General features: G+C 32.2%; 1 protein-coding gene across 1 annotated transcript; it reads right to left on the bottom strand.

Annotated features, from left to right (window-relative positions):
* Window positions 1-34236: 34236 nt before the first annotated feature.
* LOC110609387 (organic cation/carnitine transporter 7) lies at window positions 34237-42715 on the bottom strand. The gene is made up of 6 exons (XM_021748930.2): window positions 42321-42715; window positions 41923-42191; window positions 41540-41777; window positions 35853-36363; window positions 35530-35732; window positions 34237-34663 (listed from the first exon to the last, which is right to left on the bottom strand). Exons 2-6 carry the CDS (start codon window positions 42189-42191, stop codon window positions 34349-34351), a joined length of 1536 nt encoding a protein of 511 aa, XP_021604622.1. The 5' UTR covers window positions 42321-42715; the 3' UTR covers window positions 34237-34348.
* Window positions 42716-72089: the final 29374 nt, after the last annotated feature.

The raw sequence follows: 72089 nt of genomic DNA, 5'->3' as shown, positions 1-72089 counted from the left end.
TAACCTTAAGCAATGTAGATCAAAATTTCTCAAACCATATGCGAAGAGCCTGCTTTAAACCATACAAGGAGTGATTCAACTTATAAACTTCTATAGTAGAAGAGGAAAACAAACTAGAAGGAGGTGTCAATAAATTTTCTCTTTGAGATCACTATGGAGAAAGACATTTTTAATATCCATTTGTTTAAGTGACCAATCTTGCAAGGTAGCAATTACTAGAATTGTTCTTATAGTAGTCATTTTAGCCACTAGAGCATATGTTTCCTCATATAGTAGTCATTTTAACCATCAAAGCATGTGTTTCCTCATAGTTCACTCTATACTCTTGTCGATTGCCAAAAGCAACTAACCTAGTCTTATAGCTCAAGAGTCCCATTAGAGTGAAGTTTAATTGAGTAAAACCCATTTATGCCTTATAGGTTTGACTTTGGGCAGATGGAAAACAATATCCCAAGTATGATTATCTTAAAGAGCTTAAAGTTTCTCTCTCATTACTTATTGCCAACACTCATGCTTAACTGCATGTGAATAAGATGATGGAAACAAAATAGCAAATAAAGTAGTAGCAAAAGATGTATGATAAGAGCCATACCAATCGGGTGGAGGAGAGATTCTAGTATAACGTCTCAAGATAGGCGGAGCAAGATTAGGAAGGGGTGATGATGCAAGACGTGTTCATACATAAACCTAAGCTTGAATCGAGTATGGAATGAAGAAGACTCATCAAAGCTAGGAAGAATGACAATATCAGGTAATGATTTATCACAAGTAGGAAAATAAAGCTGATTTTTCAAAGAAAACAACATTATGAGAAACACAAAGCTTATTGGAAGTAGAATCATGGCAAACAAAACCTTTATGATTTGGGGTATATCCCATGAATGCACATATAACAGATTGAGTAGAAAGTTTATGATGTTTATAATTAAGGAAATGAACAAAACAAACACAAGAAAATGTATGCAGATGTTCATACTCAGGATGTTGTTTATAAAGACAAAAAAAGGAAGACTAAGATTTGGATTTTGTGAAGACAATCTATTAATAAGATAAACAATGGTGGATAAAGCTTCTATCCAAAACTGATGTGGAACAGATGATTCAAGAAGCAAAGTACGAGTAACTTCTAACAGGTGGCGATTCTTTCCTTCCGCCATATCATTTTATTAAGGCACATATGAATAAGAACGTTGTGAGAGAATACCTTTCTCATTTGAGACATGTATTCACCACCAGAATCAGATCAAAGAACTTTAATAACAGTAGAAAATTGATTTTCATCGAATGCAATGAAAGTATTAAAGATGGAAAAGACCTTAGATTTGGAATGAAGAAATCCAAGTAAACTGACTATAGTTATCAATAAATGTCACAAAATACTTATAATGTGTATGAAAAATAATTGGTGTGATCCCTCATACATCACTATGAATAATATAAAACATTAGGGAAAAGGAAGAACCTTATTTTTCCCAATTTCCTAATTGAACAATCAAAAGAAATATTGGAGAGTTGATCATACTTCCTGACAAACCAGATTTTAACAAATAAGACAATATAACAGAATTGAGGTATCTTAAATATTTATACCATACCTCACTTTTATTAAGAATAATAGAACAAGCTAAAGAGCTACTACGAGGAATAGAAATATGCAGATGAAACAAACGTCCTACTCTAGGCCCCTTCAAGCTCATCGTTCCTGATACTTGATCCTGTCACAAAAGCCATCATGAGAAAAATATACATCATTGTTATTTTCTACTAGTTGGTCAATAGACAGAAGATTATTAGAAAGTCCAGGTGATAAAAAAATATTATGAAGTATTGGAGTAATATCACCAACAATAGTAATGGGCAAATGATTTCCATTTGCAACTTGAATATTTTCTGAACCATGACATGGGCAAATATTTTTTAGTAAATTTGCTGAACTAGTCATGTGATTTGATGTGACAAAATCAAGAAGCTAAGATTGAGATAAGAAATTATTATTACCTTGAATTCCTAGAGCTAAAAAGGCTGAAACTATCATTTGTTACACCATCTGAGTGACAGCAGTTGGTAGACCATTTTGTTTGACAACTAATATAGTCGTGGGTTTAGGTTGAATTTGATTTTCAGCTAAATTGTCAACAGTTGGTTGTAAAGCAATGGTTTGACGATTTTAAGGATGAACTAAGCAGTCTTTGATGATATGCCCTGGCCTTTTGCAATAAGTACAAGCTTTGTTAGAGAAATATGCAGCAACGTGCCCATAATTCTTGCAACTAAAACATTGAACCTTACTCATATCTCTACTCTTGCCTTTTCCTTGAGCCAAAAAAGTCATATGAGCTGTAGTAGTTTTCTCCTGTTCAAGAATGATTTGCTTTAGAACATGTTCTTCACGAATCAACTCAACAAAGCAATCATCTTAGGAAGGAGGAGGCTGACAATTCAATAAATTAGAACGAGCATTTTCAAAGTTAACTCAGAGCCTCGTCAAGAATTGATCATGCTTACTAATCTCATGAACAACTAAGTCATCAGCAAGAGAATCTTTAGAAATAAATGCACAAACTATGTCAAATAATTCAACCCACAAGTTTTGACAAACAGAAAGATAATCTTGAATAGATAGACTCCCCTTATTGTAATTTGCAATCTCACATTTCAGTTGAAATCTTCTAGCTGAATTTGTTTAAACATAAAACTTTTTCAAATACTCCCACATTGTTAATTTGAGCAGTTTTGTAGGGATATAAATTAAGAACAATGTTAAGACTCATATGAACTAATGAGCCAATACATCACTCTAGCATTTTTGGTCTACCATTAAGCCAATTGAGTAGCATCTGTTGGGGCTGGAGTAGTGCCATCAATATGTCCCCATAATTCTTTTCTAGTAACATATAACCAAAATTAAAATTCTCATACTGATTAATTCTTTCCCGTAAATTTAACATAAAATTCATATTTGTCATTAACCATGTTTGACCTACAACCAAATACCAATGAAGGAAGCCCCCTAAATGAAATATATGTTTTGCCCTTAAGTAAGAAACTTTGAGAATTCCAAGAACAACCAAGATTTCAAAAGAACCTCTAAGATTAGGGCTTTGATACCATGATAGTTTTGAACAATTTGATAGCTTGATAGAATGGCTTCATGCCTCTGTATTCTCTTTTTCATTGAATAAATAGATGAATATACAAATGAATAATGGCTGATTTACAAGGATTTATATTTTTTTACAATAATCTAATGTTGATTTCTAGTAATATCCTTATAATCTAATTATAGAAAGAGAATATAAACATGTTATACAAGCTAAACGCTTGCTATTTATGGTAATATCCTTTAGCATATGAGATCAAGGGGAAGTATGTTAGGAAAGGTAGATTAGTTTGCATGCTTCTTAAATCTTTATATGATTTAAAGTAGGCTTCAAGGTAATCAAATATCAAGTTTACTAAAGAAGGTTTTGTTCAATCTAAATTCACTAAACAATCAAGGTATCATTTTATTTTAAATTATTTATGTTGATGATATATCATTGTAACAATAAAAAGTTGATTGATCGGTTGAAATGTAGCTCAAATTCATATATCAAGTTGAAATGTAGCTCAAATTCATATTTCAAGTTAAAGGATTTGGGTTGTCTTTAGCACATTTTTTTAGATTTAAAAATTGCTAGGTTAGCTGAAGGGATAGAAATTTCTAAAAGAAAACTTGTATTGGACATGTTTAAGGAATATGGATTTCTTAGAGCTAAGCAAAGTTTCCTTCCAGTAAATGTTAATGTGAAGGTAGTTCATATAGAGGAAAAGTTACTTAAAGATCCTTCTGTATATTGGCAGCTAATTGGAAAGTTAATGTATCTTATATTAACAAGACCTAATATAGCTTATTACATGTTTTGACTTAATTCATGGACAAGTCATTTGAAATACATATGCAAGTTACTCATAAAGTTCTTCAATGCTTGAAAAATGCTCCAAGTCAAGGACTCATCTTGTCTTCTACTTTTAAACTTAAGTTGCACACTTTTTTTTTAATAGTGACTAGGTCAAATGCTATTAGACAAGACAATCTCTAACTAGCTTTTGCATATTTTTGGGATAATCTTTAATAAGTTAAAATTCAAAGAAGTATGCCACAATGTCAAGGAGTTCTGCATAGACAGAATACAAAGCAATTTGAACTATTACAGTAGAGTTACTTTGGCCGGTAGCTTTGTTGTAGGATTTTAATGTTAATATTCCAAAGCTCATAATATTATTTTTATATAATTTTTCTATGTTTCATATTTCCAAAAATCTAGTATTGTATGAAAGGACTAAATACATTGAGATATATTGCCATTTATTAGAGAAATGATTAAACTTAGTTTAATTAAACTAGATTACTTGAGCACAAAGGAAGAAGTGCTAGACAATTTCACAAAGGCTCTTCATCAAATACTATTTTATTACCTTTTAAGTAAGTTGAACGTTAGCAACTTATATATTCAATTTGAGAGGGAGTATAAAGTATAACAATTAGAAATTGGTTGAAGAATTGTAGCTCAAAGCTTTTTATTTTAGATAACTATCTCTTTTTTTGATATAGATTAGTTTGAAAAATAGCCTAAATTCAATTTCAAATTAAAGGATTTAGGTCGACTTTAGTACTTTTTGGGTCTAGAAATTGCAAGGCCAGCTAAAAGAACAATTATTCCTCAAAGAAAATTTATGTTAGACATGTTTAAAGAATATGGATTTCTTAGAGTTGAGCTAAGTTCCATTCCAATAGAAATTAATGTGAAATTTTTATATACATAGAAAATGTTACTTGAAGATCTTTCTACATGCATGCAATTGTTGGGAAGTTGATGTATCTTACATTAACAAGACCTGATATAGCTTATTTAGTACATGTTTTGACTGAATTCATGGAGAAGCCATTTGAAATACATATGTAATATACTCATAAAGTTCTTAAATACTTGAAAAAAGCTCCAAGTAAAGGGTTATTCTTGTCTTCTACTTTTGAACTTAAGTTGGAAGTCATTTTTTTACAATGATTGGGCTGAATGCTATGAGACAAGATAAGCCACGTTGTTAAAGTGTTCTATAAAGGCATAATACAAAACATTATGGTGTTCAAAATCAACTCAAACTATAATACCTTGTTAAGAAATAAAAAAAAAAAAACTAATACCCTTATTGAAACAGATAGCCAAAATAAAAAATAGTTAACTAAAAATGATATATATCAATCCAGAAATAAAGCATATGATTTTGCATGAAAATATCAATGTTTAGTGACAAAAGTAAAGATAAAAGGCTGAAAGTTCAATTTTAACAAACCCATCATCAATGACTCAAAATAATACAACCAAAAAGAGAAACAGATGGAGAGAAAATCATCTTCAAATTTTATCAAAGAAAATAGAACACATGCAAATATTTTTTCTTCTTTTTCTTTCTCATTTTTCAGCACAATTTTACAAAAAATACTCAAGATAGGAAAACCTGTAAACAAAAGAAAACTGTTAGTTAGTTAGTTGGGTTTCTCCAGCCGTAAAACTATTGGTTGAGCTAGATGAGCTGACATTATAAGCTGGCTTTATCTGCCTTAACTAATATGGCATATAAATATTGTAAATGCTTCTCAATAAATCTCTTCTTCCATGCCTCACTTTCTTTTAGTTTCATATCTCCATTATGGTATCAGAGTTACCCAAGATTTAAAGATCTTATTCTTGATTAAGAAAACATAGCTAAATGGCTTCCACTTCCACCACAAATTCAGCAAAGGCAAACTCATCGAACAGGGTTATCAATCCCCTGAAAGGTATTGCTTTCCTGTTCTATCTTCACTTCACCACTCTGAAAATCATAGCATCGTCATAGTCACGCCAGAATTAACTTCCAGCAACTGGATTTCTTGGAGGAGATCATTCTAGCTCACTGTTTCAATTAGAACAAGCAAGGTTTTCTTGATGGGTTGATTCCAAAACCTGCTCCAGAAGATCCTCTATACCTTCCATGGATCAGATGTAACACTGTGATTGTAGCTAAGCTCCTCATATCAATTTCTTCTTCAATAGCTTCTACTGTATTTTATCTTGAAGATGCCAAACATATTTGGGATAAACTTCACCAAAGATTCTCTCAAACTGATGAATCAAGAATTTGTCATCTACAAAACCTTTTCTGTACTATTGTTTAGGGAACCAAATATGTAGATATGTATTTTACTGAATTCAATGAAATCTAGGAGGAATTACACATTTATAGACCCTTTCCTAGTTGTTCTTGTGGCAAATGCAATTCTGAGTGTTGTCATAAATTTATTAAAGTCTTGTAGAAGGATCATGTCTTTAAGTTCTTGAATGGCTTAAATGAAACATATCAAGTTCGTAGATCACAACTCATTAACATGAAGCCTTTTATATCTTTAAGCATACAATATGGTGTTAAGAGAAGAAAATCAAAGATCAGTGTTGTTACAGACATAATCCTTTATGGAATCTACTGCTATGGCAGTTAAGAAAACAAAGACTAGTGTTGTATGCTTTTACTATGGAAAATCAGGACACTAAAGGCTCAATGTTACAGGCTTATAGGTTTCACTTTAGATTTCAAATTCACAAGATCAAAGGCGGGCACAAGCAATTCCGGAAATGGTTCAAGATCTTCTTCTATCTCTGTGCAACAAGTTTCTACTGTACCTTCACCTCCAGAAAACATCTCTCATCTCAATCTATCCGAGAATCAAATACAAAAGGTAATGAACAACAACATAATTCAATTAATGTCTCTTCTTCCATCACTGCTACTGAAGCACAAATAAACACAATAGGTGTGTATACTCAAATTGTAGATTCTGGCATAAACTCTCAATTTAACTGGATTGTGGACACTGGTGCAATCGACCATATAATATATGATTCTTTTCTGTTTATTGAGTTTAGATCAGTACCTAGAACTTTTGTTTCTTTACCAAATGAACATAGGGTGGAAGTTAAAGCTATTGGGACAGTGGTTCTTCATCGATTATTAATCCTTTAAGACGTTCTGTTTGTGCCTGATTTTCATTTTAATCTGTTAACAATTGGTAAACTTATAGCTCATAACCAAATATGCATGATTTTCATGAATTTTTGCTGCCTAATTCAGGACCTTTCCACATGGAAGACGATTGGGAAAGCTAATAAAAAAGATGTCTATTCATGTTAGCAGCTCCTCTCTCTTTATCCACTTGTTACTCAGTTACTTCTGTTCCTTTCAATTTCTAGCATCACAGATTGGGCCATCCATCTGATGACAGACTGATTTGTTTGAAGTCACACTTATCCATTTCCTCACATGATTCAGTATGTCCTTATAATGTATGATTTAAAGCCAAATAGAAAAGAAATCCTTTTCCTGTTCATATAGATTTGAATAATGAAAATTTTGATTTGGTACATATGGATGTATGGGGCTTATTCCCAGGCTAATCTCAATAAGAATCATTACTTTCTTAACATAGTGGATGGTGCATCTAGATTTGTATGGATTTTTTCTTATGAAAACAAAATCAGAAGTTGCTTTCCTTATTCCTCAATTCCGTCAATATATTAAAATTCAGTTTTAAAAGTATGTTAAACAAATAAGAACTGACAATGGAACAGATTTCTTACTTCACTCTTTTTTTGCTCAGCATGAAATTATGCACTAGACTACTTGCATTTACACTCCCCAACAAAATGTTGTGGTCGAAAGAAAACATCAACACTTACTAAATGTTGTGATAGCCTTATTATTTTATGCTCACATGCCTACTGTGTTCTGGGGTTCTACAGTATTAACTGCCTACTACTTAGTTAACAAAATTATAGTTTCTAGACTTCACAACAAGACTCTTTTTGAGTTCATGTTTCACAAGCTCCCTTCATATACTTATCTTAAATCTTTTGGTTATTTATGCTATGCCTTAAATTTGATTTCTCAGAGGAAAAAGTTTGATTCAAGATCAAGGAGATGTGTTTTCATTGGCTACACTAATGGTATTAAATGTTACAATTTATATGACTTGGAAGCTAGAGTCTACATTATCTCCAGGGAAGTTTTCTTCTATGAGGAATTATTCCCTTTTTATGAATCTGTTAACAATTTTAGTCATGTTTCTAACAATTCTAATTTTTTCTTACCTATCATTCCTAACATTGGTATTAGTTTTCCTTCATCCATTGGTGCTTAATCTCAGACAGGCACTTAGAATTTGGGTTCCTCTCCCACTCGTGATCAGTTATTCATTCCTAACACTTCACTCATCCATGTTCAGCCAATGGATCTCAGGAAAAGCTTGAAAACATCTAAGCTTCCAGGATATCTTTATGACTATCATGTTGGCTTGAAAAGGCCCAACTCACAATCTGCCTCTCTATGCACATCTCATCCTCTTCAAGAAGTTTTGTCTCATGACAGATTATCCAAGACATACAAACCATTTTTTCTTCAAGTATCCTCTATTTTTGAACCTCAAACTTATTTTCAGGCCGTTAAATTTGATCATTGGAGACATGCTATGAAACCAGAACTGGATGCTCTAGAAGCAAATAAGACCTAGATTATTACAATGTTACCTCCTGGTGCTAAAGCAATAGAATGCGAGTGGATTTTCAAAGTTAAGTTCAATTCTGATGGAAGTGTTGACAGACATAAAGCATGATTAGTAGCCAAAGGCTACACTTAAAGGGAAGGTTTTGGCCTTTAAGAGACTTTTAGCCCTGTGGCTAAGGAAATCATTATAAGGACATTTTTTGCTTTAGCAGCTATCAATGGATGACATTTATCCCAACTTGATGTCAATAATGCCTTTCTGAATGAAAATATGCTTGAAGAAGTATATATGCAGGCTCCATTAGGTTATGAACTTTAGGGGGAATATGGAGACAATTCAAAGTTGGTATGCAAGTTACAAAAGTCACTATATAGTCTGAAACATGTTTCTAGGCAATGGAACACTAAATTCACCAATTGTCTTGTGAAGGAAGGATTTACTCAAAGCAAGAATGATTACTCATTATTTACTAAGCATACAAAGGCTAGTTTTATTGCAGTATTAGTTTATGTAGATGATATCATAGTTGGCAGTAGTAGTAAGATGTTAATTGATCATTTTAAAACCTGTCTGAGTTCACACTTTAAGCTAAAGGATTTGGGTCCATTACAATACTTTCTAGGTCTTGAAGTGGCTAGATTAGTCAAGGGTATAGTTGTTTCTCAAAGGAAGTTTGTTTTGGAAATGCTTGAGGAGTCTGGGATGCTAGGTGCAAAACCAAGCACAATACCTATAGAAGTAAATATAAAACTGTGACATACAGATGAAGATGTTCTTTCTGATTCGACTGTGTACAGGCAACTAATAGGAAAGTTAATGTATGGTATATCGATTAGGCCAGATATTGCCTACAGTGTTCACATTTTATCTCAATTCACAGACAAGCCGTCATAAGCACATCTAGATGCTGGATACAAGATTCTCAGATACTTGAAAAGTTCTCTGGGACAAGGAATATTTCTGGCTTCAAATTCAGAATTGAAACTTGTTGCACATTCAGACAGTGATTGGGCAAGCTGTGTAGAAAGTAGGAAGTCCTAACTGGGGTTTGTGTTTTCCTTGGGCAGTCTCTCTCTCATCAGGTGGAAATCGAAGAAACAAACTACAGTATCCAGAAGTTCAGCTGAAGCTGAGTATAGGTCCATGGCAGCTGTTACTTTAGAAGTCATTTGGTTGACTTCCTTACTAGTAGATTTAAATGTGAAAGTACCTCAGCCCATAAAGCTTCTTTGTGATAGCATGTCTGCAATTCATATTTCAAAGAATCTTGTATTTCATGAAAGGACCAAACATATTGAAATAGGTTGCCATTTTATCCGATAGAAGGTCCTCTTGGGCATGATTCAACCAGAGTACATCAATACAAAGGAACAAACAGCAGACTTGTTCATAGAGGCATTGCATCCAGGTTAGTTTAAATATCCAGTAAGCAAGTTGAATATTTGCAATATCTATGTTCAACTTGAGGGGGAATATCAAGATAGACAAACCAATAAGCATAAGAAAACTGTTAGTTAGTTAGTTGGCTTTCTCCAACTATAAAATAAACTATTGGTTGAGCTAAATGAGCTGGCATTATGAGCTTGTTTTAACTAATATGGCACCAGGTGTATATAAACATTCAAAAGGCTTCTCAATAAATGTCTTCTTCCACGCCTCACTTTCTTTCAGTTTCATTTCTCTACTACTCTCTCTCTCTTTACAGCAGCAAATCACCCTTTTTATAGGCAAGGAGAAGTATTTACTAAGCCAATAAATCCACCTAACTAAAAATAAAGAGATTCAGTCCTTTAAAATAAACCCATCAAATCTGAAAATATTTTCTTCATCTGAAATCTCATCAATTTAATGCTCCTTTTTTATGAGATTTCCCACAAATACAATATTCAAATCTTCAAACTCCTCAAATCCAAATAAAGATTCATAAAAAAAAATAGCTAAAAGCCTTTTACCAACACATTTATGAAGTTTATTTGTTTATGGATATGCACCAGGACCTTATCAATAAAATCATCAATTAAAATTTCAATTTCTGAGTTACAGAGGTTAAGGCTCTGTCTCCTGATGAGCCTAGAGGTTTAAAGCTTCTTTGTCAAGTTCTTTTATTCTTTCATCATAGGATCTTCACGAAGACGTAACTGGAATAAAGGAAAGGCTGTGGAAGCAGATTTTTTAGTATATCGCCTTATGACCCGATCTGTAACGACCCGAAAACTGGATCGCTATCGGCGCTAGGATTCAGATCGACTTAAGATTGCCGGAACCCGTAGCAAGCCTATCATACATCCTGTATACCTGATAAAATCTCATACATGATCATGAAAACATAATATCTCATGAACCAAGGTTCAACCTATGCATGCACCATAAACTGAAAACATAAACTCATACTAGAGCCCTCATCAAATGATCCAGTATGGTCACATAACATGCCTCAACCTGGTTCAAACATAACTCATACATAAAACTTTTACATAAAGATCATGTAAACTGGGATTACAAAACCATCATTAGGACAAAGCACAATTCTAATCCATAAAAAATTTACATGTCCACACTATACTATTACATAAGCTGTACCAACAACCTTGACGACTTCCTCGAACTATCTTTGATCCTGCAAACCTGGGGTTAGGGGAGAGGGATAAGCTACAAAAGCCTAGTGAGCAGAACAGTAAAAACAGTTTAATAAATATATGCTCATATGAAATGTATCACAGCACAAACAATTCACATCAAGATGGACTTGTCACCAGTAACCCTCTACATAATTCAAATAATGTCCGGCCCACAACGGGTGCTACTCAGGACTTCCTCTTAAACATAACATAACATATCCATAATGCCAGGGGCGTAGAATGGGCAGCTCTAGTCTTTCTCTTACATAGTGCCAAGGCGCGTAGAATGGGCAGCCCTGGTCTTCCGTATCCGTCATAACATATCCTGCTCAAGGGCTAGTGGGTCATCCAATATCCATCCATAACAACAGTAAATTATGCAATGCATCATATTCGTGAATTCTAATGCAAACATCCTAATACATAAATATGGCAATTGTGATGCATGAACATGCTCAAAAGTTTAGTTACTTTAAAAAGATGGTTCAGTTCTACTCACCTCTGGCTGACACTTGCCTAGCAATGATGCAGCTAGCTCACTGAAGGCCTATACGGTCTCCCTGGTCCGATCCTACACAGGTGGACTCAAATGAGGGACCAAACATAACTCTAACAAGACTCTAAACATCTCTCCAAAAACTCCCTAAAACATCATAAAATATCCATAGAAAACAAGCAAAGGAAGGCTGGGCAGGGGACTTTCGGGGGCAGGTTCGGCAGCCGAAGGCCTTCACAGATCCGAAAGTCACTAATCTTCGGGGGCAGTTTCGGCGGCCTAAACCCCCCCCCCACAGATCCAAAAGTCTATCCTTTCGAGGCGGGTTAGGCGGCCAAAAGTTGCCTCCACAGGCAGGTTCGGCGGCCAAACCTTGCTTCAGCGGCCGAACCTGGGTCCTCCAAACTGGTAGAACCTGATTCTGTATCAACGCACACAGCCACCCAACTCTCCAAAACTCACATCCAACTACTCTAAAACATGCATATACACTCATTCATGCAAAAAGGGGCATAAAACTAGCCTAAACCCCAACCAACAACATCAAAAACAAACATAGAGCAAACATTTAACAAAAACTCTAACATAAACCCTAAAGCTTAGATCTACCCATTTCATGCATTATCCACCCTTAAACCTCTTTAAAACTTACTTAAAACATAGAGAAAACAAGGATCTAGGCTTACCTCTTTAAGATCTTAGGGTATCAACAACCCCAACTTAAAGGTGAGAGAAAAACGATCTTCGGAGGTCTCCAATCTTTAAAACTTTAGATTTAAGCTTAAAACTTCAAAAACAAGAGAAAACTCATGAATATTTTGAAGGATTTGAAGGAAAAAACAACAAAATAACAATGGGAGGGCAAGAACTCACCTTTGCTCGAAAATGGAGAGAGAAACTCTCCCATTTTCAGACTGGAGGCCTCTTATAGATGGCTGGCCAGACCACCTTCGGGGGCCGAAGGGAAAGCTCCCGCGGCAGCACCATGTTCGACGGTCGAACATAAGGTTCGGCGGCCGAACCTGGGGTTTCCTTCCAAAACACTTTTCTTTCTTTTAAAAAGAATTTTCACATAAAAGCCAACAGTAAAACCATAAAATTCATTTTGTGAAAAACTTATTTTACCCTTCTAAGAGGTTCCGACATCCGAGATTCTGACATCCGAGATTCCGAATTCCAACGGGAATTCCGTCGGAAGGTTGAAATTTTGACGTCGGAGTCTAGCCGGGTATTACATTCTCCCCCCTTAAGAAAATTCATCCCCAGATGTTCAACAAGCAACTAAAACATCACGAAACACATAGAACATAAAACACTTACATTAAAAGAGATGGGGGTATTGCTGGAGCATGGACTCCCGGGTCTCCCAGGTGCACTCTTCCAGATTGTGGTGATTCCAAAGAACTTTCACCATCGCGATTTCCTTGTTCCTTGGCTTTCTGATCTGTGTGTCTATGATCCGCACTGGCTCCTCAACATAGGTGAGATCTCCTAGGATCTCTACATCATGCTCATTAAGAACCTTGCCCGGATCTGACACGAACTTCCGTAACATGGAAACATGGAAAACCAGATGGATCCTCTCTATAGAAGCAGGTAAATCTAACTTGTACGATACATTCCCAATCTTCTACAAGATTTCAAAGGGTCCGATGTACCGTGGAGCTAGTTTGTCTTTCTTTCCAAAACGAATCACCCCTTTCATAGGAGACACCTTGAGCAACACCATATCTCCCTCCTAGAACACAACGTGCTTCCTGCGGACATCTGCATAACTCTTTTGCCGACTCACAGCAGTTCTGATTCTTTCCCTGATTATAGGCATTACTCTGCTAGTGATATCTACTAACTCTGGCCCTGCTAGAGCCCGTTCTCCCACTTCTTCCCAGCAGACGGGTGACCTACACTTTCTCCCATATAGAGCTTCATAAGGAGCCATCCCGATGCTAGCATGGTAACTGTTGTTGTAGGCAAACTCCACCAATGGTAGATGTTGCCTCGAAGAACCTCCAAAATCTAGCACACACATTCTGAGCATATCTTCTATGGTTTGGATGGTCCTCTCCGACTTTCCGTCAGTCTGTGGATGGAAAGCAGTGCTAAAGTCCAACCTCGTGCCCATAGCATTCTGCAGACTCCGCCAAAACCTGGAGGTAAACTGGGGTCCCCTATCTGACACTATTGAGACTGGAGCCCCATGCAGCCTGACAACTTCTTCTACATATACTTGTGCCAATTTGTCCACAGAGTAGCCACTTGTAACTGGGATAAAGTGAGCAGACTTGGTCAATCTATCCACTATTACCCATATAGAGTCTAATCTGTTGGACGTTGCTGGTAATCCCACCACGAAATCCATAGCCACGTTTTCCCATTCCACTCTTAAATCGGTAGTGGGTTGAGCATCCCAGGTGGCTTCTGATGTTCCAGCTTCACCCTCTGACATATCTCACAAGTGGACACAAACTGTGCCACTTCCTTTTTCATAGCTGGCCACCAATAAACTCTTTTCAGATCCTGGTACATTTTGGTAGCCCCAAGGTGAACACTGTACCTGGCATTATGAGCTTCTCTCATAATGTCTCCCTTCAAACTTACGTCATCTGGTACATATAACATGTTCCCGTAACGGAGGATCCTTTTGTTGTCGAATCTAAACTCATTATTCTTGCCTGCCTAAACCGTTCTCGCTATCTTTACCAACTCGGGGTCCTCATGTTGTTTCTACGCCACCTGCTCCAAAAACAAGGGTGTCACTCTCATATGAGCCACTAAAGCCCCTGTACTAGATAACTCTAGCTGTAAGCCTTCATTAATGAGCCTGTAAAATTCCCTCACCACCGGTCTTCTCTCTGCTGTAATATGGGATAAAATGCCAAGTGATTTTCGGCTAAGGGCATCTGCCACAACATTTGCCTTATCCGGATGGTACTGGATTCTGCAATCATAGTCTCTGAGCATGTAACACCCGGCTAAGCTCCGGCATCAGAATTCCAACTTTTCAGCGGAATCTCCGTTGGAATCCGGGATCTCGAGACTGGAATCCCTTAGAAGGGTGAAAAATAAAGGTTTTCATAGAATGTTTTAATGTTTTAAGGTTTTTGAAGTTTTGTTTTGAAAACTGAAAGAAATATCTTTGGAGGGGAAAAACTAGGTTCGGTCGCCGAACCTCATGTTCGGCTGCCGAACATGGTGCTGCTGCGGGAGCTCTCCTTCAGCCCCTGAAGGTGGTCTGGCTAGCCATCTATAAGAGGCCTCTAGTCCGAAAATGGGAGAGTTTCTCTCTCCATTTTTGGGCAAAGGTGTGTCCTTGCCCTTCCATTATCTATTTTGTGTTTTTCCTTCAAAATACTCATGAGTTTTCTCTTGCTCTTGAAGATTTTAAGCTAAAATCCAAGTTTTAAAGTTTGGAGACCTTCGGAGATCGTTTCTCTCTCTTCTTCAAGTTTGGGTTGTTGATACCCTTAGATCTCCAAGAGGTAAGCCTAGATCCTTGTTTCTCATGTGTTTTCATGAAATTTTTAAGAGGTTTTGAGGGTTTTGATGTATGATATGGTTAGATCTAAAATGTTAGGGTTTATGTTAGTTTGTTGATGAATGTTGTTCATGAGATATGTTTATTGTTGTTTGTTGGGGTTTAGGCTAGTTTTATGCCCCTTATGTATGTTTTAGGGTAGTTGGATGTGAGTTTTGGAAGAGTTGGGTGGCTGAGAGTGTGAGGCAGAATCGGGTTCTGCCATCTTGGAGAACCCAGGTTCGGCCACCGAAGCAAGGTTCGACCGCTGAACCTACCTGTGGAGGCAGCCTTTGGCTGCTTAACCTGCCCCGAAAGTATGGACTTTCAGATCTGTGGGGGGGTTTAGGCCATCGAACCTGCCCCCGAAGGTTAGTGACTTTCGGATCTGTGAAGGCCTTCGGCCGCCGAACCCGCCCCCGAAAGTCCCTGACTTTCGAATTTGTAGGGTCCTTCGGCCGCCGAACCTGCTGCCAAAAGTTCTCTGCCCAGCCTTCCTTTACTCATTTCTTATGTATATTTTATGATGTTTTAAGGGGTTTTTGGGGAGATGTTTATAGTCTTATTAGAGTATGTTTGGTCCCTCATTTGAGTCCACCTATGTAGGATCGGACCTGGGAGACCGTAAAGGCCAGCAGTGAGGTAACTGCTCTAGTGTTTAGAAAGCGTCAGCCAGAGGTGAGTAGAACTGAACCATCTTCTTAAAGTAACTAAAATTTTGAGCATGTTCATGCATCATGAATGCCATGTTTATGTATTAGGATGTTTGCATTAGAATTCACGAATATGACGCACTGTATATTTTACTATTGTTGTGGATGGATTTTGGATGACCCACTAGCCCTCGATATGTTATGACATGATACGATATGGAAGTCTAGGTGAGGCCCATTCTATGCCCCTGGCACGATGTAAGAAAAAGTCCAGGTGAGGCCCATTAGTCCTATTTGTCGTCTTTAATTTTTCTTTAGTCTCTTGCCAAAATCTCTTAGGTATCAAACTTGACTTTATAGAATTTAGATCTGCTCCTGTATCAAACAATGTTATCTATCTTAAAGTCTTCTGATAATTTAATTGTCAATTTTACTAGATATTTTCTAGAAGTTATTTCCTGTAATAATAATATAAAATTATTATCTATATCTTCACTTTCGGATGAAGACGATGATTCTTCTTCTTCTTCTTCTTCTTCTTCTTCGGATGAAGACGATGATTCAGAAATTAATTGTTCCTCCAATAATTTTATCCTTCTTGTATCTTTTTGAAGTTGATGCTTTAAATCTTTTACCTCATTTTTTATTATTTTAATTTCTTTTTGCAAGTCTTCTATAGATGCTTTCTCTTTAGGTTATTTATTTTTATTTAATATTTTAGTTAAATTATAAGTTTGTTGTTTTATCTTTGGAATACTATCCTTAATTTCTTCATTTTCATCTAAGCTCTTAATTAATTTTTTAAGGAGTTTTTCTTTGGTAGTTTTATCCTCTAAATTATTTACTAATTCTAATAATGAACTTTGTTCTTTAGTCAAAACATTTACTGACTTTTCTGACGAGCTAGTTCCTAACTCATCTATCTGGTTTTCACTCTCTGATATATCTGATTCTGTAGTTTCTCAATCTATGTATAACTCCTGAATTTTATTTATTACTTCCTCTTCTAAATTTAATTCATTTAGTTTTTTATTAAACCTACAAAACTTAGATGTATGACCTTTCTTACCGCAATTGTAACATGTTAAGTCTTTAAATGATTTTTTATTTTGAGTTTTATTCATTGGGGCTTTCTTCCTATATTTTTTTATAAGGTTTATAGCTTTTCTTTTTATAATATTCTTCTTTACTCGGTTTTGCTATATGTCTTTTCTTATAATACTGATCTTTTTTTATAATATTTTCTTGGTTTAGATTTAGAGCACTGACCATTACACTCCTTATTCTGTCCTATTCCATAATCAAACTGCTTACAAAAAGATCCTAATTCTTGCTTAGTTTTATGCATTTCATATTTTAAAGTTCTCTGTAATTTTAAATCATGACAAATCTGCAATCCTTCCCTCTGGATTATACTTACTATCTGTCCATATATTAATTTACTATAAGGTATTGGGTTTCCATATTGGTGCTTTATACTATTCCTAACTTTCTCTCCTAGGAAATAAGGAAGTCCTGCTAGAAATTTTTCTTTCCAAAAATCCTGATTTGAATCCTCCCTTAGCATTAGCCTAGTTAGAAAAGTAGTTTTATAATACTGAAAATCACTTAATTTTTTACATTTTAAATTACTTAATAATTCAGCATTTTTATCCTTTAAGTGCAATGAGTCTCCTATAAAATGTAATGAAATTGTTAAAATTAATGTTGATACTGCATCCTGAATAGTTTCTCCTAGTTCATTATATATAGGTTCACCTTCACTATTTACCTTAATTGAATTTAAAATTTATAATTGCTGTTGATCAGTTAGGTCCACCATCCTTTTAACTGTCTTGTAAAACCTGCTATAATTATTTCAGCTATTGCTCTATCTGAAGCAAAAGACTGAGTTTTATATGCATTAGCTGCTGTAGTCATTTGTTGTAATAAACTTAAAATATTATACTTAGACAATCCATCTATATTTCATTCATAGACTGTCGAAGCATTATACTTAAACTGAGAGGTATTATTTGGTTTATCTAATAACCCTAGATCTGGTACTCTACTTACTATTTCTCTATGTGATATAGGATTTATTTCAAATTGCTTTATGTCTTCTGATTTTGGCTGGCTTTGCTCAGATTCAGATTCTGACTCTTCCTCTATTACATTTATATTTCTAGACTGGGGTGTTTCTGGGGCTACATTCTTTGTAGACTCTGAAGATTCTATTTTACTTAACTGATCTTTTAGACTCTGTAAAAATTCATTTTTATTATTTTTTAATTCCTTTTGACTCGAACTGGATATCTGATATGATTTAAAAATATGTGGTTTTATTTCTTTCTTTTCTTCTATTTCTATTTCTTTATCTTTTAAAATTTTCTCTATCTTTTTTAACTGGGTACCTATACATATTAAACTTGCATTACTAAAATTATTATGCTCTATTATTTTTTTATCTGTATCATTTTCCTTAACTATCTTATATAGTGCACAAATTATTTCCTTATCTCCATGCATTATTTTACTTATAGTCTTAGGTGGAAACTCACTTTGAATTACTTTATCATTTACTATCCATTCTGGTCTTTTATCTCTTACAGTTATTGGATTTATACTTTTTGCCTTATTTAACTTAAACCACTCAAAAAATTTTATTTTCCCTATTTTACTAACATATTCAAGATATTCTTCTTTCAATTTTTCAGAATTATTTTCTTTAACAATTTTATTTAATTTACTTAAATTTTTTGTTTTTATTGTTTCCTTTAAAAATTTCTTTTCAATTTTTTCTTTACTAAGTACATTTAATTTCCTATTTATATTATTTATATTTTCTGTTATAGCAGATGCTGATGGTGATGATGGTAATGAAGGTGCTATATCTTCCTGCTGATCTAAATAATTTTCTACCTTATTATATACTGCCTGGGGGACTGAGAAACTATAATCTACTCCTTTCATTTTAAGGTGTCTATTTGGAATATCTGATGTAGAAAACCTGGGTTTTACTATAGTATGGATTATAGGTTTAGGTTCGTCTCCTTTATATGTTGCATATATTACTAATGGTAGGTTTGAAGCTCTTCCTATATCTTTTGTTATTACTGAAGATGAAAATCCTGTATACCTACTACTTACACTTCTATTAAACTTTAACGATACTTTACCATCTTCAAACTGCTCAATTTTACTTAAATTTGTATTTGGTTTTACCTTCTCTGGTTTTGGAGGAGGTACTGTACCTTCTAATATCCATTCATCTGGCAAGGTTATATCATTCCACTGAATTGTTTTAGGAATTACCGTATTTGTTTTAGTTGAATCTGTCTGTAAAAATCTTGTTTCTCCTAACTTAGGCTGCAACTTATACTTAGTCCCAAACGCCGAATTCATAGCTTTATAATGAATTTTATATATCAATGCTATAGGAATGGAACATTGTTTCATCCTATAATTATGAGTCTTTATCTCTAAAACTATACTTTCTAAAATATTTAAGTCATTTAATGAAATAGTCATATTTGGATATACTTCAAAGGATATGGGTCCTTCACTTAGACTAGTTTCAACAGATCCTAACAAAGAATCCTGAAAATTTAAAAATCTCGCATCTCTTACTAATGCTAAAATACTAGTATTTAATCCTTCTCTTGTTAAAGGTTTTATACCTACTTAAATTAATCCTATGTGAATATACTTATACTTTCTACTCCTATGGTGATTTAATGTTTTTGATGATAAAAGAGCTATCCTCTCAAAAGGTCTACTTAATTGAAAATCTCTTTCCTCAGTTTTTATTACATAATCAGTTTTGAAAATATTTAATTTTGGAATTTTATAAATATGTTCTTTATCTACCTTAGGAATTTCCATTCATCTATGGCTTTAATAAAATCTTACAATATTAACTCATTTTTATTTATTACTCTTTTAATTTCTGAAGACTCTGAATCATCTGATTTTACTGTACTTGCTGATTTACACAGAAAAGGATCCATTTTTCAAAACTTTGAACTTATGTCGCGGTCACTCCCTATTATATCCTAAAAGACGCCTACCAATGGCTAAAAACGGGTTCAATTGGCATACCCAAAACTTCACTCAAAATTTCAAAATGGACTCTTCCCTATCAACCAACAAATGACAGGCTCTGATACCAACAAAAGCTAACGATCGTTTGACATTCAGAGTAAGCACAATCATAAATAAGGAATAATAAGAAATAAGAAATATAACTATGGCCTCAAAATGTCATTGGCCTTAACAAGAGTAATATTTCTGGCCTCGTAGAGTCATTGGCCTTCAAACTATAAAATAATTAAATTTTCAACAAATAAATAATACAATTTTCTGATGTGGAAGATCAGCCTAAGCTGCAACCACAGAGCATACTTAAAACAAGCAATAAAATTTATTTTATGGCCAGGGTTCCTGCAACCTTAACCTGAGATCCCTAGAGTTAAGTCAAAGTGTGGAGAGAGAAGAGAAGAATGCCATCAACACGGGCTTATAAATGTAACCAAAATATATAACAAGAAATACAAAATAAAACTTACTATATTTAACAATACTTGAATATTTTACAGAATGTCTGAGAACTGAGAGAATTTACAGAATAGAGAATGGGATTACAAGTGTGTATCTCGATTTGTGCCTTCTCAAGGGGAGATGCTCCCTTTTATAGAGAAATTTTGAACTATTCCTTCACGAGTTTACTGTTGCTTCACGTGCCTTTTACTGTTCATGAATAGTAATTTGTCTGCTCCATTTTACTATTGATGAATAATTGGTCTGCCATTGCTGCTACTTTTTACTGTTTTTGTCTTCATTCTGATTTTGAAGATGAGGACGAAGATGACGTGTCCTTCTTTTTCTTGCCTTTCTTCTTTAGCTTCTCTTTCTTTTCCTTTTTTACTTTTGCTTTCTGTTTTTCTTTTCTTTTTTACTTTGTCTGTTTTACTTTTGATTTTTACCGGTGGAAGCACTCCATAGCAATCGCCTTCATTACTGTCACAGTATGAAGATATCGGGTTTTTTACTGGAGGATGATGTCCTTGATGACGCTGTCGACTCCGTCTTCGAGCTAGACTGTTTTTTAGCTTTCCTTCTGCTGGATGCCTTCTTTTTACTGGAGGATTTCTTTGATGATTCTTTACTGGATGTTTGCTTTGTTTCTTTCTTCTTTACTGATTCTCCTGAAGAAAGATGATTGAACATTTGTTGACAAATCATCTTATATTCTTCGGCAGTTTTAGCTGCTGCGAGTAGAGCCTGACATTGGGCTTTCTGGGCTCCAAATGAGGGTTCTCCTTGCAGTGTTAGTGTACCAGCGTAAGAGACTGTCGAGAACTGGACTCTTTTGAGGATCCAATTTTTTACAACTTCTGTAGTGGAGTTTCTGAACAATCCCCACCATTTTATTTTGTGCTTTTTTACAATAATTGAAATATTTAATTCTGTTATATATTGAAAATAAAAAAACCACTGGTATACCCAAAGGATAAAAAAGTTTAAACAAAAATACATTAAAGGAGGGATCTACTTTTCACTTTGGGCTGGCTTATAATTAATCTTAAAATACTGATATAAATGAAGTATTTCCTGAGATAGAATATCTTCAGTAATACCTCTATACTGCCACCATTTTAAAAACCAGTTAGAAAATCTGGTGGTTGTTTTAATGCTTTTTTTGTCAAAATATATCAACCACGAGTGAGTAGTGGTTGGGTTTTGAATACTGAAAATATTTTTCCATGCATCAATATAATCAAAATAATTATATGAAGTACAATACTTTTTTAAATTTTTAAATGTTAGTGCAGTATATAAATTTGGGGTCGGCCAATCTTTTAGATGGATGACCCTTTTTATTTGTATGGAAGAATAAACTATTATATCCTTATGATTTTTATCAAAATTATGTTTTATTTTAGCCGAATCTGTTTCTTCCAAAATACTATGATAATATTCCTGAGGTTTTAAAATATCTTTTGGCATGAAATACCAATTCTCAGGATAATACTTTCTAATTACTTCCCATGGATTTATGTCATTAAAACCATTTTCTACTTCAATTTCAACTTCTGAAGTATTCTTTAAAAACCATTTATAAAAACCAGTATTATATCCATAGGAAGATTGGATTTTTGGCAAACCCACAACCTTCAACGGATTTGATGAGTCTTTACTGTCTACCGTTTGAGACAGACTAGCTGTACTATGAGCGAGTACGATCGCTTTAGATTTAGAGGCCATACCTGAGTCTCCCGAGGAAGACGATATATTCTGTAGGGCTTTAATTACTTCTGGCGACTGGCTTAACTCTTCAATCCATTTCTTTAGGTCTGCTGGGTTTTTATCTGTGGTTTGGGGTTTTAAGGTTTTACTGAGGTCTTCCGAATGCTCTAAGAGAGCTTTAGGGGTTGAGCTTAAACTGGATTTTACTTCTTTCTGCTTATTCTTCTTTCTCCCCATTGTTTTGTAAAAATTCTCTTGTTAGAAAATCAGGTATATTATTATGACACCCTTTAATCAGGATTTTTGGAAAGAAAAATTCCTAGCAGGACTTCCTTATTTCCTAGGAGAGAAATTTAGGAATAGTATAAAGCACCAATATGGAAACCCAATACCTTATAGTAAATTAACATATGGACAGATAGTAAGTATAATTAAGATGGAATGATTACAGATTTGTCATGATTTAAAATTACAGAGAACTTTAAAATATGAAATACATAAAACTAAGCAAGAATTATGATCTTTTTGTAAGCAGTTTGATTGTGGAATAGGACAGAATAAGGAGTGTAATGGTGAGTGCTCTAAATCTAAACCAAGACAATATTATAAAAAAGGATCAGTATTACAAGAAAAGACATATAGTAAAACCGAGTAAAGAAAAATACTATAAAAAGAAAAGCTATAAACCTTATAAAAAAATATAGGAAGAAAGCCCCAATGAATAAAACTCAAAATAAAAAATCATTTAAAGACTTAACATGTTATAATTACGGTAAGAAATGTCATACATCTAAATTGTGTAGGTTTAATAAAAAACTAAATGAATTAAATTTAGAAGAGGAAGTAATAAATAAAATTCAGGAGTTATACATAGATTGAGAAACTACAGAATCAAATATATCAGAGAGTGAAAACCAGATAGATGAGTTAGGAACTAGCTCGTCAGAAAAGTCAGTAAATATTTTGACTAAAGAACAAAGTTCATTATTAGAATTAGTAAATAATTTAGAGGATAAAACTACAAAAGAAATTAATTAAGAGCTTAGATGAAAATGAAGAGATTAAGGATAGTATTCCAAAGATAAAACAACAAACTTATGATTTAACTAAAATATTAAATAAAAATAAACAACCTAAAGAGAAAGCATCTATAGAAGACTTGCAAAAAGAAATTAAAATAATAAAAAATAAGGTAAAAGATTTAAAGTATCAACTTCAAAAAGATGCCTTAGTTAAAATTGTTCTTTCATCAAATCCTTCTTCATAAGGTAAGTCTACTCTATGTTGTTTCTTATTCTAAAAGGCATTTGGATGTTCTGCACATAATTCTTTTTCCACATAGGTTTTTAATTTTTCTATTTTATCTTTTACAATTTTACTTCCTAACTAATTTTTAATCCTAGTTAAATGTACGCTACTTTTTAAATCTTTTAAGTCCTCTGTTCTAGATTTTATTATCGAATTTATTTCCATTGTCTTAATGGAATGTGCTTTTATTAGATTTAAATTTTTCCTTTTAGGCTTTTCTATAAAATTCATTCTAATCCTTTTATTTTTTGTTTTAATTTCTATACAATCATCTTTTACTGAATAGGGTATTATTAGATTTATAAACGGAGTTTCTAGTATTATTGTGTGATTTATCTGCTGGGATAATAAAAATACAGTTTTTATTTCTAAATTCTGATTTACTATTAATGCCTCTGTCTTTCCTAGAATATTTAAATTAGTCCTATTTGCCATCTTTAATTTTTCTTTAGTCTCTTGCCAAAATCTCTTAGGTACCAAACTTGACTTTATACAATTTAGATCTACTCATGTATCAAACAATGCTATAGTATTTATCTTAAAGTCTTCTAATAATTTAATTGTCAATTTTACTAGATATTTTCTAGAAGTTATTTCCTGTAATAATAATACAAAATTATTATCTATATCTTCACTTTCTAACTGACTTATTTTATTTTGTTCATTTTCTTCCTCTTCTTCTTCTTCTTCCTCTTCTTCTTTTTCTTCTTCTTCTTCTTCTTCTTCTTCTTCTTCTTCTTCGGATGAAGACGATGATTCAGAAATTAATTATTCCTCTAATAATTTTATAGAAAGTATTATCCTAAGAATTGGTATTTCATGCCAAAAAATATTTTAAAACCTCAGGAATATTATCATAGTATTTTGGAAGAAACAGATTCGGCTAAAATAAAACATAATTTTGATAAAAATCATAACGATATAATAGCTTATTCTTCCATACAAATAAAGTATTCAAAACCCAACCACTACTCACTCTTGGTTGATATATTTTGACAAAAAAAGCATTAAAACAACCACCAGATTTTCTAACTGATTTTTAAAATGGTGGCAGTATAGAAGTATTACTGAAGATATTCTATCTCAGGAAATATTTAAACTTGCATTACTAAAATTATTCTGCTCTATTACTCCTCGGGAGACTCAGGTATGGCCTCATGGTCGGCCAATCTTTTGGATGGATGACCAGAAAGTTAGGAATAGTATAAAGCACTAATATGGAAACCCAATACCTTATAGTAAATTAACATATGGATAGATAGTAAGTATAATCCAGAGGGAAGGATTTATTTAATTTACTTAAATTTTTTGTTTTTGTTATTTCCTTTAAAAATTTCTGTTCAATTTTTTCTTTATTAAGTACATTTAATTTCCTATTTATATTATTTATATTTTCTGTTATAGCAGATGCTGATGGTGATGATGGTGATGAAGGTGCTATATCTTCCTGTTGATCTAAATAATTTTCTACCTTATTACATACTGCCTGGGGGACTGAGGAACTATAATTTACTTTTTTCATTTTAAGGTGTCTATCTGGAATATCTAATGTAGAAAACCTAGATTTTACTATAGTCTAGATTATAGGTTTAGGTTTATCTCCTTTATATGTTGCATATATTACTGATGGTAGGTTTGAAGCTCTTCATATATCTTCTGTTATTACTGAAGATGAAGATCCTGTATACCTACTACTTACACTTCTATTAAACTTTAACAATACTTTACCATCTTCAAACTGCTCAATTTTACTTAAATTTGTATTTGGTTTTACCTTCTCTAGTTCTGGGGGGAGGTACTATACGTTCTAATATCCATTCATCTGATAAGGTTATATCCTTCCACTAAATTGTTTTAGGAATTATTGTATTTGTTTTAGTTAAATCTGTCTGTAAAAATCTTGTTTCTCCTAATTTAGGCTGCAACTTATACTTAGTCTCAAACGCCGAATTCATAGCTTTATAATGAATTTTATATATCAATGCTATAGGAATGAAACTTTGTTTCATCCTATAATTATGAGTCTTTATCTCTAAAACTATACTTTCTAAAATATTTAAGTCATTTAATGAAATAGTCATATATGGATATACTTATATATATATATATATATATATAAAATATTAAGAAGGTTGTGACCTAATTGCCAACTTTTGTTATATGTTAATTTAATGATTTGCATCACATGCAAGTGTTTCCTATTGAGAATAGAGCTCTTGTGGGTTGAGAGTTTAAAGTATGTCTCTCATTCTCATAGTTCAACTTGCAAGTTGGATTACATTATAATTCCATATAGTTATCTTCACTTAACAAGTTATTTCCTTGTGGACTATAATGATGCATTATTTAAAATAATAACTTTTTATAAAATATTATGTCCAGAAATTTTTTTAAAAAATTTTAAAAAATATTTAATATATTATAAAAAAATATTTAAATTCTTTACTTGTAAAATAAAATTTTCTAAATAAAAACTTTATGGTAGGTCGAGTGAGTTATAGCTCTCAATGGTTGCTCAGAGTTTAATTGAACTCCATTTGCTCTTTTAGTCTTGGATTTCTTGGTTGAGCTTGGATAGGTTCTGCAAGTCCTATATTAACACCAGGGTGAATTATTATAACGTTTTAAGTTTTTAGAAAATTGAATCATTTATTTTTATTTTAAAATAATTTAATTAAAATGTTTATATATTTTATAAAATTGGATTCTTTAATTTTTTTCATGAAAGAAAATTTTAGTTAATTTATTTTAATTAGAAAAATTAAAGAATATAGATATTTAAAATTATAAACACTGAATAATATGTATAAATAAAATTATAGAAATTAAATAATATAAATATTTAAAATAAAAATAAATTTTTAATAAAATAATTAAAAATTAAAATTTTATAAAATATATAAATATTTTAATTGAATGATTTTAAAATATGAATGAGCAAATGAATTTTTTAAAATTTCAAGCATTTCATATTAATTTGGACTTATTTTATTTAAAAAATATATATTTCTCAAACTTGATTTGCGAAAAAATTTATCCTGCACCTAACCAAACGACGTATTACCGCACTTGACTAAGTTTTTTTAATAAATATTTATTATATTAATTTAATTTATTTAATTTTATATTAAATATATAAATATAATTATAAAAATTATATTAATATTAATTATTTTAATATAATTAAAATTTAATATTATATTTATCATATATATAAATTTAATTTAATAATTAATATTATATATAAATATAACATCATAATTTTTTTTATTTTGAAAATAACATCCTATATTTATCCGTAGAATCTATTATTTTTATTAAATCATAATTATAAATAAATAAATAAATATTTATGAATCATAAAAATTATAAAAAATTATATATAAATAATTAGAAACTATAAAATATAATAAAAATAAAACAATATAATTATAAATGATAAAGTAAAAAAATAATGCTAATGATGTTGCAAATGTCCTCCCGTGCCACATGGATATCCCCTTCTTTCATGTGGACGTCGAGTTCTATATGGCTGGCGGTCACCGCTTATACCCTCACCTTTAACAGCAGTAAGATTAATATTTGTGGAAGTCATGGGAATATTAAAATCAGAAGCCACCAACCTCGGATTTTATGTTGCAGTGTAATGCGATGGTAAATAGATATCATCAGATGCAAAAGTGGAGTACTGCTGTCCAAATGTGTACTGTAAAAAATTGCCAGATAATGGTTATGCTCCTAGGCTAGATGAAGGAATATCCACAGAATGTCTAGCTGAAAATGCATTAACGGAGCTAGCATGTCATGCAAAAGCATCAAAAGTACTACTTATCGGAGTCTATATCTGAAATGAATTATCTTGAATATCAACCCGCTGGAAGGACCACTGCGTCAGGGTTATATGAGGTGGTGGCATATAACTACCATGTATCCATGTAATATATTGTGATCTACCTTCTTGTGGAACACTATGTCTTGCTGATGGCTGCCCAACCTCACCAAATGATTAATGAGTATGGAATGAAATGGCTGCTGGAATTATGACATTTGTCGGGATAGTGGTATGTGCATCAATATCAGCTTCTTGGCATGAGCTACGTCTACGCCTAGGTCTCCTCGGTGAGTCAACAGGCTCGTCAGGGTCATCTGGCATAGGTTGCGCCCGAGGTGCCGGCTGTGGTGGAGGTACCTCTATTATTCGTTTCTCTTCCTCCATGGCATAAAACATGGCTGTTGTTTCTCTTTTAATAAGATATGTGCCTGGATTAAGAAACTGTCGATTTATCAAATGTATATTCTCGATGCCATCTTGGCATTGCAATAATTAAACATTAATATTTTTTAAAAAATAAACATATGAAAATTTAATCAATAATAAATATTACCACTGTACCAACAGCTGCACCACGATGCGATATACATTGACGAGAAACTCTTCTATACCATTCTAGGTACTCTGAATGATAATGTAGTAGCCCATCTAATGGTGCTGCTTCAATCAACCTCTGCCATCTATCTTCTCATATGGCAATCCAACGTGCATGAATTGTAATCCAATTACTGTCATATGATACTAGAGATGTATTGTGAAGATCAGCTGGCTAACGTGATGGATTTGGTATTGGTTGTTACATACCGAATGGGTGCAACTCCATCTGGTTGATGTCATTCTACCACGTGAAAGGAGATCAAGGGAACCATTGCTCTCCAAATATCATGTCCTTGCATACAATACAATGGTAATGATGCAAAGAGTTCATCGAAATATGGCTTCCATACCATCTGAAAAAAAAATATTTATTACAAATTTTTAAGAAATATTATAGTAATCCAAGTACATTCCATAATTTATATAATACATCTGAGTCGCCCATTCTGTCAAATTTATAGCGTATCTCTATCAAGACATGTGTCACGACTTGAGTGATACGTTGTGCATTACTCCACCTGAAATTATTATAAAAAAAAAAAACATAAGAATTTAGTAGAAATGCATAATATGCAAATCATAATAATGTTATAATAAGTATAAAATACTAACCGACTTCCCAGTGGAACATCATTATGTGGGTCTCATATATTTATAGATGATGATATTGAAATAAATCGATTCCATGCTCATATCTGGAGGATGTGTAGGGCTCCATCTAATTGAGACACTCTCAGATCAATGGCCTGACAAAGTTTACTATATAACCAAGCAAGACAAGCTGAACCCCAACTATACATGCCTGCTCTATGTAATGCTATAAGAGGTAGAAACATTAGGTTAATCCTACTAGCATTCCTATCAGTGAATAGGGAACCCCCAATGATTCGCAAAATATAAACACGGGCATATTTCTAGACCACTTCTTCATCAGCATCATCTGGTAGCTCATTAAAATTTTCGATTAACTAACTTAATGACAAAGAGCTACCACGCATTATATTAGCGGGAGATACGAGTCCCAAAGTATCTTGACAATACATCATCCAATTTATAATAGAGTTACCTACAATAGCATCTCCATCAATAGATAAGCCCGAAATAACACTGGCATCATAAATATGTGCGTTTCTGGACGCTATCTCTCAACCAATGATGTAATTAAATGATGATCCAGCGAAAAGAAGCTTAATATAATAGCACCATAAAATCTAGAAATTTTGAGATATGCCTCAATATAGGGGTGTAAATCCTGCTTCAAAACACTCGCAGATCGCCTGCAATATAGTGGCTCATTTACAGTTTCCTCATTCCAAACCGACTATGATCTATGAGACTGATGTTGTATCAATAAAGACTGATCATGAGGACCCGGACTCGTGTAATCACGGTAATTTTGTCTATTCGTCATATCTGTAAAATAAAATATGAACAAATAAGTTATAAATTGATAATAATTATCATTAAAAAAGTAAGTATCGTATAGCAAATTGTAATGATAACAATTAACAATTAACCTTTGGCAGTATGAGTAACATGCAATGTTAGCGGATACATCCACATGCGATAATTGCATAATATCATGCAAGTAATTTGTATAATTATGGGTCACATTCATAAAAAGTAGTATGTATAAGAAAATTCACATGTAATGCCGAAGTACATATCATAATATTGTATTATGTTTCAGAACTAGTCACTTGTAAGGTCATAGTATATGTCATAAATTTATAGTATATATCAAAAAGGTCACATGTAAGGTAATAGTACATATTATAATTTTCTAGTATGTATCAAAAAAGTTACATGCAAGGTAATAGTGTATGTCATAATTTATAGCATGTATTAGAAAAGTCCGATGCAAGATAATAGTACATGTTATAATTTTGTAGTATGTATCAGAGAAATCACATGTAAGATAATAATACTTGTCATAATTTTGTAGTATGTATCATATAGTCACATGTGTTTCTACATATGTGCGGACCATGATATCTTGTTGCATCAACATTTTATTTACGGGATGCATAAAGGTGCCATTGACAACTAGATAATTTATCTTTACACTTAATCGAATAAGTCCTACTCTTAGTTTTATCATAAAAAAATTAATGATGTCGCAACATATGATACTCTTTCACAACATAAAAAATTAGTATCATCATTGTTTTTATACCCTGGCCAGCATCCTGTGCATTTTGTTGTACTTCATTACACATTTCTATGCCTACAATCGAACAATTATCATCCTGAATATTTTCTTCACATTCACCCTCTATAACGATTGCATAACTACTTGAAGGACCAACACTTCCATCTTCATGATGAGATAAAATATCTACGTATAATACAATTGAATCTACAGGTCTGATTGTCAACACATAGTCAAACATTATATCACACCTTTGTCGTCACTTAGTTGTGCTAATCCATATTTAATAATATCATTATCCAACATCGATTGTCTAAAAATAATTCTTATTATCATATCATCTTGCATTGACAATTTAATAGCACGAACTATTTTTATCACTAATTCTTCGTAATTTAATTTCTTTTCAATACGAAACATTCTAGACTGTCCACCGATATAATCATACTCCACGTCAGTATTAACTGTGTGTCCGCCCCAAAACACAGGACATAACATGAAATAATCATTTCTCTTTCTAATTTACCTACTAAACAATAATAATAAAAAAATTACAAATTAAATACAGATATATTATAACACCATCCATGTTTACTGTATAATTTTTTTCTCATTTCCTAATATTTATCTTAACCAAAATATTCACAACAATATATGTATATATATAAATTTTTCTTATTTTTATTATTTTTTTATCCTTAAATTTTTTTTTTCAACACTCTATATATATTAAATTTTTTAAATAACTAAAATTTCAACTTAATTATAAATAATATAAATTTATTTCACCAAAATAAATTTTACTATACAATTTTTTTTCCATATTTCGTAATATTTAACCTCCCCAAAATATTCACAATATATATATATATATATAATATTTTCCTACTTTTATTAAATTTTTATCTCTACAATTTTTTTCAACACCTTATATATATTAAATTTTTTAAATAATTAAATTTTCAACTTAATTATAAATAATATAAATTTATTTCACCAATAAATAATACATTAATTTTTTAATAAAATAAAATTTACTAATATAATTTTTTTCTTCATTTCCTAATATTTATCCAACCCAAAATATTTACAACAATATATATATAAATTTTTTTACTTTTATTATTTTTTATGCCTATAATTTTTTTTTCTAACACCTTATATATATTAAATTTTTTTAAATAACTAAATTTTAAACTTAATTATTATAAATTTTATTTCACCACTAAACAATACATTAAATTTTTTAATAAAATAAATTTTACTATACAATTTTTTTTGTCTCATTTTCTAATATTTATTCTACCCAAAATATTCAAACATATATATATATATAAATTTTTCCTACTTTTTTTATATTTTTATCCCTATAATTATTTTTCAACACTCTATATATATTAAATTTTTTAAATAACTAAATTTTCAACTTAATTATAAATAATTTTTTTTTAGTAAAATAAATTTTACTATATAATTTTTTCTTCATTTCCTAATATTTATCCTACACAAAATATTCACAACATATATATTTATAAATTTTTTCTACTTTTATACTATTTTTATCCCTACAATTTTTTCCAACACTCTATTTTTTCATATATTTCTTTATTATTTATGAGATAAATTTTTTTACAGTTTCTTATTTTATTTTTTATATTTTAAATAAACATTATTTTTTATCATATAAATCTATAATTTAAATTTTACTACTAATTTACGTACAAACTATATTTTTTTCAAAAACATAAATATATTACTAATTAATTACAAAAAAAAATAAAATATAATATAATTTTATAAATAATATCTAATGACGATTATAAATTTCACATGTCCACTAATATGGTATCAAAAATAGAGAAAACTACAAAATACTAATTTTTTATTAATAAATTTTTATTTATATTAATTTCATAAAAAAAATTAATATAAAATATACCTATTTGGTTGAAAATTTCAATTCTGCCAATAAATTTTTCAATGAGATGAAATAAATATGACAGATTAATTTGAGAGAGTTTAAGAAAAAAATTCAAAGGTGATAAAATTTAGTGGATAGGGTTGGGAAGAGAGAGAAGGTAGATTAATTTGAAAGAGTTTGAGATAAAATTTAGAGGAGAGAAAAATTAAGGAGAGAATATTTAGTTGAGAGGGTTGGGAAGAGAGAAAAGGGAAGGGGGTTGAATATTTACAGGGAAGGAGGTGTCGGGAGAGCAGGATTTAATACCGCGCTTTTAAATGCCTCTCAGAAGGAGACACACGCTGAGAGGACGTCTCCTCTACTGCACTTTTAAAGTGCGGTCTGACGGAAATTCTACCGCACTTCAAAAGTGCTGTAGAATATATAAAAAAATTTTAATTTCTACCGGATTTTAAAAGTACAATAAAGTATTTCTGCCCCATTTTATCTTTGCTAGGTGCAAGAATCTATGCACCTAGTAGAGATTCTACCGCACTTCAAAAGTGCAGTAGAATACATTAAAAAATTTTAAATTTTTACCGCAATTTTGAAATGCGATAGAGTCAGCAAGAAGCATGCCTACTTAGAGACTTCTGCCCCGTCTTGTCTCTGCCACTTTAAAAAAATAGTAGAATATATAAAAAATTAAAAATAAAATTTTACCACAATTTTAAAGTATAGTATAATTTTTTTATTAAAAAAAAATTACTCTTCTTTTATCACACTTTACAAGCGCAGTAAAAGACGATTTGAAGATTTGAGAAAAAAAAAAATTTCCCTTAACCCCTTTCAAAGTATCAACCATGAACCTGAAGACTGAGTTGTGACATTGAAGAGTGCTCTGCTGACATGGCACTTCAAATGATAGCAAAATACTCCTGCAAATTAATTTTGGGCCTTGGATAAAGTTGCATCTAAATGGGGCAAATTAGATATAAATTATTAAAATTGAAATAATTAGATCAAACTGAAAATTGTGCTCAAATTTTCAATTTTTTTTAATTATCATATTTTTTTTAATTAAATAAAACTCCTTGAAATGAATTAGTTTAATTACATGTTCATGGTTAACAAGTTAAAAGACAACATTTTCCAAGACTCAGTTCACCTGCATTTAAAATGTCTTTTAGCTAGTTTTCAAAGAGATGAGAAGAAAAAAAATTTTTAAAAAAAAAGAAAAAAAATTAAAAATTAGATTAAAAGTTATAGTAAAAAAATTTCTGAATTATTCATATCATTATATTATTATTTTGAAATAAATAGTATTAGAAATAAAGAACTTTGCTAGAAGTAATTATTATTAAATTTTAATTGAGTGGAATGTAAAATTTAAATCAATTAATATAATTTAAAATATAAGTAATTAATTAAAAAATAATTAATAATATACTCTAGTGAAACAGAATTAAAAGAATAATTTATCAACATGAATATTTGTAAAACAAATAGATTTCATTTGAATTTTTTTTTGCAAATAATTTTTTTTGAATGTGAATATGGTTTTAAATCGCGAGTGCCATCGATTGGAGCCGCGTTTGCAGTCGCAGTCGTGAGTAACAGAATCAGACTTGTAACGGTTATAACGTAACGATAATAATTTGTCGCTATACAAATTTTCTTTGAAAAAAATACAAAATTTATAAATAAAATAATGTTAATTAAATTTAATTCAAAATAATATATACAAATACATAATAAATATAAATATATAAAATATAAATTATTTCTTAAGTTAAATATCATGTAATTTAAAATAAAAATAAATTAATATAATCTTTATAGATCGAATCAACTAATAACTCAAAAGTATAATTTTAACTTAAAATTAATACTTTAATTGACAAAAATCTTTTTTTAAAAAGAGAAAAACAATAACTAAATACTAAAATATATAAAATTTAACTAATTTTTTAAAAGAAATAAACTCAGAGGAATATAAACTTATATAAGAAAATTAAAATTTGAAATTTGAAAGAGAAAGCAAAGAGAAAAATTAAAATTATAATCCTTAAAACCGCTAAAAAGTGTAAAAATTAATGAATATGAAAATAGAAGCAAAAGAGGAAAAATATAAAAAAATTTCATAACAACCGTTACATAACTGTAACGGTTGATAACAGCGATTACGATTATATAATGATTGTAATAGCCATTATATAATGATTGTAATAGCCATTACGCCTGCAAATCGGAGTGCCGTTGTATAATGGACAATGAATAACGGCATCCCAAAAACCATTACATAATAGCCTTTATTTACAACCATACGAAAGATTCAACTTAGAATATTAAATCCAATATTATCAGAGTGAAAATTTCTCATATATTAATTTGATTGAAGTGAAAATGAGTAATAGTAATACTAGTGAAATTCAATTGAATTTTGACATAAATATACACAGTGATGCTGTACTAGAATTTAATCTTTGGTGGTAGAATTTCTGCTGCTGATGATGATGGTGTACAATTCGAACTCCCAGAAAGAAGAGATTGTGTTAAATCTGATGAATCTACAGAGTCACTCAACTTGCGTCCGCTCGTATCAAATGGGAAGAGCAGAATGCAGATTACAGTAACAGCAATTACAACCTCAAATATGATGAACGCTTCCTTTAGATGGCAACTGCTTATCAAAGCAACTGCTACAAGAGGACACACCATCCCACCAATTCTCCCCACGGCAGTGGCAACTCCAGCACCAGTTGACCTCACAGAGGTTGGATATAACTAGAAACAGAGAGTAATAGAAAATACCAAGACAAACAAATTACTTTCATTCGATTGGATGAATCAGGACCAAACCCTTGTTTCATTCTAATAAATGCAGTGATAAATTCAAAAGATTAAGGCTGAAATGCAATCCCAGCCCTTTTCTGGAATCATAATAAACAACTGATGTCAGCAACCAAAATTAACAAGTCATTGATTCTCTAAATAGATTTTTCAGATGACCAAATTACTTGGAAAGTTGTTTTTAAATTCCAATTTAACCTGAATGGATTTACCATTGAAATACTTTCTTTGCCTGCTTGTTAGGAGAGCATTATCAAAACAATGATACTCTCCCAAGTACTCTGGTTAAAGAAAATGAAACAAAATGGTTCTGGCTAAAATGTCAAATTTACCCCTAAACTATACAATAGAGGGCCAAATATGCCAAATTTCAATTTTCTATCCAAATTTTCCCATGAACTGTCATTACAAGACTAAATGAGGCCATCACTTGTCAAGGTTTTTAATGTGCGTGCGACGCTCTACTTAGTCTATTTGGCCTTATTTGGATTTATTTGGCCTTTTAATAGTAGTTCAAGAACACATTTGGACCGAAAAATAAAATTTAGTATTTTTTGGCCTCCCACTTTATAGTTTAAGGGCAAATTTGGCCTTTTCACCAAAAGGTGATTAACACTACAAGACTTGTAATTTTTCTTAACAATGTTTTATTTCATCTTTCATGTCATGAAAATTCCTTTCTGCACCAACTTCAATAAACATAATGATGCACTTAAGAGTTAAAAGTAAAATAAACTTTTCAGAAGTTTGCATCTACCTTAGTAATGCATTAAGGAAAAAGAAATATTTCAGGGGCTTACTTCTGGGGCATATATGCAGGCGACAGTGAAGGTTCCCATGGAGAACATGCGAGCTCCAAACAACAACGCCGTTGTTACTTTTGCAGACTGATGAAAGACCAGTGGTAAAAGGAACACCCATGCTAAGACGAACATTATTGCCATAGCAAGTTTCCGGCCAAATCTATCCACAGTAATAGCAGATAAGAAAAGCCCAGGAAGCTCTGCAGAAGCATTGCAAGTTAAAATAACCATCAGCTAATGTAAATAACAAGCAACACCAATCCATTGTAAAACAAGTGTCATAACTGAGAACAAAAAAGTGGACATAAGATAAACAGGACCTGCAAAACTAGTGATAAGCACATCTGTGTAGAGACTATCTTCCCCGAGATTTTCTGTTTGCAAGCTAGTGTAGTCACATTTTCTACGCACAGTACTTAGCTCAGAGGTCAGCAATACGATGCCATAATATACAAATGTATTTCCAAAGAATAACACCCATAGGAGAAGGGTTGTCCCAATTAAGTTTGATGAAAAAAGCATAAAAAACGATGAGAAACTTGATCTAAATGACGAGATCTTTTCTCTAGCTACAGAGATGACACTTGTATGTTCTGATGGATTTTCTTCATCCACTTTTATTGTCTCATAAGAAACAAGCATACCAAGGGGTAATTCTTTCTGGTTAACTAAAGCCATTTTCTCCAGAATTTGATGTGCATGAGCTGCTCTGCCTTTCAAGCATAGATATCTTGGAGACTCTGGAACTAGGCGATAAAAGAGCAGCAAAGCAAATGATGGTCCAGCAGAAAGAGCAAGTAGCCACCTCCAATTCAGTCTTGGCATCACAATCTGCAAAATGATAAAAGAGTTTGATCTAGTTCCAAAACAGAGTCAGTACCTTGTTATCCTAGATGTGTGTATTACTGGAGAATTTATTTTGATACAAATGCCAAATGAACAAAAAATCTTAAATTCTGAAAGTCAACATTTCTGTAAAAGATGCATGTTACTTCATGTTCATCTGTGGTCCCAAGAGAGGAGGTATAAATGAAACCTCCAACAGTCAATCTAGATCTCCTTGATCTTGCAAGATTTGCCTAAAACTCAAAACGCTAGATCACACTGAATATTTGTGGTTTTTTTATCACGAGAAAATAAATTAACCACCCCCTTTCTTCCCGAACTTCCCCATCTTTTTTCCAAAATTTTCCTTGGCATTATGAAGGCACACTACTGATACTGTAAACAGTATAAGGAGCTTTGAAATTACCAACTAGAAAAGTGCAACTTTTGTTTGAGAACACCATCAGATAAAGACTTAAACCTTACAATTTGCTTTGATTTCATAGAAATGTACTAACACAGGAATCTTAAAAAATAACAAAAAAGAGGGTCAAACACAGAAGCTCACATTATCTTAATTAAGGTACGAAACAATAATTTCTTAAAAACCTTAAAACTCATTCAATGTTCTGCTCGAGTCATGACAGAATGTCATAATCCCTTAATTCATTGTTTCTGCATTTTAGTTGCAAATTTGTTTTTTGCTTTAGAAACTCAGTTAAGGATCCTTCTTTATGTGTCATACACCTGTGAGAAATAGTTGGAACTTCCAACTTGGTAGGCAAGGAATGCTATTTGAAAGCTATTAACAAGGAAATTTCTCTTTATTTTTTTTTTTTTGCCTTCCCTTCCATGATTGCATCAATATTTATATGGCTAAGCGAAGAGATGTATCCAGGAAATAGCCATTTCATAAATTATTGATGAAGCACATATCAATATCCATAATCAAATTTATTCTAGCATGCATCCAGGCACCTGAAAATCCTGAATGATACTAACAAACTATATCTACTAACAAGATTGTCACATGACAGTGAGAGGGTGAGAGGATGGCGCATGCAAATCCAACTGTCCTGTAACCAGGTTCTCTATCACAGGAAGAATAGAAATTAAGAAGAAATATAGAGAGACATAGAGCTTAGAAGAAGAAAATAGAAAGAATTAGATAAAAGAATTGACTGAAGTCTTAATATTTTTTAGAATAAATCTTCTGTTACACTTACTATCGTTTAGATAGCCATATTGTCCTTCTTCTTAACTGTTCCCTCCATATTCACTCCCTAACAACTTCTAGTATTCAACTACAACTGTTCAACAGAAATACAACTACTTGACAACTTCTGTTTATTTCAAACAGTCCCTGCTCCTATATGTGACAGTAATCCTATGATGCTTGCATTATTGTCCCCAATAATTCTCAAAGTGATAAGTCCGAATAAAGGACTGTCTTCTCAAGCGGGCCTTTAGCTGGTAAGTTGGTATGTCAAGTGAGACCTTCATAAACTTGCTGGTGAACCTCTTTTGCAGCCTCGGTTGCAGCAACTTGGAGATTCTATGGCTTATGGTTAAAAAACAGCTGTAGCAAGGGCCAGTTGTTTTTCCTGCCTTTGCTTCATTCCAAGCTAATTCCCTTTGAGCTCTAAATGATTGCAGCATCTCAAGAAACACATTTCTTCATTTGTCTTCTTCTAACTTCAAACTCCTCTTTGAGTATCATCTGATTACATTATCTCAGCTCAAATGAACATCCATCAAGAACAAGAGGATCTCTGGATACAGAAGCTAATGGGACCCTGTCAGAGCACTGCTAGAACCTTGCCCTCCCAACTTCAGTCTGAATAACACTGACATAGAAAAGATGAGAATCGCATGAATATTATTGCACACTTCCTTTGAGAAAGGCAAATTGGATATTTCAGCTTCAGCATTTTACAAGTTACAACTCAAATTGAGAGATTCATGCACTGTTTTAGTATCCAATATTTCCTTGCATATAGAATCAATGCCTCATTGTCTGAGAAGAATCATCAATGGCTTGCTGCCTATTATTGACCCCTTTGTTTCCTCTCCTTGTGAAAAACACAATTCCAATGCATCTTTATAAGTAAAGGCTGTAATATTTTTCATTTCAGTTTCATTTTCTATAAAATTCTCTGGAACTTCCACTTGCTTCTCAACTAAATTCAACATTTGGACATCATATATTTCTTTATTGGACATCCATTATTACACTTCCCATGTTTCTTTGAATGTTTCAAATTTCCACACTTTCTCTATAAATGATATTTCCAACTTCTTGCATTTTTATTTCAGCCTCTCCTTAACTCTTTTAAATGCACTGTCAATAATTCAACAAATTCCCTGCTCGAATCCAATGGCTTTTTATTCCCAAGATAGTGTTCCATGATCTGAAATCTGATTTTATTTTGTTTCCAATAAAAAATGAAGAACAAACAACTTCTTCAAGGACAGGTACCAACACCAAGTGTCAGGGAATCCTAAAAGAGAAAAATTGGGAAAGAAAGCATTAAGAGGAAATCGCAGAAAAAGAAAACTAATTTCAGCAGAAGTCCTATAATGAAATTTCAGGAATTTAAAAAAAAAAATGTTTCTTTTAATGCAGGAAGTGAAAACTTCAAGAAGAAAATAAAAGAAATAACTAGAGATCAACAGAGGAAGGACATCTAATTCAAGAATTCAAGAAAGAAAGAAGAAGAAATAGGATCTGTCAGGAAGGAAAGAAGTAAAGGGAAAGAAAATTCAGGGGAAGAAGAAAGAAGAATTAGAGGGAAGAAAGGGAAGAAATTTACAGGGAAAGAAAATTCAGGGAAGAAGGAAGAAGAAATAGAGGAAAGATAGGGAAGAAATTTCAGAGAAAGAGGAAGGTCTCAGAGAAGAAGAAAAATAATCAGAGGAAAAGAAGAGAGAAACAGAGAAGAGGGATAAGAAACCTGGTATTTGGGAAGATGTTACCAAAGCATCAGATCTACAGAAGAAGGAAAAGACAGAGAAAGAAGAGAAACAGGGAGGAAATAGAAGGAGAAGATTGAGAAAAGAGAAAAGAAGGGATGAGACAGAAGAAGAGGGAGAAAACAGTAGTTGTATTTACTGATTTGATGAATCAATTACAATTTATCATGCTATTTGTACAACATTGATCTACTTTCCTTTTTTCTGTTATGTCACTAAATAATTGATGTACTGACTACTCACCCTACCCCTTAGTCATAACAGAAGACTACCACTGACCTGCCACAGATGCAACTCCAATGAATTGATTTGGAAAGTAAAGTCCACCCAGAATCAGAGCTCTTAACTACTGTCATGTAACCAAGTTCTTCATCCCAGAAAGAATAGAAATTAGAGAAGAAATAGAGATCAGAGAGAAGAGAATTAGAAAGAAGAATTGACTGAAGTCTTGATATTCTTTAGAATGAATCTTCTGATACACTTAGTGTTATTTACACAGCCATATTTTTCTTCTTCTTAAATGTTGCAGCCATATTCACTCCCTAGCAACTTCTAGCCATTCAGCCACAACAGTTCAATAGAAATACAACTACTTAACAACTTCAGTCTTCAGTTTACCCCTATCAGCCCCAGCTCCTATATGTGACAACATGTAAAATATACCACAATAATAGTTGCAGAGAAGAACAAAAGGATAGTCTGCACCTTTTCTGGAAATGAAAATAAGGGGGAGGGAAACAAGTTTACAAATATAAGTCCCTCGCAAGGACATTGAAGTAATTCAGACACTAAAAAGATGATATGTATGAAAAGAACTCTAAAAAGAAAAAAGAAACATAAAATTTATGAAGGGATTAAGAAGCTGGTAATTTATTAGCATTTAACAGGAAATACTATAGGATACCAGCATATACGAAAAAAAACAATGCAATAGAAAACGATGCAAGAGGCTAATGATAAATCATCAATAAGAAATTAATGAAGTTTAGTAATTAAACTAATAGAGGAAATCTAGATTAGCAAAAGCTAGGGAGTATAAGGTTAAGACTTAAGAGCTAAAGCCTAGGGAAGTAGGTACCAATATTTGCTCTTATGAGAAAATGCTAATCTTAAAAATTTCCTTTGCCAGGAAGCAACAAAGAAGTATCATAGGAGGAATCTGTTGATTGCCATTTTATAATTTGAAGAGGCAGGGGAGTGCAGCTTCAATAAAAGAATTTTTTCTTTTTTTTTTTGTTTTTTTATGCACAATGACTAATAGCATGGTTGCAAAAAGTTTAGCAATGAGTACAAAATGCATACAAAGATAAACACACATAGAGGACTAATAATGAATAGCTAAGCATATTGACCAATTAACAGAAGACATACTGGGACCATGTCTCGTCCCTTTACCTAGTCAACCAAAGTCCTAATGGTCGAAAGACTATAATTTATTTCCCAAATCTCAAAAGGACTGAAACAGATCTTTCCAGATAATAATAAGGAAATAATTTCTCTCTTTCGCTTCCTTTTTCAAAATGAAATAATGTACCAAAACCAGTGTTACTAAAGGTGCTAAAAGGCACCGGGCAAGGCGAGTGGAGGCCTCAAGCAAGGCCTCTTGCAAGAGGGGAGCGACTTTCCTTGCCTGGCTCGAGAGGGAGGTGAGGCAAAGTGTCGCCTCTTGAAAATAATATGCATTGCTTTTTTTTTCTTTCTTTTTAAAGAACCAACTCTAATCATATTTGGGAACTAAACTTAGATACTAATTAGAGGATATATTCCCATAATTATGCTAATTAGCTAGGGATATATTCCTAATTAGTTAGTATATACATATATATCTTAGGAAAAGAATAATATAATATCTACATAGTTGATTTCCAATATTCAAGTATATTCCAATATTGAAAAAGATTACATATTTATATACAAGTATGCCTACTATATCCTTACAATTATGCTAATTAATTAAGAAGGAATTAATATAATATCTACACATATATGTATACATATATATCTATACATTCATACAAACATATATCCATAAATATATACACACACATATATGTAATATATAAGTATGGCACCTCATTTTGCCTCGCCTCTCTCCTAAGGCTTTAGAGGACCCTGTCGCCTAAGTGTCATCCTCTCGCCCTCTCGCCTTGATATCATTGACCAAAAGAACATATATGTATAACAGTTGAAGTTGGGAAATAAGACATACCCATGCTAGTGAAGCCTCAAATATAGTTCCAAGAGTCCAGAAAGTTGAAAAGATAACCATCCACTTGCCTCTATGTGAAGTGGGAATAAACTCAAGAAACCAAGATAAGAATACATGTCCACCACCCAGGCCAAAACCAACCAAACCACGGAGAAATACTAATGAAGTATAATACGGGGAGAAAGCACTCAGGAACCCAGCTCCACTAGTAATCACTGTCATGCTTAGAAAAGCTTTCCTAAAGAAATCATAATGAAATGTTTTAGCGACCGAGGCAACGAATACAATTACAATAGCAAAAGCACCATAAGGTATCCTCCATTTTTCATGTGATAGAAGAAAAAATAAATAAATAAACTGAGAAAACTGGAAAAATAGCTTGCCTCCTTCCACAATTATCTGATATAATGCCCCATGAATAGGCTCCAGTCAGCATACCCGCAAAAACAATCGTACTTAACAGGCTCTCTTGACTCGCGGAGAGTGCCCACTTCAACTTAACAGCAGGCCCAACAAAAGAGAGAATCATAATTTCAATTGCTTCTGAAAACCACCCAAATCCAGCATAAAGAAGCACTAGAATTTGGAATTTCCCAAACCCCACAGCAGCAAGCGCTTCATCCAGCGAATATACAAGGCTTTCGCTTTCCATCTGATAAACCCATTAATCTTTTCACATGAATAATCAATAAAAGAAGTTCTAACAAGAAGATCATTCATACTATGATGTCCCTGGACTATGCAACAAATAGATATGTATTTAAAAAATGAAAGGTACTGCCTTGGTCAGTGATTGGCGTTCTTCTTCTTCTTCTTGCTGTTATATATGTCCACAAATGGATAGATACGTTGCAGAAACCGAGGAAATCCTTTGAATCTTACAAATGGGTATGCATAAAAGATATGAAGAAGACGGGAAAATGGGCAGGGAGGAGTGGTGTTGTCTTGGTAGCAACTAGCAATCAATTGTGTTAGATTTGAACGAGACAAAGATGGAGAGATGAAGCAAGAATTTTCCGTCAAGTAATTGTCTTTCCTTTCAAGCAGGCGCCATTTGATTAATATTTTCCTGTTGAATTCGTGATGCGTGCACAAGGTTCCGCATCAATTCGGTTAGAGAATGGGAGGATTCTAAGGCGAATATCTGGGTGGAATAGCCAATCCCCAATTTTTAACCAAGAAAAGGAATTAGTTGGAAAATTTTAAATAAGTGCCTCAAATTATCATCGAGTTCAAATAAGTGCAATTTAATTTTTCTTTTTTAATTAAAAAAAGTCCAATTTCATCTTATTAAACGAATAAAATTTTGATTTTACATTTATATCAAAATAAGTACTCATTTAAGATATTTTTTTAATAATAAAATATTATTTGTAATTTTTATATGAAAATTAATTGATAAAAAAATCAAATTAATTTTATTTTAATTTTAATGAAAATTTTAAAAAAATTAATATATATATAATTAAAAACCATAAGAACTGGATAATATAAACAAAACCATCATTATCAAATGACTATATATTTCTACATAAATATCATCATAATTACTCAAAGCCGCCATCTTGGATTTTGCTCAAGCTTTTAAGTAATCTGTCTAACACGATTTTTCTCTTGTGAGATCTCTCTCTTTTTTTGATTTTCAGATCTAGAGTTTTCTCTGCTCCTTCAGGTTTTTCTCATCTTCTCTTCTGCTGAATGAATTATAACTAACACATCACACTCGAGTCTGTTATAAGAATATCTTATTTTAATAAGTTGTGAAAATAGAAAATTAAAAAATTCTACATAAAAAGATTGCAAAGACTTTTCAAATATTTAGATTGTGAAAAAATTTAATTTCTTGCAAGTATTTATATTGTGAAAATTTTTAATTTAAACATGAAGTGTTTTGGAGAGATATTTTGAAGGAAATTTAAAATTAATAAATTATATTATAAATAAAAAACTTGACACTTAGCATTTGGAAGTTAATTCATATAGAGATTCTCTCCTGACAAGTTATTTTTTTTTATCCAAACATATATAAATATATATATATATATATATATATATATATGAAAAGATGTCTTCAACAGTTACAATAGACAACAGACATAGTTTTCTAAAAGGTGCCTCTAACAACCACTAACAGTCACTCCAAACTCTATATATTCTTTCTTATTCTCCCTTAGCTCTTTAATCTAAACTTCTTTTGGAAAATCACAAAATTGTTGCTTGTGATTTTTTTGGTTTTGTTGTATGTTGAAAGAATGTTGACTTCTTTTGGAAAATCACAAAATTGTTGCCTGTGATTTTTTTGGTTTTGTTGTATGTTGAAAGAATGTTGCCACAGCCCTGCAGCAAATATAGGGGGGGAAATTAACTCCTGAAAGAAAGTGTTTTTTCTTTCACGCCTCAAAACCGATTTATACACCCACCATTCCAACAAAGTCCTCTCATGGCATCTATACATCTTACAGATAATGAAAGGGTTGTAAAGGATGTGCTAGTGGATGCTACTATGGATGCTAATCAACAATTGAAAATTTTTATGTGCTTAGTTAGTCGCCTTTTGACTAATAAGGATATTAACATGAATGGATTTAAAGCCAATATCTTCAAGAGTTGGAAAATACATAAGAGTTTCAGCCTTTGTGAATTTGATGATAATATATATGTCTCAATTTTTTCGAAATTGGATAAATGTAAGGTTTTAAACATGGAACCTTGGTGTATGGACGATTATTTTCTAGTGTTGAATGAGATGGACAATAATGATCATCCATCCTTTATGTCTCTCATAAAGTTAGGCTTTTGGGTACGAGCTTATGAAGTTCTCTTCGAGTGGATGACCAGGCAGACTTTAATCACGATTTGCAAAATGTATTGGGAAGTTAATTAAAACAGATGATCATGAGAACATGGGTTGGAATTAGTATTTGAGTTTTAAGGTATCTATCTATCTTGGTGGATAAGCCTTTGCATTGTTGTGTGCTGCTACGCCTTAATTCCAATTTGATTAAATGAATATAGCTCAAGTATGAAAGACTCCCTTTTTTTTTTTTTGCAACAGATGTAAACATATGGAACATGTCGAAGATGAATGTAATATGGAGAAACTGAATGGCCCAAAGCAATATGGGGATTTCTTAAGAGCTTCTCCGCGAAAAGGATTTCAACTATGAAATCAATTTGAGAAGGCCAAAGAAGAAAAGTTATTGGCTTAGCTAATTATTAATCGTGGTCAAATGGGGTCTGATTCTTATGCTAGTGGGAATAAGGGGACCCAGCCACCAAAATGCTCAATGTCTTTCAATGAAATTTTGGCTAACCTTAATATAGTGGATAATTTAATGACTAGAAAGCTGACTATCTCGAATCGAGTGGGACCATCTCATGAAAGGATGTAGCAAGTGAGAATTTAATTGCACATGTTTTTTATAGCTCTATTAACCCTAAGGATTAGACGGCTCATGATAATTCTCGGATACTTATTTTTTTTATAGTGATACTTTCAGTGTTCCAATTTTTGAATTTACTAGCTCAAAGGTTTTGAATAGGGAAAGTGACCTGATGGATGTGATGGGGAATGGAGGCTCGAGGGATGTTAATGGAGATAAGGAAAAAACTCTATTTGTTCAATTGGATGAAAATGTGCACCGCAATATTTGTAAGGATCCGAAAATCGGGCCGATATCAGCGTTAGGGTTCAGATCAATTTAAGATTGCCGAAGCCCATAGCAAGCCTATTATACATTCTGTTACATCTGATATAATCCCAAACATAATCTTCAAAATTTGCATAAAATATTTTCATAACATGAACCAAGACTCGACATGTGCATACATACATGATTGAAAAACATAAACCCATACTAGAGCTCTCATCAAATGCTCCAGTATGGTCATCAAATATACCACAGCTTGGTCCAAACATAGCTTAAACTTAAAATTTTTACATAATAAAATCATTGGCAAATGGATCATAAAAGAAAACTCGGGAAAAATACAATATTAATCCATAATACATTACATGTCCATAACTAAACAATTATATAAAGAGTTATACTTACAGCAAAAGCCGAACTTTCATGCTAACTATGATCCTGCAAACCTAGGGTTAGAAGAGAGGGATAAACTACTAGAGCCTAGTGAGTAAAAACATAACATAAAATAGTGCAATAAAATATATGCTAGTATGAATATGTCATAACACAAACAATTTATATCAAGATGGACTTATTACTAGTAACCCTCCATAATTCTAACAGTGTTCGGTCCACAATGGGTGCTCCTCATGACTTCCTCTGAAATATAACATAACATATCCATAGTTTTAGAGGAATAGAATGGACACCCTGTTCTTTCTCTTACATAATACCAGAGGTGTAGAATGGGTCTCGATCTGAACTTTCTATTGGAAAATTCTGAGATTATTGCAACCCAAATTGCGCAGTGGAAAAATAAAATCTCTGATTTCCTTTCCCAGAATCTGAGTGCTTCGTTTATTTCATAAGAAAGATATGAGACTAACCTGTTAATCTCGTCGAGAAGATATAATACCGAACTGATGGTGCTGCTTTTTCAAACAAACACCCTCTATGGTATCCACACGAACGTCTTATATCCTTCTAGAGTGCTAGCTCTCTCAAAGATGGATAGATTATGTGCTCCACAATCTGCAACTGTTAGACTGAATTTTTTCCAAAAATTAACATCACCTCCACAATTCGTAGAAAGAGTATTTATATGTTTCAGTCTTTTGTTTTCCCACAACTCTTTTCCAAAAAGAATTGTGTTCAGAGCCCACTATCACAATCTCATAGATACTCAAATATTTTTATGTGATAGAGTCCTTTATCTGTAACAGTTACAGATAGATTTGCAGATCTTTTAAATATTATTATCTCATAATAATAAATAATTAATAATAATAACACTTTATTATTATTAATGATCAATAATAATAACACTTTATTATTATTAATTATATTAATGGGCTTTGGGCTTTTAGCCCATTAATATGTCATAGCACATCAACAATATTTTTTTGTGCGTGACCCAATAGGCTCACATTAATTGGCAATAGGCCCAGTCCCACAAGGCTCATAAGTCATAAGCGGCCTCTAGCAAGACATTATGACTATCCAACTAATATGAGGATCAATAGTCCGATAAAGCCTAATAAATAGAACATGTATTAATCCCTTTGTCACACAATATCTAGTTACGATATCTAGTTTGAACATAAGTCATGGTTAATGTCAAACTTATAATTTTCAAACTTATGATTTCTCGATCTCTGAGTAGACTGATAAATTCAAATGACATTGATCACACTATCAATTCATTTGAGCACGGCCATGCATTTCTCAGTCTCACTTATCGAGAGGCCCAGAAAATATCTCTTTCAGAGAGAGGGACAAATCATATCTTGATTGCTCATTATCCTCTATATAATTTCTATTATGCTCAATCATAACCTTTATGATTGTCCGATTAAAAACAATGTTTGGTTATGTCAAAATATAATAGTCCTTATGTTGAAAACTATGATAATCTCAAGTCAAAGGATTAAGACATAACTACCAATTCATTTGAGCATGGCCATGCATTTCTCAGTCTCACTTATCGAGGGGCCCAGAAGATATCTCTTTCAGAGAGAGGGACAAATCCTATCTTGATTGTTCATTATCCTCTACATAATTTCTATTATGCTCAATCATAACCTTTATGATTGTCCGATTAAAGACAATGTTTGGTTATGTCAAAATATAATAGTCCTTATGTTGAAAACTATGACAATCTCAAGTCAAAAGATTAAGACATAACTACTTTGAGATTCACTTATGACAATAACCCATGTAGTGATCTCAACGCGGGTCCATCCAATACTTTGTTCTCTAACAAGTATTTATGATTATTGAATTATATCAACATATACGTAATCATCTCATAATTATCAATCAATAATCATACTAGCTATATTTTATTATTATCAACATAATAATAAGTAACTAGGGATGTTAATTATTATTATGTAACATGCAAACAAATAATAATGATAAAAACCTCTTTTATTAATAACCAAAACGACATACAAAAAGGGCCAAGATAATGGCCTAGGGCATATACACTAACACTTTCATATCCATCATACATAACATATAATATCATGTTCGAGAGCTAGTGGGTCATCTGACATCCATCCATAACAATAAGTAATTATGCAATACATCTTATTTGTGAATTTTAATGTAAAACAACATATTTATATATACATGGCAATCATGATGCATGAGCATACTTAAAAGCATTTAATTTAAAATAATAGTTTAGTTTATTTTTACTCACCTCTGGTGGACACCAGCCTCTCACTGAAGTAGTTACCTCACTGCTAGCCTCTTTAGTCTCCAAGTTTGATCTTACACAAACAGACTTCAATTATGGACCAAACATAACTTTTAAAACTCTAAAACTACCCCAAGAAACCTTTAAAAGCATATAAGAAAACACGTAGAAAATAGAATAGAATCGGCTGGACAGGAGACTTTTGGCGGCAGGTTCAGCAGTCTGAAGTCTCCTTACAAATTCAAAAGTCCTCACTTTCAAAAGTAGATTAGGCTACCTATATTGGCAGCCTTCACAGGCAGTTTCAGTAGCCAACTTGGATTCAGCAGCTGAACTTGGGTTCTTCTACAAGAAAATCTCGATTTTGCCCTCAAACAATAGCCTCCCAACAACGCCAAACTGACATGCAATAGCCAAGGAACATGCCATAACTAACTAGGAGCCTTTAAACCAATAGCAAGCCCCAAAAAGGCAGCATGTAAATGATGTAGCACATTTAACATTCAAGATTCAAACATAGAAAAGGATAAACCATGACCTTGCATGCATTTTAAACCAACAACCCAAGCTATGCTAAAAAAATTAGATTGAACCCAAAAGCAACAAGTTTTGAAAAATCTATACTTACTCTTAAGGAACAATGATCACAACAATAAAGAATTCGAAGAAGAGGAAGAGATGAACTCCAAAAGGTCTCAAATGCTAAAAACTCAAAACTCCAAGCTTGATTCTTCAAAATCAAATATAAAATCATGAATTTCCAAGAGTTTTAAGAGGAATAAAGGTAAAACATCAAGAATTTTTCCTTATACTCACTTCTGCCATAAAAATGGAGAAAACCTTCATCCATTTTCGAGTTGAGCTATATTTATAGGTGGGCTGAAAAAGCCATTTTTAGCTGCTAAACCTTAAAATATTTTTTAAACACATTTTTAAAATACTTCAAATTTATTTTATAAAAGACCCCATTTACCCTTCTAAGATTTCTGGTTTTGAGATTCCAAATTCCAATAAAAATTTCATCAAAAATTTATAATTCTGATTCTGGACTTTAGCCGAGTATTACAACATTGGAGGGGGGACTTGACTTTCAAAATTTCGAGAGCTTTAATAGAGCTTTACTTGCAAAGCAAAGTTGACGGATTATGATTAATGAATGTTCCTTATTGTCCTATTTACTAAAGGTGATACGAATCTAATAGGGCAAATTTCTAATAAAGGTGTGGAGCAAACTTATATCATTCAAATCGATTTAAAAAGAATTCAAAATCATATTCATATGATCCATATACATTTAGGGCGTGCTTCAACTCATATGGAGCAGATTTGGTGCAATACTTGCAATCATAGGCTTAGGGAGCCTAATCAAACCTGTGGGATAGAGCTACACAAAGGGAAGTCTAAAGTGAAAATCAAGAAAGGCTTTTGTAAAGATTCAGCTTTGTCATGATGGGCTTGCTATATTTTATTATTTAAACACTTGCTTTTATTTTGACTTTGTTTTGACTTGTATTCTGACCATATTTTATCTTTTAAGTTTTAGAGTGTTGGGTCATGTCTTAGGCTTATATTTTAATACTTATGAGTTTGATGTGTTATTTTAGTATGTGATTGGGTTTGGACCTTATGTGTGGTTCTGTCAAACCTAAGAAGAGTGTCTTAGGATTTTATTTGTTTTCTCCACACTATATAAGGATAAGAAACACTTGTAAGAGGCAACTTTTGAATCTAAATTTTCAGAATTCTTTGCATGCCTTTGACGTGTATGCATTTGGCTGAGAGTGAAGATTTGCTTTCATCAATTGCACCAAGAATCTTGGCTAACTTATCAACTAATCGTTGTGGCATTTGTCGGATTCTTATTTAAATCCTTCGATCATTGGTGTTTCAGCTTCTCTAAGTGTGGGGTGCCACAGGAGGTGGATTTATCGAATCCTTAGATTTCATATCTACTTGTGTGTGTGGGTTTGAGGCTTGTGCCATAAGATTCCATGTCAGAAAGATGTGGAGCAAACTTATATCTTTCAAATGGATCTAAAAGGAATTCAAAGATTCGATAAACCCACATCCCATGACACCTTACACTTAGAGAACTGAAACACCAATGATCGAAGGATTTAGATGAGAATTCGACAAACGCCACAACGATTAGTTGATAAGTTAGCCAAGATTTTTTGTGCAATTGATGAAAGCAAATCCTCACTCTTAGCCAAAGGCATACACGCCAAAAGCATGCAAAAACAAATAAAACCCTAAGAAACTCTTCTTAGACCTGACCGAACCACACATAAGGTCCAAATCCAATCACACACTAAAATAACACTTCAAACTCATAAGTATTAAAATATAAGTTCAAGATATGACCCAACACTCTAAAACTTAAAAGATAAAATATGGTATTGTTTTTATGATTTTATAGCATGATATTAGACTATCAGTCTCTTATTTATTTATATCTTTTCTAAGAGGTGATGAATTTATTAAATACTAATTTCTTTTATTAACTTATACTCTTTATAGTTATTGTTTTTATGATTTAATTATACTAAAATTTTATTATAATAATAAATCTTGTAAATAATATATTTATAAATAATAGATTTATAAATTATATATTATAATATTATCCATAGAATATGGATTATACTTTATTTTTATTTTAAATGTGATGTATTATAATTCAAGAGTTAAAATTTTATTTATCAGCTTTATTTTTTTAAATTAAAATTTATAAAATCAATTTAAAGGAAAAAATTATTTTTTTTTGTTTTTTTAAATATATTCAATGTTGCATCACATATTAAAATTATTATTTTAATTTTTCAGTTTTATAATGTGAAAGTACCACTTTTTATTTTAATTGAATAATAATAAAAAAAATAATTAAAAAATTTAAGTGTATAAAAATTTTATAAATAATTTAAATAATAGATATTTAAAAAATATTAATATTAATATTTAATTAAATTTAGTATTTATCTTAATAATATAAAAACATACTGGGTATTCAATTGATTGCCCTCTTAGATATAAATTATAGATATAAAAAATAGGTCAAAATAAGTATCGTAAAAAATATAATTAAAAATTTATTGAGTCTTATTATTAATTTTTATAATATTATAACCTATTTTGAAAAAGAAAAAATATAAACTTGTAATTATTTGTTTAATTTTAAAATGAATTTATCAATTTTTATATGAAATTACGTATTTAATAAACTTCATACTCTTTTAATTATTTTTATAATTTCTTAAATTATAAATTATAAATTAATTAGAATTATAAATTCTGGTAATATTATAATAATTAATGGAATAATAATATTAATTAAATTAATGAAAATATGAATCCGTAGTTAATTTATTAATTTTATAAATAAAAAGTAGATTTATATTATTTTATTTATTAATATCTATCATAAATGGCTTTACAAATTTCTCTTTGTTTTTTAGTTGAACTTTGCAAAAATAGATGAAAACTTTTTTCTCATTTTCAATTTTTTAATATAAAATCGATCATTTTAAAAAAATAACGACTTTAAAAAAATAATTTATAATTTTCAACTTATTTTTTTAGAATTTATTTAAAATTATAGTAACAATAAAATTTTAATATATAAAAAATTAATAATTTTAATAAATAGAATTATATTATTTTATTTATTAATATCTATAATAAGAATTTCAAAAACGTTTTATTTTTGTTTTTTAGTTAAACTTCTCGTAAGAAATATTATTTTCAATGTTTTTTTATATAAAGAAAGGTTTAGTTTTTTTTAGAAAACAAAATAATAATTTTTAAAAGTAATTTATAATTTTCAAACTTATTTTTTTTATAGAATTTATTTTAAATTATAATAAAAATAAAATTAAATACAAATAGAAATAAGGATATAAATAAATAGAATTATATTATTTATTTATTAATATCTATAATAAACGGTTTCACAAATATCTTTGTTTTTATTTTATTAAAATTTCTCGTAAAAATAGATCATAACTTCTTTAATTTTTATGATTTCTCATTTTTAATGTTTTTAATATAAAAATCGGTTTTTTAAAAGTATTTTTAAGAAATAATTTATAATTTTAAATTTTTTTACAATTTTTTTAAAATTATAGTAATAATAGAATTTAAATACATATAAAATTCAGAATTTTGTCAAATAAAATTATTTTATTTTATTTATTAATATTTATAATAAACGGATTTACAAATGTCGTTATTTTTAATTTTTTTTAATTAAACTTATCGTAAAAATATCAACATTAATGCAAACTCCGTTTATTAGTAAGTCATTGAAGTATATCATATTTTTAACTTTGAGATATTTAAAGTTTTTATTAAAAGAAAATCTTTACTAATTGGATAAAAATAAATTAAAATCTTAAAATTAAGTTTTGTTTAAGTTTAATTTGTATCAGTTAATTTAATAAAATTCAAAATATTAATAATGAAATGAATAGGAAGAAATATAATATAGTTACTAAATTATTTATTAAATTAAAATTTTATTTAAAATAAAATAATTCTATTAATAATTAATTTTTAATTTCTTTATACGTAAAATAGTTGAGAAAATAAGAGTATTGAAGAAATATCTAAAATGATTATTTTAATTAAAAAATATTTTTTATTATTTTGTTAATTATTTAAAAATTCTAATAACTAATTAACTTTAAAAAAACAAAGAAAATATGTAAATAATACAACTAAAAAACTATGTAGTTTAAAAATTATAATCTTAACTTTATTTAGAATATATATATATATATATAAATTTAAAGACTTCCAAGATTATCCATCCAACTAACTTTTTTTCCACTTATATATTTTTTTTTTTAATTTTTTTAAAGATTCTCTGCAAAAACTATTAATATGTGATATGAACTATTTGTCATATTGGAGCATTCAACAATATTTTAATTCTTAACCTTAATTTTTCTTATTACTATTAATGCAATATTTAAAATTTTATTAGTTTTCACTATAAAATAGAGTCACGTGATAAGGGTCTGACAGGTTGATCTGCGGTCGCATCATAGAAAGGAAGACTCAGACACTGTAGCGCTCAGTTTTTCACCAAGACTCGCCCTCTCCCGAGTAGACCGAGTGTTCATGTAAAGTTACCGTTAGCAAATGTAATCTAGCAGATCCCCACTACACTTACAAATGCAGGATCCACTATCCATTAGCTGATACCAGTAGGATTTCCAAGAGATTCGATAACCGGCTCCATTTTCTTATAATATAAAAGTAGATGTACACATAGATCAAGGTACGCATTCTTACACACTCATTCTGAACTCAAAGCAATTCATTACATCCATTCATTCTATCAGTTTAACGACTTGAGCATCGAATTGGCTATCTATAGGTGCCAACCACTTCACATCTTTTCTTTTGCAGATTGACTAATTGCAGTTCAGCTCTATTTCCAACCACATCATTTGGTTTTGTTGCCGAGAACTTCATTGAATTTTTCCTGTTCATTTGGATTAAATCCGATTTTCTGTTCACTTTTCTTTCTTTTCTTCCAAATGGCTTAACATTCATGAGCTACTGCTAAATCTGCTGCTAACAAAGGGGCCATCAATTCTTCCACCCTTGATAGTGGATAGAATACACCATCCATGGTCAATGAAGCGGAGCTTAACAACCTGAATAATGAGCAGATTCTCCAATATATTAAAAAACTACAGGCAACTCTTGAGCAGTATAAGACTCGAGAGGAGACCTCATTCATGGCTCCCAGAATAAGTGAGAAAGCTTCCATCGAGACCCTAAGGACTTAGACAAAAGCGATCCAAACGCAATCCAAAGAGAAGGCCAAGTTGGAGGATAAGGAGTCGTCAGACGAGTCTTCAAAAGATGTCAACTGAAAGCTGGTCCGTGCGTACAGAGGTGCTAGAAGGACCAAGAGGACGACTATGGCCTGGACGATTCCTCATTGTTGTTACAGTAGTGCCGAAACCTTCCTTACTAAATTCAAGCTGCCAAGTTTAGATAAGTATGACAGAACAATAGACCCTAGGAGTCACTTGGCGATCTTTAGAACAACGATACAGCTTCAAGACGTTAATGACTTTGTGCTATGCCGAGTGTTTTCATCCACACTTGCAGGTTTGGCTCAGAAGTGGTACCAGCATCTGAACCCAGGTTCTATTCTAATTTTTACTCAATTTGCTATGATGTTTAAATCTAGATTTATCACCTACATTTCTTCTAAAAACTCTCCTCTGACTTACAGAAGATCTGCCAAGAAGAGGGTGAGTCTTTAAGGAATTTTATTTTATGTTTCAATGCTGAAGCGATACAAGTGGAAGAACTAAATCATGAAATAGCATGTGAGGTGCTAAAAAAGGAAACTCGCAACGTTTGTGGAGCCGTTGCTCTCTACCCTGGACAACGAGATTTTGAATGCTGATGAAATCACTCCTCAGTCTCCTGCGACCACTGTTGCCAAGCTGCTATAGGAGAGGATGTTTGGTGGGATTGCTAATGCCTCAGACCCACGTTTGCTTGCTCTCACCGGTCATCTCGCCTGCTCTACTCGGAAGCAGGTGGCTTTTCGCTCTCGGACTCGAGAGGCGCTTGAAGATACAATTAGGGAGATGCTCCTCAGGGTGAGACATTTCCTCTCAATTTGCTTTTCTTGCCAAGACAACTAAGCTTCTTGCATCTCCTTTTTTTTTTGCCCTTAAAAAGCTAAATACTGATAGCAAGCTATTCGACCAAACTATGTTATAATTAATTTAGGTTAGTTATATTGTAACAATTATAATCGATTAATTAATATAGCCAATTGAAGAATGCAGCTCTTTCATTAAAAATAAAATAAAAATTGAAGAATGCATTTAAGCATAGGGCCATTTGTTCCCACTATTGTGGTATTGTTCCTGGAGTAGTGATTTTTAATAAAGTACTCTAGAATCAAACAGAAATTGTATCCACAACTCTGATCTTTATTTTAACTGAAAAAATAAATTGACGGAGAAGCAACAATACAGATTACCAACTATGTAATGTACTTCTAAACCTTGAGAGCTTTGTTGTGGTATTACAATACGGCTAGATGATTTATCAAAATGGTAAAATCAAGTTGAACCAAACAAATAAAGTATTCATGTACATATTGCATAGCATCATTTTTGAAGTCTGAGGGAATCAAGTACATAGATAAATATGTTAATCTCCAGGAAAATCCGTTCCTTGAAGGTCACAAGCTCGTTGCTCGCACTCTAGCTTGCCCCACCTGGCATTAACTCGTTCACAGGGAAATACCAGTTTGCCAAGGCTACCAGGAATCGCCCAAGCGTTAGCAAGACTAAATAAATGTTGCCAAGGCAAAACTGACAAGCGTCTTAAGTATCAGAGTTGTATGTGTAACTACTATTTTTGATGAACTAAAGCAATTCAAATAGATGAGCAATCTCAGTCTCACTGTTATATGCCAGCAGAGATCATATGCAGGAAGCAAAAAAGACTAGGCATATTCGGCATTTGGGACCAGTTATTCAGTTCATCAATTTACAGAAACTTTGTCACAGACAATCCATATCGATGGAAGGGGAAAAAAATGCAGCAGGTCAATCCAATTGTTGTGCCAAGTTTAGGCTGTAAATTAAGGCCTTATTTGGTTGGTGGTAACTTAGGGAACTTGAAATTCCCAGGAAGCGTGAACATTGTTTCTGTTTGATTGGGCATTTCTTCTTAACTTCCCAGGAAGTCAAAAGTTTTTCTTCCCTTGGAGGGAATAACTTATTTACCCGAACCTAATTAAGTTACTTTCTCGGAAGTGACTTCCCAATAAATGACACATTTAAACCAAATAAAGTCTAAAGATCATTGACAATTTTAGGATTTGGTTAAATTGTCAAGAACACCTCATCTTTAAACAATTAGGATGTTATATTACTCGGTTACAATCGAATAATCCAACCGTACAGAACCAAATAATTCACTAATGAATTTGGTTATTCATAAAAGTAAACTCAGTTTGATTATTAGTTAGTAATTCATAAATTTTTTATTCTAAATGAACAAATCGACATACTTAAACTTTATTAATTATAATTTTATTAATAATATTTGATTTATAATTATTCATAAATAATAAATTATATTTATATTTTTTTAAAATAAATTCAGATTGGTCTTGTCTTAAGCATTATGCAAAATTATGTATTTTTAAGAGATTTAAATACTCAATTCAAGTTCAGATGCGTTCAAGTTACTCGATTTTGTTGATACTAGAAATTCCCCCACCCCACTTTCTGATCTGTTAAGGGCCAAAATTCCCAACAGATCATGAAAATGGCTCCAAAAATTTTTTTCTAAATGTAAATAAGAATGAGTACTTTGTGTGTACAAGCACATTGTAATTGAATGATTGACATAGCATCTGGTTTGGAGATGAAGATTGGATTGCATTCCATGTGCTAAAATTCCTCCTCAAAAAAAAAAAAAATAAAATAAAATAAAAACACCATGTGGGTCCACAACACTGCTTGAAGGAAGGAACAGGGTTTAGTGAATAATGCATACCTCAAAACTTCTTTAAAGTGATCTGCACATTCCTTGCAAGTTACTAAGAAATTTGGTTAGTTCATCTTAATGGTTGCATGTTACTAAGAAATTTAGTTTTGCTTCTTACAACAAAGTGGACATATTGGCAATAAAGTGCGAATGACTGATGACTTGAGTAAAACGCTTTTTTTGTTAAATGTTAAGAAGACATAATTCTTAATGAAGAAAATAGAAGATAATGAATTCTTTATTATGTCTATCACTTACAAATTTTGTTCTCAAATAAAGTAAAAATGATCAAAGAATACAATCAAATAATCATACAATGTGGTAACCAAAGTATAACGTTGAGCATTTCAAAAACTAGATAATTGCCAGCCCAACTTCTCTTGGCCTTTGTTTTTTTCCGGATCTCACTTATGAATAAATCAATTGCTCAATAAACTAAAAATTACATTAGCATATATGGTTTTACATTACGAGTGGTAATTTTACATACGACCACGAAAAATTAAGGGTAAGGATTGAACTTATTCATGTTTGTGTCAAAATCGTATCGACCTTTTATAACACGAAAATAATTATATGGTGTCATGGGTTGACATGCTAATCCAATTTGACATGTTTACGACACGCTTTATTATTCGTGTCACGTGTCGATCTGTGACATGCCAACCCGTTATATTATTAAAAAAGATATATAATCCAATATAAATATTAAATTTTTCATAAATTATTTCTATTTTATTCATTAAAAATTTATTTAATATGTGTATTTATATAATATTATATTGTCTTGTAAATTTTTTATTAAAATATTATTTATTAAATATTAAACTCTCACTTTTTAACATTAAATAATTAAGTTTTGTATTTTAATATATTATTAAATTTATGAATGTTAAAAATAAATATGTAAATTTCATATATATACTATTTAAAAAATATTAAAACTATTAAATTTATATCAAAATGTGTCAAATAAATAATATTAAGTCATATCAAAACGTGTTAAATATATTGAATTGTATTAATGGATTTATCGTGTCAAATCGTGTTAATGGATTTATTCGTGTCAAATCGTGTTAGATATGTCGTGTCGTGTCGTATTAACTCCATACGATTAATGAATCGTGTCGTGTCGTTTAACACGTATAATAAAAGAGTCGTGTTAGTGTTTAGATTTTTGACACGATTCATTAATCGTGTCGACACCTTTAATCGTGTTTGCGTCGATACAAACACGACCCGCAAACCCGAATTGCCACCCCTATTTTACATGAAATAAACCAACAACTTGAGCATCAAGGAAGAGCTAGGGTAACACAAGAATTCTATAAAAGGATCACTTGAAGGACCGGTAGCCTCTCTTCCCTTCCTTCTCCATTCGGCCGGCGCACAAGCTCTCGTCTCCAAGGCTTCGGTTCATCTTTCTTTCTTCTTCTCTTTATTTTCTTGTTTTGGTTCAGCCATGAGTGACTAAAACCTTTTATTCTAGTTGAAAATTAGGTGAAACTTTGGTTGTTTTATGGATTAGGAGACTTGATCATACATTGTTTATCTTTTGGTTGTTCAATATTTATGCAATTTCATGCTTGATTCCAATATTGCTTTGTTGTTTAGATCTACGTTGAATCTTGATTGCAAAGTAATTATTTGTTAGTTTGGGATAATTTAAGTCCGTAATTGCTTGAATTGTTCAAACATAAGAATACTAGGTATAAAAACTAAGGAGATTGCATGATCTAGCAATATCACCATACGTTTGGGTAGCTAGGATTAGATCTCTCTATTTCTTAATGTAATTGACAGTTGTTAGATGCCAAAGGCCCAATGACGTTCCTTGGCAATTTGTTGATTAGTGATTAATTAGAGGACGTTCCCTAATTGATTTATGCTTAAGGAGGGATATGGTGGTGAGAAGTGTCTTTCATCTCTATAACTAATCTATTGAACCAAACAAAGGAACTTGAGTGTCAATGATCAATCCCAACAACTGAAGTGGATCCAATTCTTCAACTAGAGCGTTCTTATTATTGATTTATCTTTTACTTTATTATTTGCTTTACTTATTGCTTTCATTATTAGTTCAATTGAATCAATCTCAAAACCCCGCTTTTACTTTTATTGTCAGTTTATTTTTCTTTCAGTTTATTCACTTTCAGTTTACTTTCTTGGTCTTGATAAGAAAGATAGGTAAGTTTTCAATTCCCTGTGGATTTGATCCTTTCACCACTATCTGCAGTTGTAAAATTGTTGATAACTGAAAAGGTTATTTTTGATCGGTTTCGACAACCAACAGTCAATTTTTCTTCTGTTTACATCAAAGGACTTTCTAGGGTCCCTTGACATTTCACCTCTGTGGGTCCTACTCGACCGTGCTCTTGACGGAGCAGTAGGAGAAAGGGCATCCATACCCTCATTTTCAAGTAGAACTCCAGTCAATCGTGCAGATCGACGTGAGCCTCGCATCCTGTCTTCTGAAAAACAATATATATCAAATAGACATTAGCATCATGTGGTTCACATGGATACCCATGAACCCACATCATATACATAACACATCATCAATGCACATGCATACAATCATGGTATTGCACATCATCATACTTTCATCAAGACAGGACTCTACATCCTATCCTAGTGGACATGATTTTCCCTATTGTACTTGCCCTTCTATGACATCTATGAGCCCAATACTCTAGGTCCGACCATATGAACCTAGATCTGATACAACTCTGTAACGAACTGGGGTCCGGACCGCTACCGGCGCTAGGGTTCAGATCGACTTAAGGTCGTCGGAACTCATAGCAAGCCTACTATACATCCTATTACACCTGATAAAATCCCTTACATGATCACAAGAAAACATAAACAAAAGCATTTCATGAACCAAGGCTTGACCTGTGCATGTAACAAAACTGTAAACATAAAACCCATACTAGAGCTCTCATTAAATGCTCCAGTATGGTAAACATCACATGCCTCAAGCTTGGTTCAGACATAAACTCATACATAAAACCTTTACATAAGAATCATGACAACAGGGATTACAAGGTGAAAAACTAGGGCAAAGCACAATTCTAAAACCATAAAGCACTACATGTCCACATCTATGCTATTACAAAAGGCTATACTAGCAACTCAGCCGACTTCCCCGAGCTAACTCTAATCCTTCAAACCTGGGGTTAGGGGAAAGGGATAAGCTACAAGAGTCTAGTGAGCAGAACATAAAAACGTTTCAATAAAACATATGATAGTATGAATGCGTCACAGCACAAACAATCCACATCAAGATGGACTTGTCACCAGTAGCCCTCTACATATTCCAATAATGCACGGCCCTCAACGGGAGCTCCTCAAGACTTCCTCTTAAACATAACATAACATATCCATAATGCCAGGGGCGTAGAATGAGTAACCCTGGTCTTTCTCTTACATAGTGCTAGGGGTGTAGAATGGGCAAGCCCTGGTCTTTCCGTTACATAATGCCAGGGGTGTAGAATGGGCAAGCCCTGGTCTTTCCATATCCGTCATAACATATCATACTCGAGGGTTAGTGGGTCATCCAACGTCCATCCACAACAACAGTAAATTATACTATGCATCATATTCGTAAATTCTAATGCAAACAACCTAATATATAAACATGGCATTCGTGATGCATAAGCATGCTTAAAAAGTTTGATTCTTTTAAAACAATAGATTAGTTTGGTTATACTCACCTCTGGCTGACGCTCACCTAAAATTGGTGCAGTTATCTCACTGCAGGTCTCTACTGTCTTCCAAGTCCGATCCTACACAGATGAACTCAAATAAAGGACTAAACATAACTTTTACAAGACTCTAAACAACTCCCTAATATCCCCTAAAACATAACAAAACATGTATATAAAACAAGCAAGAAACGGCTGGGCAAGGGATTTTCGGCGGCAGGTTCGGCGGTCAAAGGTCCCTCACAGATCCGAAAGTCAATGACTTTCGGGGGCAAGTTCCGCGGCCTAAACTCCACACAGATCTGAAAGTCAACAACTTTCGGGAGCAGATTTAGCGGCCTAAATCCCTTCACAGATCCAAAATTCAATACTTTCGGGGACAGTTTAGGCAGCCAAAGAGCTGCCTCTTTCTGCAGGTTCGACAGCCGAACATTGCTTTGGCAGTCGAACCTAGGTTCCCCAGCTTAGGCAGAACCCGAAACTGCTCTAACACACAGCTATCAAAACACCTCAAAAATCACATGCAAAGGGTCTAATAGCTATCAAATACCTCTAAACACATGAGAGACCTCAAAAGCTTGTTCTAAACACAGCATGCATCAATCAGCAACTCAAGAGGAAACATACATCAATAAAATCAACTCAACTTTAAAAACTTTAAGATAAACAACAATCATACATCAAACATCCCTTAAACCCCCTTTAAGACTTGTTGAAAATAGAAGGAAAGCACAGATTAAACTTACCTCTTGAGGAACACCAAAAACACAGCAAAAACAAAACTTGAAGGAAGAAGGGAAAATTGATTCAAAAAGGCTCCAAGAGCTTCAGCTTGAAGTCCAAACCAAAACTTCAAAAAGCAAGGTAAAAACTTCAAGATTTCTCCAAAAATTTGAGAGATTTTAACAAAAACAGCTGAAAAAAGGGCATGGACTTGCCTGAGCTTGAAGAAGGAGAAACTCCCTAGATTTTCGGGCTGAAGGCCATTTATAGGTAGCTAGAGAGGACCACCTTCAGTGGCCGAACCTTAAGATTCCACGGTCGAACCTTTAAGCTATGCCAAAACTCAATTTTATTTTCTGAAAACTCTATCTTACCCTTCTAAACATTCCATCTTCGAGATTCCAGATTTCGATGAAGATTTCCATCAGAAATTGAGAATTCCTATGCTGGAGTTTAGCCGGGTATTACATTCACAGGGATTACTACCTCGGCCTCATACATTAGGGAGAACGAGGTTCCCCAGTGGCTGCTCTCAAGATTGTTCTGTATGCCCAGAGTATATGAGGTAATTTCTCAGGCCAGTTTCCCTTGGCCTTATCGATTATTTTCTTTAACCCTTGTAGGATCGTCCTGTTTGTCACTTCAGTCATTCCATTGGTTTGAGAATGGTACACTGAGCTGAATCTTAAGTCAATCTCCCATTTCTTGTAAAAATCTTTAAACTTGGAACTCGTAAATTGAGTTCCATTATCAATGATTACTACCTTTAGGATTCTAAACAGGGTGAAGATGTTCTTGCTGACAAAAGAGATCGCCTGTTGGGTGGTAACAGATTGAACTGCCTTAGCCTCAGCCCATTTGCTGAAATGATCTATTGCCACTATCATGAACTTCCTTGACCCAGTTGCCTTTGGAAAAGGGACAAGGATGTCTAGCCCTCACTGAAAGAAAGGCCAAGGGCTTCTAATTGCTGCTTGCATCTCTCTGGGGTCTTTGGAATGCTCGCATCCACTTGACATTGACGACACTTCTAGATGAGTCCTTTTGCATCTTGCATTATCGTTGGCCTGTAGTATCCTTGCTTGAACACTTTTCGGGCGATCGTCCGAGCCCCTTCCTGACTTCCACAGTCTCCTTCATGAATATCGTTAAGGATATTCCAGCCTTCATCCTTCATTACGTATCGTAGCCACGGTTGAGTTGATGATCTCCTATAGTTAACCATTAATTAGTGCATATTTAGAGGATCTTCTTATTACCTGTTTAGCCGATAATTCATCAGTTGGCAATTCATCCTCCATCAGAAATTTGTACACCAATGTCATCCACATTTCACCTTTCTCGATAGGAAAAGACTCTTTCTCATCAGTTGCAGGTGTAGATAGTTTTTCGAACTAGAATGGTTGAGTTAAGTGTTATTCACTTGCCGCTGCCATTTTGGCCAGACAATCAGCTTCCTTGTTATCACTTATGGTCACCAGGTGAAGTTCATAATCGCCCTGTCTATCCTTGATCGTCGCCATTAAGGAATGGACCTTTTCCTTGTATTTTACAAGGTTAGGCTCTCAGACTTAAACAGTCCTTGACACTAATTAACAACTAATTGTGAGTCACAAAAAATAATAGACTTCTGTATACCTATTTCAGCAATAATTTTCAATGCTATAATTACAAACTTGTACTTAGCTATGTTGTTGGTAGCATTAAAGGCGAGTTTCATCGTGTAGCGCAATTTTATCCCAATTTGACTCTGTAGGAGGATTCCAATTCCAGAACCCTTGTCTCCATAAGCATCATCCGCCTAGATTTTCCATTCCTCAAGGGGAGGTTCTAAGGTCTCTAGAGGTGGAGTCATCTCTACAATAAAATCATCTACCGCTTAGGCTTTCATCGCACTTCTTGGAACATACCTGATGTTGAAGGCTGACAGCATTACCGGCCAAGTGGAAAACTGTCCTGACAGCTCTGGCCTATGGAGTACTTTTCGTAAGGGATAATTTTTTCTGACCTCTATGGTGTGTGACTCAATATAGGAACACAACTTTATGGCATGCATTAGGATTGCGAATGCTAATTTCTCGAGAGGGGAATAGTTCAACTCCGACCTTTTTAAGACTTGGCTGGCATAGTAGACTGGCTTTACTCCCCTTTGTCCTCCTGATCGTGCACAGAGCTTACAATTTTCTACGTCATAAACAAATACAAAAACAAGAAATCGCCTTCGATGGGCGAGTTTAGCAAAGGGGGAGATGATAAAAATATTTTTAAATTTTCAAACGCCTCTACACACTCTTCTCCCTATATAATTTATTTTTGCCTTTTAAGGCTTTAAAAAATGGGAGACATCTTTTGGCCGAGCATGGTATAAATTGGCCAAGAGGAGTGACTCGCTCATTTCATTCTTGTACATCATTTATGGTTCTACATCCCTCCATATCTTGGATAGCTTTAATATTTTTTTGGGTTTGCTTCTATACCTCTTTCTCAGACTATGTACCCTAAAAATTTTTCAGCCTTTACCCTAAAGGTGCATTTTTCAAGATTAACATTCATACCTGCTTTATCTAGTACGTCGAAGACCTTTTGGATATATTCTGAATGATCTTCTAAGGCTTGGTGTTTTACTACCATATCACCCACATATACCTCGATCGTTGACTCCATCATGTCTTTGGAGATGCCTTAGCCAGCCTTTGGTAGGTTGCCCCTGCATTCTTTAGTCCAAACGACATCACCTTGTAATAGAAAACTCATATGTTGGTGATGAACTCGATTTTTTCTGCATCTTCAGCATCCATCAGAATCTAGTGGTAACTTGAAATAGCATTAAGAAAAGAAACCACTGCATGCCCTGAGGTAGATTCTACTAACCTGTCGATGGACGGGAGTGGATAGTGATCCTTTGGACATGCCTTGTTCAAGTCCATGAAGTCCATGACATTCTCCATTTCCTGTTTATCTTCTTAACCAGTACTACATTGGCGAGCCATGTAGGATACTGGACCTCTTTTATCAACCCCACACTTAACAGTTTATTAACCTCCTCCTTGATCACCTGTTGCCTCTCCGGTGTAAACTTTTTTTTTCTTTTGTTGTACCGATTTTATTATCTCGTCAATAGACAACTTATGGGTGAGAAAAGTCGGGTTAACACCTATTACATCTTCTGGAGGCCAAGCAAAAGTGGCACTCTGTGTTTTAGTAATTCTATTAATTTATTCTTTACTTTACCACTCAATGCATTTCTGAATCGTACCTTTTTATTTGTTCCTAGCTTGACCTCTTTCACTAGATCCACTGGTTGTGGTTTTATGTGGGAATCTGGCTTTTCCAGTAGATCGATGGGCATCGTCGCTTTTCTGAGGCTTTTTGTGAAGTTCTTATAGCATTCTTGAGCTAACTTCTGACTGCATCAGACAATAGCTAATACTCCTAGAGCCGGTAAATTTATACACATATTACCCATGTTAATAACTATCTCATGATAGTTTAAGACTGGACGACCGAGTATTACATTGTAGGCAAGTGGGATGTCCATCATCGCAAACTCTGCATACAGCTCCTGCTTGTGCTTCTCATCACCCAATACAAGGGGGAGATTAATGGTGCCTAGTACTGCCATGGTTATATCCCTTAACCCTATCAACAGGTAGAAGACCTTAGCAAAATTATTTTTTATCTAAACCTAGCTTATTAAAAAACATCTAGGGTGATGAGATTGATAGAGCTACCTGTATCGACTAAGACTCGCCTCACCTCATACTTGTTCAATCATATACTGATAACTAGCAGGTCATTTTGGAAAAACCTTGTTGCCTTATTCATAGGTCCGAAACTTATCTCCTGTTTTTCCCATGGCTCCTACTCAACAGACAAGACATCTTTCATGACACACTTGTTGTTTCCCTTATCATCATTGGATCCTCCAATAATCACATGTATAATCCCTACAAGTTCACTGTCAAGGGTATTTTTGGGTGTTCTTACCTCATGCTCAGACCTCCTCTCTTCTTTATCCTTTCTAGCAAACTTTCAAACCGTTCTATCCCTTATTAATCTCTCAATCTCATCCTTTAGCTGCTGGCATTCCTCCATTGTATGTCTATGGTCTTTATGAAAATGGTAGTATTTGGTCTTGTCTCATCTTTCAGCTTTCTCAGGATTGAGCTTGGAAGGCAATTTGATCTCTTTATCATTTTTCGTGATTCATATCAAAATGTGTGTCCATGAGTCATTCAATGGAGTGTAATTCTTATACTTACCTCGATCTTCCCTTCCTCGGGACACTGGGTAGTTCCTACGGTCTCCTTCATACTCTCGCCTTTCTGGCTTTTGGATTTACCTTTGACTCGTCCTCTTGTCTTCTCTCAATGTCTAGACTTCATGATCTAACCTATGTACTTCTGAGCTTTATCCATTAACTACTGATAAGTAGCAGTAGGGTTCTTGATCAAAGAGTCCATGAATTTGATATTGCGAGTTTCCTTTTTCAATGCCTTACACATTATTTCATGATTTAACTCTTTTCCTATATCACTTCAGTATTGAAACGTGAGATAAAACTCTTAAAGACTCGCTCTCTCTCCTTCGCGGATCTTTTGCAAGTCAGATAAGAGCTTTTTAGGAGGTATGCAAGTGATAATCTAGATTTAAACATCATAGAAAATTAAATAAAGATTTGAATAGAACCTGGGCTTAGATGCTCGTACCATTTCTGAGCCAAACTTATAAGTGTAGACGAAAACACTCGGCACAACACAAATTCATTAACATCTTAAAGTTGTATTGTTGTTCTGAAGATTGCCAAGTGACTCCTGGGATCTGCTGTCCGTCATACTTGATCAAGCTTGGTAGCTTGAACCTGGTAGGGAAAGTTTCTTTTAGGATCTCTTTTGACAGGGGCGAGGCATCATCCGGGCCATAGTACTCCTCCTGCTCCTTCTGTTACCTTTGCACAGCTCAGACCAGCTTCCAATCAACGTCCTTTGGAGCTTCGTCTGATAATTCCTCATCCTTCAGCTTGGCCTTCCCTTTGGACTGTGTTTGGATCGTTTCATCCAAGTCCTTAGGGTTTCAATGGAGGCTTACTCCCTTATCTTGGGAGCCATAAATGAGGCCTCCTTTCAAGTCTTATATTGCTCGAAAGTGGCCTGCAGCCTTTTGATGTATTGGAGCATTTGCTCATTATTCAGATTATTGAGGTCTACCTTATTAACCATAAAGCATATATTTTGTCCACTGCCAGGGGTAAAAGAAATGATGGGCAGTGCAACTAGTGAATTATCAGCCATTTAGAGAATGAAAGAAAAGAAAGGTGTCCTTTTAAAAGAAAGTGCAATAGAAAATCGGTTTTAATCCAAATGAACAAAGAGAATTCAATGGAAATTCCAGCAACGAAACCAAATGATGTGGCTGAAAATGAAACTGAGCTGTGATTTGTCAATTTGCAAAAAGGATGATGTAGGCACCAACCACTCGGAATCTCAAGTCAGAAAACTAGAAAAATGGACAAATGTAATGAATTGCTTAGAACTTAAAATAATTGTGTAAGAATACGTACTTTGATCTCAATGTACATTGGCTTTCATACTGTAAGAAGGTGGAATTGGTCATCAAATCTCTTGAAAATCTAACTAGCACTGACTAGTGGATAAAGATGCCGCAATTATAGGCGTAATGAGGATCTGCTGAATTGTATCCACTAATGATAACTTTCCGTGAAGTCTCGTCCTGCTTAAGAGAGGTCGAGTTTTGGTAAAAAACTGAATGCTACAGTGTTCGAGTCTTTTTTTCTATAAGTGAGACTGCGTATCAGTTTATCAGATTTTTGTCACATGATTCTGTCTATTCATAACTTACTTGAAGCCATTGTTATGTTGCATCAATTATAAAATTTAATTAATTGTTTTTTCATTTAAAAGATGAGGTGATCAGCATGCGCTAGTTATTAAATAAATAAATTCAGCTTGTCTAAAATTCAGTCACGAACTCCTGAAATAGCCTTTTAGAAATAGTTCAATGAAAAATTTAATATCATAGTTTATCTTTTCTAATTAAAGAGTTGTACATATGGATAACTTTTCAGTGCAGTACAATTACAAAAAATAAATTTAGATAACTTTCAACTACTTATTAGATTTTATTGGATTTATAACTAATTCGGCAATAACTTTACTGCATTCTTAATAAAATATAATAACCAATATATATGTAAATATATATTATATAAAAAAAATTATTTATAAATTTTTACTAAATTAAATTCAATTAGTTTATTATATTTTATTGAATTAAAAAAATGCAATAAATATTTTTATATTAGAGCAAATTACCTTAAGTGATGGTTGGAAGTCCAATCATCTACAACCATAATTAAGTCTGGAAGCCAAAATATTAAATATAATACTTACCATTATATATTTATGTTAATTTATTAATAAATATAAAAGGAGATACATAAGTTTATTTATTGATAAAAACCTATCGTCAAATACATTATAATAAAAGTAAGAGTTATTATTGTACTGTAATTGCTGCAGCATATTACATGAATAATTAATATTTTAAAATTTATTTAAATAATCTTTTTTTTTTCTGCAAATGTTAATTTGCATATATGGAGTTTTATTGCAATAAAAACACAAATCTGTCAATCAATACTGTTGCCAATTTGGAAAGTTTAGCTGTCATATTTATAATAGTATTTATCCAACGAAAAATTTATTGGGAGGAAATATTTGGAATGTGAGAAAAAATATCGCGTATAATCAAAATTGAAGTCTTAATGTCTCATAATACGAAAGTCTAACTACAAAGAGTATTATACATAATAGTCATATCAGACTCATATATAATAAAGTAAAAACCTGCAGTATATGTCATTTTAATATCTATCAGAATAGCAAGCGTCTCTCTTGCTATAATAGAGGAATACTATACTCGCATAACAAATCTATACACAATTTTATCTATACCGTCTCTAACTACTACAGCAACAACAACAAAGATAACTGATTCTGTGAAGCCATAGCACTATTAAACTTGATACATTTCAAAAAGGAGAATACCAAACAGTAATTAAACAAGATCTATACCGCTGACATAGAGAATCAACAAAAATATCATTCTGCTAAAATAGATTGAAATCAATAAATATTAAACATTTTTTAGTATATAAATTTTTAAAAGACAACTTTTTAATCAAATGCTCCAAGATGGAGAGTAGGTGATTAAAAAGAGTGAAGGGCACTTAAGTCTTTTACTTTTCAATAATTTATTTTAAATATTTTAAATTAATTATTTTATCAAATAATCATTTATTATAAATTAAGAAGTCTTTTATGTAATTAAATTAAGGGAGATTTACAATTTAGTCTTTGAGTATTGCCATTATTAACAAGTCAGTCCCTGTATTTTTAAAAACCTATTAAAACGTCCTTATATTTTCTTTCCGTCAATGAAATAGTCATTCCGTCCTTTTTTCCGTTAAAATTAGATAAAGGAGGAGAGAGAAAATTTTTAAAATCCAATTTTACCCTCAAATAAAACCTCTTATTTACTCCTTGGATATTACCATTATTAACAAGTCAGTCCCTACATTTTCAGAAATCTATTAAAATGTCCTTATCTTTTCTCACATCTATTAAAATATCCTTATTGTTTCTTTCCGTCAACAAAATAGTCCCTCCTCCTCCTCTCCTTCTCCTCAAAAAAGAAGAAGAAGATGATGATGATGATGAAGGAGAAGGAGAAGGAGAAGGAGAAGGAGAAGAAAAAGAAGAAGAAAAAAAAAGCAGAAGAAGAAGAAGAAGCAGAAGGAGAAGAAGCAGAAGCAGAAGTAGAAGAAAAAGAAGCAGAAGTAGAAGAAAAAGAAGAAGAAAAAAAAGCAGAAGCAGAAGAAGCAAGAAGAATTGATGAAGAAGAAAAGGGAGGAGGAGAGGAGGAGAAGAAAGGAGGGTAATTTGGTCTTTTACTATATTTTTAATGGCAAAAATAGACAGAAGGACTATTTCGTTGACGGATAGAAAAGATAAGGACGTTTTAATGGGTTTCTAAAAATATAAGGACTGATTTATTAATAATGACAATATTTAAGGACTAAATTGTAAATCTTCCTTAAATTAATAATATGATGATTTTATATCATCATTAATTTTTAGTTACTATAAAAGTGTTTTAACGACTCAAATGCGGCTTAAAATATTAAAATAATTTGAATATTTAAATATCTCTCTCTCCATTTATCTTTTTCTCTTCCTATACAAATACACCCTATTCCTCTCTTTCCTTTACAATCTTTCATTTCTCTCCTTTGCAAGTGAAATGTCGTTGTTATGTCTTGTCTTGGATATCATTTTTCTCCTTTGTAAGTGAAATCTGGTTGTTATGTCTTGTCTTGGATATCATTTTTCTCCTTTGTAAGTGAAATCTCGTTGTTATGTCTTGTCCTGGATGGATATATTTACTTTCATCAGCAATCACTATAAAAAATTAAATAAATATCTATGAAATTTTTTTTTTTATTTTTTATTTTTTAGTAAATTATAGAAAATAGTAGAAACGTATATCATAAAAATTAAAAAGAAGTGATACAGAAAGAGACAAAATATTCAGTTTGATAAATCCATTATAATTAGTACCATCCAGTAGTAGAGCTTGACTAAGATATTTGGGAAACCAAATAGTTCATAACATATGCATGTACAAAAGATATATAATATTTGTGTAAAATTATTTATTATTTACTAATATAAAATTAATAAAAAATAAATAAATAGAACAAATAGTCACAAATCTTTATTTAAAATACTGCTCTTCGTCCTTTCAGAGATTCAGTCTTTAATGATTGAATCAACACTAAAATTTTCAGCTTTCTCTTTTTCTATATAAACCATCGTACTAATAAATTCATCTTCTATTTTGTTATGCAATGTAGTTAAAGTAATCAATCTATTATAGTTATAGAAATTAAAAGAATTAAGATATTAAATGGTCAATTAAGTAAAATAATTTTGACTTCATATGCTATTTAAAAATAGATTTATATATATATATAAACTATTAGGAGTGAGCAATATTCTGTTGAAACCGAAAAAATCTATTAAATCGAATTAATTTAAAAATTCAGTTTAGTTTTTTATTTATTTCAGTTCGGTTCGGTTTTTAATTTTAAAAATTTTGATTATTTCGGTTTAATTTTAATTAAAAAAATTTAAAAAACGAATTGAACTAATTAGTGATAATAATATATTATTTTTAATAATATATAGAGATTAAATCAGGTCAAAATATTTTAATTAAATTTTAAAATATTAAAAATAAAGTGTAAAAAATAAAAAAATTTATTAAAAATTCTTGATCAAACTAAATCGAATAGAATCAAATTAAACTGGTTCAATTCGATTTGATTTTCGATCAAAATCGATTCGGTTTGATTTTTATAAATACTAAAATTTTAATTTTTAATTTATTCAATTCAGTTTAATTTTAAATCGAACAGACCGAATATTCATCCCTATAAGCTATGGCCCTCACATGCCCCTTAGGTGATTTGCCATCGGCACCATCGTACTTGGAGTAGGCTTTTGCTCTTTTAGCTGTAAGAAACTAAATGGTAAATAGAAAAAAGTTTTCAGGAGGATAAATAGGAAAGAGATTGAGCCATCTCTCAAGTCATGAGAGATTTGGAGGGATGGCAGAAGAAAATGCAAGAGAATGAGTTGGTATGGAAAAGACAAAGACGGAGGATCGGTAACGAAAAAGGAGAAAAGGCTATCTAAGTCTTTTTATTTTATTTATTCATTTTAAATATATTAAATTAATTAATTTATTGAATAACTGGTTATTATAAATTAAAATTACTTTTATTTTTAACTAAGTTAATATTGAGATAATTTTTAGGGGTAATGAGTATATGGATTTTCGACAAAAGATATAAATTTATTTTTGAATTATCGATTAAAAATTAAAAAATTATTAAATTTAATCTTTCAATTTAAATTAAAACACCAAATAAAATAATTATTTATTAAAATTTAAGAGTATTAATATAAATCACGATGTTTATTTTAGATTTTGAATCATAAATTTAAATTAAAAAATGAAAATTTAATATTTTTTATAGCGAGATAAATTTGACCACTTATCCATTAAGTTTCGTATAGTCATAGAGATGCAAACTCTATACACCCCTTAATTCAGACTATGGACAATGAAGAGCACAATGCACCAAAGTACTATTGACAAAGGGATGAAAGAGGCTGAGATCTTCTCCAAAGTAATTGGATTGTTCACAGAACAACGCCTCTGCTTTTTATTTTTATTAGATGCTCTATAACTCTTGAAAATCCAAACACATTTCTTCCATTTAGCACGATTTATTTTATAAGAAAAGAATTTAAATAAATTTTTATAAAATTATATAAAAATTAAATTTATTTTAAAATAATAATTTTTTAAATTAAAAAAATTAAATTCTTTCATTTTATACCATTTCTTATAAGAAAAGAATTAAATTCCATTAATAGAATTCAATTTATTTTTATTTATAAAAAATTTAATTTATTTAAATATAAATTAATTCAATTTAACTCTTTTATATTAAAAAATTAATAGTAAATTTAAATTGATTTAATTTATTCATCATTATTGTTATTTTGAAACTTGAAGTGGATAAAAAAAATTTGAAAATGATTGGTTACTTTTAAAAGAAAAAAAAAGTAAGGTCTTTGGCGCCTACGGGCAGCCACTCAGACGTTCAAGTCACTAATTTATCCGTCGGTCATTTCAAGTACCAACCATCATGATGACTGAGTCTTCTTTCTTATGGGTAAGACTCGTATGATTGAGTGTCACGGTTTATTAAGATTATGCCACGTGGTCCTATTATATGTTGACAATGCATGCTACACTTTGAGGAATCATTGAGTTATGTCAAAAGTCTCCCCACCAGTCTTCGACTCTTTGAATTTTAAGATTATAGTTGTTGTCATGATCTTGGACACATGGCATGCATGAATTGATTCTCTGCACCCACGTCTCTTCGCCTGTACTATTCATGAATAATGTTTTGTCTTGCTTCTCGAGTTGCATTTAAACCAGCCGTTAAAATAATAGTATAAAATCTCCTTTTCTCTTGTGATTACCATTTTTACTCTCTATTAATTCCTTTTGCTCTAAAAAGACTCGACCACTCAGTCATCTCGAACTCCTTCGTTGTCTAAAGGTAACTTCTACTTCTGCTCCTT

The sequence above is a fragment of the Manihot esculenta genome, chromosome 2 (assembly GCF_001659605.2).
Source record: "Manihot esculenta cultivar AM560-2 chromosome 2, M.esculenta_v8, whole genome shotgun sequence".
Taxonomy (NCBI): Eukaryota; Viridiplantae; Streptophyta; class Magnoliopsida; order Malpighiales; family Euphorbiaceae; genus Manihot; species Manihot esculenta.
Note: the sequence above shows the minus strand (reverse complement) of the source record. Positions and strands in the feature narration are given on the sequence as shown.

What these genes read in the sequence shown, in the direction of transcription:
- LOC110609387 (XM_021748930.2), bottom strand. Translation starts at nt 42,191, where the DNA reads ATGGAAAGCGAAAGCCTTGTATATTCGCTGGATGAAGCGCTTGCTGCT. An exon ending in TCAGATAATTGTGGAAGGAG is followed by an intron (nt 41,778 to 41,922) that starts GCAAGCTATTTT and finishes TGATTTCTTTAG; the next exon opens with GAAAGCTTTTCTAAGCATGA. An exon ending in TTGAGGCTTCACTAGCATGG is followed by an intron (nt 36,364 to 41,539) that starts GTATGTCTTATT and finishes ATCATTTTGCAG; the next exon opens with ATTGTGATGCCAAGACTGAA.